This window comes from Muscardinus avellanarius (genome assembly GCF_963383645.1).
Source record: "Muscardinus avellanarius genome assembly, chromosome: 6".
NCBI lineage: Eukaryota > Metazoa > Chordata > Mammalia > Rodentia > Gliridae > Muscardinus > Muscardinus avellanarius.
Genome location: NC_137791.1, coordinates 66,347,114 through 66,413,704, shown reverse-complemented (window position 1 = coordinate 66,413,704; position 66,591 = coordinate 66,347,114). Strand labels below are relative to the sequence as shown.

At 39.9% G+C, this 66,591-nt stretch overlaps 1 protein-coding gene across 1 annotated transcript; it reads right to left on the bottom strand.

Moving 5' to 3' along the window:
* Window positions 1–16,628: 16,628 nt before the first annotated feature.
* Window positions 16,629–57,388, bottom strand: HSD17B11 (hydroxysteroid 17-beta dehydrogenase 11; the record flags this gene model as incomplete). The annotated part of the gene is made up of 7 exons (XM_080697209.1): window positions 57,164–57,388; window positions 52,348–52,455; window positions 45,488–45,619; window positions 43,056–43,162; window positions 36,163–36,300; window positions 20,257–20,373; window positions 16,629–16,719 (listed from the first exon to the last, which is right to left on the bottom strand). The coding sequence occupies exons 1-7, from the start codon at window positions 57,371–57,373 to the stop codon at window positions 16,629–16,631; spliced, it is 903 nt and encodes a 300-aa protein (XP_080553335.1). The 5' UTR covers window positions 57,374–57,388.
* Window positions 57,389–66,591: the final 9,203 nt, after the last annotated feature.

The following is a 66,591-nucleotide window of genomic DNA, read 5'->3' as shown; positions in this document are numbered from 1 at the left end:
GGTTTCCAGGAACCCCAGTACCACGACCATAAAAAAAAAGGGTCAATGATCTTAACTGTTTGATTCATGTATTCATATAAGCTCACTATTAATACTGTATTTCAGCCATCTAATCATCTCACATGTGATTCTCATTTCTCAGAAAACCTCCTCAGTTTGAGGTTAAATTAAAAAATCAGCTGGGTGTGGTGGCACACATTTGTAATCCCATTACTTGGGAGGCTGATACAAGATCACAGGTTCATGGCCAGCCTCAGCTACTTAGTGTGACCCTCCACAACTTAGTGAGACCCTGTTTCAAAATAAAGAGTAAAAATTCAGGCTGGAGATGTAGCTAAAAGGTAGAATGCCCCTGATACTGCAAAAATAAATTCATAATAAAAAAATCAATTCCCTTTGTGATAATATTGGAAAGAGCATTAGACTAAGAGTCAGAAGTCTCAACTGAAAAGTGGTACATCTGCCTTAGTGAGTTCAGGTGATTATAGCAATTACCATATATTTACGGTGATTCATAAGACAATAGAAAATTATTTGCCATAGTTCTGTAGGTTGTGAATGCCCAGATCAGTGTGCTGCTGGGTTTCATGTCTGGTAAGGCCTGTCTTCCTGGTTTACAGACAGTTGTCTTTTCAGTGTAATCACATGACAGGAGGAGAAAGGAAACTCTCTATGTTCACTTTATAATGGCACTCATCCTATGGCGGAGTCTTCATGACCCAATTGCCCCAAAGACCCCATTTCATAATATCATTACATTGGAAGAGTGAGATTTCAACACAGGAATTTTGGAGGAACACAACAACTTCCTCCTCAAAGAGTGGACACAACTCCTGTCCATCAATGGATGAATGGATAAACAAGCTATGACATACACATACAATGGAATATTAGAAAGGAAATTTTCTACTTGGGAGGCTAAAACAGGATGATCAAAAGTTCTAGGTCAGCCTGGCAATTTAGAGAGATCCTTTCTCAAAATCAAAAACAACGGGGATGTAGCTCAGTGGTAGTATTCCTGGGCTCAATTCCAAGTACTATAAAAACAAATAAAATTCTGACTCATGCTACAATATGGATGAACCTTGAGGTCATCATGCTAAGTGAAATAAGTGAGACATGAAAGCATGTTATTCCACTTATATGAAATATCTAGAAGAGTCAAATATGTAGAGAGAGAAAGAGAATAGTGGTTCTAGGGGATGAAGATGGGGCAATGGCTTACCCATTAATGGTCTAATGGGTAGAGTTTGGGTTGGGGATGATGGAAGTCCTGAAGACGAAGGCGTTGATGGTTGTGCAGCAATGGGAATGCACTTAGTGGCACTGAACTGCACATTTAAGAGTGGTTAAAATGGTAAACTTTATGTCATGTACATGTGACATCAGGCAATCATACCTGTTTTCTCTATGCTACAGCTTCCTTATCTGGAAAAGAGAGATAAGAATAAAGCATGCTTTACCCAACACAAGCCTCACCACAGATCACAACCTCAACCTTCATTCCCCAACTGACATGCAAGGTGGTTCTTGAGATAACAGGGGAAGGCATGCATATGCAATGGCTTTGCACGTAGGAAAGGACTGTAGAATTTGAGTAATAGTCATAGTAATGGTTTGAATTTATCAAGCACTTACTGTATGTCATAGACTGATGTAAGGGCTTTACATATTTATTTAATCCTTACAAGATATGTTTGAGGTGGGTCCTATTAAAATCTTCATTGTGCTCGCTTCGGCAGCACATATACTAAAATTGGAACGATACAGAGAAGATTAGCATGGCCCCTGCGCAAGGATGACACGCAAATTCGTGAAGCGTTCCATATTTTTGCTACACCCCCTGCCCTATTTTTTATTCTTTATTTTGAAACCAGGTCTCACCGAGTGGCGGAGGGCCTCACTAAGTAGCTGAGGCTGTCCGCGAACGCGATCCTTCTGTCTGAGCCTCCCGAATGCTGGGATTACAAGCGTGCGCCACCACGCCCGGCATCCTTTCTCTTTAAATTAGCTTAAGTGGCCTGAACTTGAACAAGAAGAACAAAGATCGGACACGGGACCTGCTGCAGATACAATCTGACCGCGGACCAGAACGCTGAGCCGCGGGCTGCTTTGGCAGCTGTCCAAGGAGCTGCCTGCCCGATATTTCCACGGCAAGATAATCCGGGAATAAAAACGGACTTAGGACCGCATCCTAAGCAGCGAGCAGCACCCACCAGAACTCTGTCTGCCCACCAGCGACCGGATCACATCGGCACAGAGACTCACACGGATTCCTGCACCAAGACAGGTACCTGAGGGCGCCCTAGTAACTGGGGTCCTAGCGTGTGCGCAGTCGCAGTCTCAACCCCCCACCACGGGCTCAAGCCTCAGAGCACTCTCCTCGCGCATCCTGCCTGTCCCCTACTAGTAATCAGTGCCTGTACACTGCCCTCCTAAATTGGAGCCTGCTTCTGTGGCTAACCCCTGCCACCTTGCCAGAGCCTACCCTCCAGGCTGCAAAAGCACTGGGAGACCCGGAAATCTCCTTGGGGCACCCCCAGCCTCTACGTCCCGCGGGACGCAGAGACCATTGCTGGACACCGCACACTGGACCCTTGAGCACCTACCCTGCACCCCTGGCCCACCACGGGGTATTCCCAACCTCCTGGTAGCCAGATGCTTAGTTATAAGTGAGAACACAGCTCAATACACCTTGGAAGAACATACCAGCAGCAATAGACAGCTGCACCCACTCTCACTAGGGTCCAGTATTAACAGTGCATCCAGCCTGCACTCTTGGAATAGGCAGAGCTCTGGCAGTAAGTGTGGCCACCCAGGAACCAGCATTCATTTGCCCAGGGCACATCTTGGGACCACACCGGCTAGCCCAGCTGGAATTTCCAGAGACACAAGAAAATCCATCGGGCCACAAAATCTGCTCAGGACCTCAGGGGGAAGTTCCAATTACACTTTAGTCACTCTCCACCCCTGCTGTAGGGAAGCACAGGCTGGAGGCGAGGGTGGTGAGTGCAGATGTGCTGACCACAGGTTAGAATTTCGCAGAATCTGTGAACTGTACAGAATCAAATAACAGTGAAACCAGACACCCGGACACATAAACCTAAAGCAGCTAAAGGAGAAAAAGGTGTCCAAACACCCAGAGTGACTTAAGAAGATAAAAATAGAGTACAAAGAAAACTAAGAGACATTGGACGGTATCCTGAAAGCTACCAAGCAATCAGATACGCACATATTATATGGACCTGACCCCATATGCGTAAATAAGGAGGACTGTTTGTTTTACTTTTAATGTGGATGTTATGTTTTCTTTTGCTTTTAAAGTGCTTTTGTTTTAGTATGGTTATTGCTGATTTCTTTTTTTTCTTTTTTTTTTTTTTTCTTCTTTTAATCCAAACTTCTCTTACTTTAACTTGTTGTTTTATATATATATACATTGGATAGTTTGCCTTATTTTTTTATTTCACACGGCTGCTAGTTCCTTTTATTTTATTCCTCTTCCTTTTTCCTCTCTCTTCCCTTTTCCTTCCTTTTCTTTCATTCTCCTCCTTTGATTGGTTTACCTTCCTTTTTCTTGGATTACATAATAGTCTTGGTATCTTGAGGGGATTCTTTTTTTTTTTTTTTTTTTTTTTTTTTTTTTATGTCTGTCTGCTCCTACCAGCATCCCTATTTACAAACCTTCCCACACTAACCTACATACATTTCCCCCCCAAAACTTTTCCCCATAATATACCTCATGGTTTAAAACTCAAAGTATTTTTTATATCCATAAATACTCTACTAACAACAAGAGTCCTAGTAGTTAACTCTCTCTCATTCATAGCAAGTTATTACTTTATCATACTTAAAGTCCTTCTCAACCTAACATATCCTCCACCTAATCTGACTCCTTTACCCATCACCCCAGCTCCTCCCACATCACCCACTTTCAACACTGGAAAGGCTCAGCTGACTGGCCGATACTCCTAAACTCCTAATATTAAGATTTGACTAAACACATTACTCACGAACGATGGGTAGAAATCAGAAAAACAGGACAGAGAACACTATAAATATGAGAACCAGGAGTTATGAAGAGACAGCAGAAATCACGAATACTGACCTACTAGAAATGCAAGAAGGGGAGTTCAGAATCTTGTTGTTCAATATGATGAAAGGTTTTAAAACAAGTATAGAGGAGGTTAAAGATGAAATAGAAACACTAAAAAAGAATCAGAAAGAGGTCTGGAATGAAATGAAAGAGGCAATAAGTGAAATGAAGACAGCAATAGAAAGAAACTCTGGAAGATTAGATGAAATGGAAAACAGAATATCAATATTAGAAGACAGTACATCCCAAACCGAAAACACAGTCAGCGATATACAGAAATCTTTACAGCAACAAAACCTAAACATCCAGCAATTATGGGATAATATGAAGCGCCCTAATTTACGGATAATAGGCATTGAGGAAGGGATAGAGGTACAGACCAAGGGCATATGTAATATCTTCAAGGAAATAATCTCAGAGAATTTTCCAAATATGGAAAGAGACTTGAATCTTCAAGTACAGGAGGCATACAGAACTCCACTGAGACAGGACCAAAGAAAAACCACTCCACGCCACATAATAACCAAATTGACCAGCATAGAGGCCAAGGAAGGAATCTTAAAAGCAGTGAGAACAAAAGGACAGGTGACATATAGAGGCAAAACAATAAGAATCACCCCAGACTATACAACCCAGGTCAGGAATGCTAGGAGAGACTGGTACGACGTGATTCAGACCCTGGAAGAACATAACTTCCAGCCCAAATTAATCTATCCAGCAAAACTACTATTCAAGATCAATGGGGAAGTCAAAGTCTTTCAGGATAAACAGAATCTCAAAAAATTCATGAATTCAAAGCCAACACTAGAGAAAATTCTTAAAGAAATAAATCATAAGGAAGAAAAAAGAAGCAGACTCCAGAATCAGAGAAGAGAGGAAGTTAATAAGTGGGCCATTTAAGTAAAGAAGAAAGATCACAACACCCAAGAGTAGACAGAACACAAAATGGCAGAAAACAAAAAGCATATTTCAATAATATCACTTAATGTCAAAGGACTTAACTCACCAATCAAAAGACATAGACTGGCAATGTGGATTAGGAAACATAATCCAAACATATGCTGTCTGCAAGAAACTCACCTCACAGCCAAAGACATTCACAGGTTGAAGGTGAAAGGATGGAAAAAGATATACCATGCCACCAGTGACCGAAAAAGAGCAGGGGTAGCAACCCTGATATCCAACAAAACAGACTTTAAAATAAAACACATCAAAAGAGACAAATCAGGGCACTTCCTTTTATTAAAAGGAACAATACACCAAGAAGATATAATGATAGTAAATATTTATGCCCCAAATGTGGGTGCAACCACATTCGTAAAACAAACCCTTCTGGACATAAGATCCCAAGTAGACCCAAATACAATAATTCTGGGAGACTTTAATACGCCTCTCACACCACTGGATCGATCTTCGAGGCAAAAGATGAGTAAAGATGCTTTAGAACTAAAGGAAACCATAAACCAAATGGACCTAATAGACGTTTTCAGAGTATTTCAACCAGGAACTACAGAATACACTTTCTTCTCAGCAGCCCATGGAACCTTCTCCAAAATAGATCACATCCTGGGACACAAAGAAAATACCAGCAAATTCAAAAAATGTAATATAATCCCATGCATCTTTTCAGACCACAATGGAATAAAAGTAGAAATCAACAACAGGAAACTCGAAAGAAAGTATTCAAATTCATGGAGAATGAATGATACACTACTAAATGACGAATGGGTAAGAGCAGAAATTAGGGAAGAAATAAAGAAATTTATGGAAACAAACGAAAACAGAGACACAACCCACCAAAACCTATGGGACACCATGAAGGCAGTACTAAGAGGAAAGTTTATCGCATTGAGTGCCCACATAAAAAGGATGGAGAACCACCAAGTAAAGAACCTAATGAAACAACTCAAGGATCTAGAAATTCTGCAACAATCCATTCCCAAAGCCAGCAGAAGACGAGAAATCATCAAAATTAGAGCAGAAATAAATGAAATAGAGAACAAAAAAACAATTCAAAGAATCAATAAAACAAAAAGTTGGTTCTTTGAAAAGATTAATAGAATTGATAAACCCCTGGCCAACCTAACCAAAAGAAAAAGAGAATCAACTCAAATTACCAAAATTAGAAATGAAAAAGGAGATATCACCACTGATAGTGAAGAAATTCAAAACATTATCAGAAACTACTTTAAAAATTTATACTCCAATAGATTTGAAAACCTGGATGAAATTGACAGATTTCTAAACACAGTTAACCTTCCTACACTCAACCAAGAGGACATAGCAAGCCTAAACCAACCAATAACAACCAAAGAAATAGAAACGGCAATAAAAATTCTTCCACCAAAGAAAAGCCCAGGCCCAGATGGGTTCCCAGCTGAATTCTACAAAACCTTCAGTGAACAACTAATACCAATACTTCATAACACGTTCCGGGAAATTGAAAGAGATGGAACTCTTCCAAATTCCTTCTATGAGGCCAGTATCACATTAATCCCCAAACCAAATAAAGATACCTCAAGAAAGGAAAACTACAGACCAATATCCTTAATGAACATAGATGCAAAAATTCTAAACAAAATACTAGCTATACGCATTCAAAACTATATCAAGAGAATAATTCATCACGACCAAGTCGGTTTCATCCCAGAAAAACAAGGCTGGTTCAACATACGCAAATCAATACATGTTATTCACCACATAAATAGAACCAAGAACAAAAACCACATCATCATAGCAATAGATGCTGAAAAAGCATTCGACAAAATCCAAAACCCATTTATGTTAAAAACACTGCAAAAAATTGGGATAGAAGGAAAGTACTTCAACATCATCAAGGCAATATACTGCAAACCCAAAGCCAACATTATATTGAATGGGGAAAAACTGCAAGAATTTCCGCTACAGTCAGGAACAAGACAAGGATGCCCACTTTCACCTCTCCTTTTCAATATAGTCCTTGAGACTCTTGCTGCAGCAATCAGACAAGAGAAGGAAATCAAAGGAATCCACATAGGAAGAGAGGAAGTGAAATTATCCTTATTCGCAGATGACATGATCCTTTACCTGGAAGACCCAAAGAACTCAACCAAAAGACTTCTGGAGCTGATCGACAAATTCGGCAAAGTCGCAGGTTACAAAATCAACCTAAAGAAATCAGTGGCCTTTCTTTATGCCAACAACGAATCCACAATGAAGGAAACAAAAACAACAATTCCATTCACTATAACCTCAAAACCAATAAAATACCTAGGAATAAACCTAACCCAAGATGTAAAAGACCTCTACAACAAAAACTATAAAACATTAAAGAAAGAAATAGAAGAAGACCTTGGAAGATGGAAAGATCTCCCGTGCTCATGGATAGGCAGAATAAATATCATCAAAATGGCCATTCTGCCAAAACTGATCTATAGGTTCAATGCAATTCCCATTAAAATACCAGTGACATTCTTCAGAGACCTAGAAAAATCAATCATGAACTTCATATGGAGAAAGAAAAGACCTAGAATAGCCAAAGCAATTCTCAATAACAAGAAACACGCAGGAGGCATTACAATCCCAGACTTCAAACTATACTATAGAGCAATAGTAGTAAAAACAGCATGGTACTGGCACAAAAACAGATATACTGACCAGTGGATTAGAATAGAAGATACAGAAACAAACCCACACATCTTTAGTCAATTAATCTTTGACAAAGGGGCCAAACACATACGCTGGAGAAAAGACAGCCTTTTCAACAAGTGGTGCTGGGAGAACTGGCTAGCCATTTGTAAAAAGATGAATCTAAACCCCTATATCTCACCTAACACAGGAATCAACTCAAGATGGATCAAAGACTTAGAAATTAGACCTGAGACGGTGAAGTTAGTAGAGGAGAACATAGGTTCAACACTACAACATATTGGCACAGGCAGTAACTTTCTCAACAAAACCTCCAAAGCTCAGGAAATTAAAGCAAGAATAAACAAGTGGGATAACATTAAACTAAAAAGTTTCTTCTCATCAAAGGAAACTATCAATAACCTAAAGAGGAAGCCTACAGAATGGGAAAGGATCTTTACCAGCCACCATTCTGATAGGGGGCTAATATCCAGAGTATACAAAGAGCTCAAAAGGCTCTACACCAACAAAACAAACAACCCAATCAAGAAATGGGCAAATGAACTAAATAGACACTTCACAAAAGAAGAGATACAAAGGGCTAATAGATACATGAAAAGATGTTCTTCATCACTGGCCATCAGGGAGATGCAAATCAAAACTACACTGAGATTCCATCTAACCCCAGTGAGAGTAGCAAGCATAAAGAAATCAAACAACAACAAATGCTGGCGAGGATGTGGGGAAAGAGGAACTCTTTTACACTGTTGGTGGGAGTGCAAACTAGTTCAGCCACTATGGAGATCTGTGTGGAGATTCCTAAGAAAGGTGGGAATAGATCCACCATATGATCCAGCTATACCACTCCTGGGTATCTTTCCAAAAGGGTTGAATTCAGAGAAATACAGCAACATATGCATACCTATGTTCATAGCAGCACAATTTGTAATAGCCAAAATATGGATCCAACCCAGATCACCATCAACAGATGAATGGATAGCAAAACTGTGGGAAATACACACAATGGAATTCTATTCAGCCATAAAGAAGAACAAAATTTTATCATTTGCAAGAAGATGGAAAGCCCTGGAAAGCATCATGTTAAGTGAGATCAGCCAAGCACAGAAGGAGAAGATACACATGTTTCCTCTAATATGCCCAAACTAGAAAACACAAAGGATACCAGTAGGACCCCAGATATTAGAGGGGAAATACTAGCTAAGTTTTAATGGAAAGATAGGAGAGGAGAAAGGCCGATCTTGATTAAGGAGCATCTTCACCTGAACATGTGTAAAATTATGAATAAGACATGGTTAACCTGGCCAACCATTGGTGGGGGGGGGGGAGAAAACGGGGGCGGGGGGAGAGGGCACCAAATATAGTGTAAATGTATACTATTTATGTTCAATAAAAAAAATTGTTAAAAAAAATAAATAAATAAATAAATAAAAAAAAAATAAAAAAATAATAAAAAAAAAAAAAAAAAAAAAATAAAATCTTCATTGTACAGAGGAGGAACTGATGTACAGGGAAGGTAAATAACTTGTTGACAGTTACACACTTAGAGTGAAAATTTAAACCCAGGAAGTCTGGTTCTGGAGCCCCCAACTTGTAACTTACCCAGCAGTTCTGAGTTAGGGTTACTGTAGTTCTACAGGGTACTTGTGGGTACATATAGAGACATTTTGGTTGTCACAAATCAGGCATGGAACTGGCATCTAGTGCATAGAGGCCAGGAATGCTTATTAAAATTTTATAATGCTTAGGAAAGTCCTGTGTACTGAAACATAGAATTACCCAGCCCAGGTGTCAGTAGTTCTGGGCGAGACACTCTGGCCTATGCTATATCATATTGCATTTGAGAGAGTATAACTGGTTCCTTAAGTTTGAACCTTGAGTGTATTTATATATTTTAAAAGTCCTGGATTAGCCAGGCATGGTGGCACACGTTTGTAATCCCCGTGCTTGGGAGGTGGAGACAGGAGGATTGTGCAGGTTCGAAGCCAGCCACACTGGCTTAGAGAGACCTTGTTTCCAAATAAAAAAGTATAAAAAATAGGTCTGGGAGTGTAGCCCGGAGGTAGAAGGGTTTCCAGGAACCCCAGTACCACCAAAAAAAAAAAAAGTCCTGTATTAGATACTTAATCCTGCAGGTAGATTTGCAGAGATTTTTATATGATGCTGGGTAGTTTTGATTAAACCCTCACATAGGCTGCAATGCAGGAACCTGTCTTCAGGTTGATTCTGTAACTGTTCAGCGGGGGCCAGACCAGAAGACTAACACTATTTGAATTCATATGTTACCCATATACTATAAAAAAAAAAGCAGTTCAAAAATCTAGGATCTAGATTATTTTGGGGGTGATATTTGTGTGAGTAAAAGAATTAAGAAACACCAAGAAAATAAAAGAGACTTAATGTCAGCTAGGTATGGTGGTACATACCTAGGAAGCTGAGATAGGAGGATCACAGGTTCATGGCCAGTCTCAGCAACTTAACAAGACTCTCAGCAACCTGGGGAGACTCTCTTTCAAAGCAAATAATAAAAAAAGGCTAGGGTTGTAGTTTTGAGGTAGAATGCCTCTGGGTTCAATGCGCAGTACCACAGAAACAAGTAACAACAAAACAAAACACCCTAACCAACAAAATCAACAAAAAACAATGTTGTTCTCAGATAATTTCAGTGCTGAAAACATTCAGCCTATGAGATAATCTGGTGAACCATTTGGGGGGGGGGGTGGATTTTCTAGGGACCAGAATATTCCTGTTCCCAAAATACAGGGTCCTACTTAGATTCAATAATGCTAGAAACATACAATCTATGCCAGTTGTTTCTCATATTTTGGGTGACTTTTTATATGTCTTTATGACATCACTGGCTTCATTTTAACATATTTTCACAAGTACAATGTTCAACTTATTTTGAACATGTTTCCTTCTGATATGACTGAAAATAACTTCAACTTACTTTCTTCATGTCACATTTTTGGATGAGTTACTCTCAGTAAGATTTTCTCAACTAAACTAAAGTCATCTATGGAATTTATTAAATTGAAACACTTCCTGACTCTGCTCTCCCTCACCCCCACTGAAATGCCTGTTGGCAGTACAGGTGAAGGTATCTCAGACACTTGGATATGTGGTTGGACTTCAGAAGAGTGATCCAGGCTAGAAAAAAGAACTGTGGGAATGCTGACTAATTGTGAATGTGTGCTGGGGATTTTGGTGAGATAAGGAAAAGAAAGGAGGTAGGTTATACCTCCAAAATTTTGGCTTGGGCACTTAGGAGTACCCTTCTTTGTTGTACATTTTATATTTTATTTTTTTGACTTAAGCAAAAATGAGTTTATTATAATATAGAATATTCTTTTTTCTTTTTTTAATTTTCTGTTGTACATTTTGTTTGTGTTAACTTTAAGACATTTATTTAGCCGGGCATATTGGCACATGCTTGTAATCCCCATGCTTGGGAGGCTGAGACAGGAGGAACACACGGGTTCAAAGCCAGCCTCAGCTACTTAGTGAGGCTCTCAGCAACTTAGTAAGACCCTGTTTCCAAATAAAATATAAAAATAGATCTGGGAGGATAGCCTGGAGGTAAAAGCCCCTGGGTTCCACCCCCAGTACCACCAAAAAAAAAATCTATTTAACTGGAACTGGAGATTATGTAGTCTAATCTGATCTTTTACAGATGAGGAAAAAGAAGTCCAAGAACAGCACATTTGCACTAAATTGCTTGGTACTCTTTCTGCAGCACCTGTAATTGTAGGAAAGACTATATATGTAAAATATACATCTCCCTAAGTCTAGGCTTGGCATAGTCATCTTAAATAACAAAATAAAACAAAACTGGGTAGTCAAGTGAAAATTGCTATCTGTTTTGGAGAAGAATTTGGTGTTCACTGTGGATTAAACTATCCCATATTTGACCTATATTTATTTTACTTTTAGGAAACTTTAACACTGGTGATATAGCAACAGGCTAGGCTATAATTGGGCATCTGAATTGTAGCATTTTGGTCCATTTTAAAATAATTAGTAGGTTGAGTAGTTTCCATTGTCATCTTTTATTTGATGATTTTGAAATTGTTTGAATACCAAGAAAAGTTTAGGTAGAGGATACTTAGGACAGTATTTCAACTCTGGGAATTCCACTGACATTGGAATGAGGTCAACAAGTCTGGGTTCAAATCCTGTTTGATCTTGTAACGAGCTGTGGAGTTTTAGGTTAAGATATTTAATTTCTCGGGGATAGAGTTATCTCATCTATAAAATGGGGATGGTGAGGTATACCACATAGAATTGACTAAGATAATATATTTATTGCCTAACTGTAGAGATGAGACTCTTGATCACTGTTTCCCTTCTTTACAACAAAAAAATATTTTACCATTTAGTCTCTAGCAAAGTTGGTGTTGAAAATGTACCATTGGGCTGGGCATGGTGGTGCATGCTTGTAATCCCTGCGCTTGGGAAGTGGAGACAGGAGGACCGCGCAGGTTCGAAGCCAGCCGCACTGGCTTAAGAGACCCTGTTTCCAAATAAAAAATATTTTTAAAAAAGGTGTCTGGGAGTGTAGCCCGGAGGTAGAAGGGTTTCCAGGAACCCCAGTACCACCACCAAAAAAAAAAAAAAAAGAAAAGAAAAAAGAAAAAAAAATGTACCATTGGTCACTTTTAACCTTTTTTCTTGTCTTGATTTCTTACGCTTTTTTTTTTAACATCCTCTTTATTTATAGATAACTTTTGTCCAAACTGAGTATATTGAAGATGTTATACCCCTTTACATTATTTCCTAAAAAATTACATTCTCTTACCAAATCATAATAAAGTGAACAAAATCACTAGGTGTGATGGTACATGCCTGCAATTTCAGTACTTGGGAGACTGAGACAGGAGGATCACAGCAACCTAGCAAGACCCTGCTTCAAAACACAAATCAAAAAAGGTGTGGGAGTGAGCCCAGAGTGGTGGCGCATGCTTGTAATCCCAGCATTTGGGAGACTAAGACAGGAGGATCGCGGTTTACTGACAGCCTCAGCTACTACTTAGTGAGGTCCTGTGCAACTCAGCGAAACCCTGCTTCAAAACAAAGAATTAAAAATAAAAAAAAAAAATAGGGCTGGGGGTGTAGCTCGGAGTCAGAATGCCCCTGGGTTCCATCTCCGGTAGCACACACATACACAAAAGGTGTGGGGTGTAGTTCAAAGGTGGAATGAACCTAGGTTCAATCCCTAGTCCCAAGAAAAAAGATCAAAATCAAGAAATTAACAAACACCATTATCTAATATATAGACCTTATTAAAATGTACTTATGTTGATGGAGTACTACTGTATGTAACCTTTCCAGACGTGTTTAACTTGGCATACTGTTTAGATTCATCTATGTTGCCATCTATATCATTAGATGATTCCTTTTTGTTTTTATTTTATTATTATTATTATTATTATTATTATTATTATTATTATTTGCATTACTGGGTAATAAACAGAGGAACATTCCACCTCCAAACTACACCCCCAGCCCTATTTTTTTTCTTCATCTGAAACAGGGTCTCACTAAGTTGCAGAGGGCCTCACTAAGTAGCTGAGGCTGACTGAGAACCCGTGATCCTCCTGTCTCAGCCTCCTGAGTACTAGGACTACAGGCATGCGCCACCATGCCTGGCTGATTTCTTATTCTTTTTAATCCTTGTTTCCAATAAAATGATTAGATGTCTGACACATGAGAGTGGTGGCCCTGGGGTAGTCTCAAAGGGAACAGGAAAAAGCTGGTGAGTCCTAGCAGCCCCATGGCCAGGGAACAGGATGATAGCTAGGGCTCAAATGAAGACTTTGTGGGTTTTCCAGGGAGGCTGGATTCCCAGCTACAGTCAAGAATTTTGTACCCTGCAAGTGAGAGGTCCATTTACCATCGAAGGATGCCTTAGTGTAGGACCACAGAGTATCATGATAGTTGACAGTGAGGAATCTTTCTCACTTTACCCAAAGACAACATAAACTTGAGTATGATACTCAGGAGTGGCCCTGTGGATGACTGAGATAGATTTTCTCATCAGATAATTGAGTAGATTTCAAGATTGGATTAACTTCATTCAAATAACATTTACATCAGTTGTGGTGGTACACGCTTGTAATTTCAGTACTTGGGAGGCTGAGGCAGGAGAATCACCAGTTCAATCAAGAACAGTCTTAGCAACACAGCAAGATTCTCAGTGACCTATTGAGACCATTTCAAAACAAAAAGTAAACTTGAGCTGGGGATGTAACTTGTAGGTAGAATGCCTCTGGTTTCAATCCCCAGTATTACAAACAACAACAAAAACTCAAAACAAATGCCTCTACCATCTTATACTCCACTAAGACGTATGGCTATAATACACCAATAAAAAATAATAAAATAAAATATATAGAACATATGCATATATTCATAATTATTCATTGTATGCAATATTCAGTCTAATGTATATGTAAATTAATGCAGTAAAAGTAGGCATGTCATATATTTTAATGTATTTATTAATTTATTATTTATTATTTATTTATTTATTTTTGGTGGTACTGGGGTTCCTGGAAACTCTTCTACCTCTGGGCTACACTCCCAGACCTATTTTTTTTTTTAATACTTTTTAAATTTGGAAACAGGGTCTCTTAAGCCAGCGCGGCTGGCTTCGAACCTGCGCTATCTTCGTGTCTCTGCTTCCCAAGCGCAGGGATTACAAGCGTGTGCCACCGCACTGGCTAATGTATTTATTTTTATTGCCTATTTCGCATTCCTATTATTCACTAATTCTGAAAAATAGAAAAAAATATCAGGGTATTTCTCATAATATAATTCAAGTTATTCTATTTCAATATAAATTTCTTAAGTAATTTATCTTCATAGGCCTTATATAGTATAACAAAAATTTGTTGTATACTCAATTATGTATATTATATATTTATATAATTATATTAATTACAACATATAAAATATATTAAGACAAAAAAAGCTTTTAGACTTTGAGTCACAAGAATAATTGCCTGAGGCTGGTAAATTAGAACAAGTTTTTTAAAGAAATGTAGAGAATAAAACCCAGAACCTTCTTCACCTTATCTGTGGAGAAGGACTTCAGTCAAACTTGAAGGTTCTTTTTCTGGGTTCCTGCTACCACTGCCATGTCCACAGATGGTTTACTCCTTCTGACAATTCTGCTGAATAGGACTGCTGTGAGAGTAAATGGCAAACTGTGCCCGGCACGTGGTTAACAGTCAATGGGATGGACTCCCCTTCTGTCACTATAATAGCCAAAGAAGCAATGCTTAGTTCTGATGTTGACTAATAGTAAAGTTCATCCATGGGTTAATTTCTGACAAGTGTTTTAGGAGCCAAAACATATTAATTGGGAAAAAGGGGGAAATTATTAGTATACTTTGATGTACACTGAATTATCTAACTGAAGTTTCCTGAAGGCTTTCTCCCAGTCTAACTTCTTTGGCAGGTGGCTGGCAAACTCGTACGGGTGTAGCTTAAACAAATACATAATTAAATCTACTTCTGAGTGATCTAGTTTATTGCACTTACATCAACTGGAGGCAGAATTCAGTCCAAGAACAACTGTATTTTGGTTATGTGTAGTAGAACAAGGTAAGTGATGGGAAAGAGGGAGAAATTGAATGTGGCAAGATGATTTCTGAGAACTTCTACAGAATGCACAGCATCCTGCGGGTACCCACAGTGACATGAGATTACTCGTTGAATAAGCTAATATAAACCAAGTGTTTAGGACATGGTGACACATGTTAAATAAATATTAGCTTCTCTTTAGAATCTGGATGAAAATTAGTCACTATAAAGTTTCTGAGCTTGTGTAGCTCATTTGCTATATTTCACAGGGATTCTATCTGTTAGGTGTTTTGAACATAACTATTTGACATAAAGATCAAAGATCTTGACCTCAAGTACATGAGCCTGAAGCAGTCTTGAAAAATACTTTTTTTTGGAAGGGCTAAATGAGTTATGTGTGCATATTATATCCCTACCATCTTGTACTCCGTTAAGAGTATGACTACAATGCACCAATAAAAAAAAGAAAAATACTTTTCTTTACTAGAAATCTAACAAATTTCCTTATATTTTCAAATTACAGGCATGATCTTATAGTCCATCTTGCTGAGCTACATATCCAAAAAACTTCTAGGCACTAAAAATAAAGACTTTTTATGAAATAATTTAGCTTTCTTTAATCTGAAGATTATTCCATGTTCTGTTTAAGATAAAACGATGGAAACACCAAAGTTAATATTTGGTCCATTTATTATTGCTGCATTTAGAAGTACATTTTCCCAATCTTTGACTTAATTCCCAGTGATGTTTTTATACTCACAACATGTTCTGTCCCGTTTCCTGTTCTGTAATATTTGGCATTGGAATGTGAGGTATGTCTCAGAAAACAGAGTGAAAACGTGTAGGATGGAATGTTTGAGAGCTCATGAAATTCACTGTGAAATGCCACTACATTTGCGTGTGTGTGCAGAAGTGTGTATATGTGTGCACGTATATAGACATGTATATTTCTTCATTATATCTAGACTGTTTACAGTTTCTGATTTTTGTGCTGAATAAAAGAAACATGAGTTACATGAAATTTAAGTGTAGAATATATCTTAAACATTTATAGTACAAATCTTGTAAACTTTTAGGTGAGCCCCCAAATCTGAGCAATGATTGTAACATAATTGTTTTTGCTCTTTTCCTCCTGTTCCATCAGGTCAACTTTTAGGATTCTTTTCTGTATTACATGAAGTTAGCAAGCGCTGTCACAACCTCAAAAGGCGATATCGAAGGAAAAAAGCTTCAGAAAAACTCAAGTTAAAATATTAAAATTCTGATTACTATTAGATGAAATAAACTTAAACCTGATAAATCAGTTTTCAAGAAAACCAGGCACTCATTGTCCTTTAATATTATATCCAATAACTGCATCAAATTTAATATCCATCCTTCGTTTTATAATGATCTGGAAACGCTCAGGAAGCAACCTAGAAGAAAGTTACATAAAAATAAATTAGAAAATTAAGTGCATTTAGAAAATATCTTTTAAAAATTCTTAATTTATCATGTATTATGTCCTGTTCACCTTAGACATAAGTAGGAACTTCTCCTATGAGTTCACATTGTATATTCTTTTGTATTAAATTCATTTCCTTTTCAAAATGAAAAGGAAGAAGGTTCGATTTCTTCAGTATAGAAGTGCCTTGAATATTTTTGAAATACATATGTGTACATGTGCACAAACACACACAAATATACATATATTTATAATATATATTTGAAACGAATATACTTTAGTTTTCAAAAGAGCTAAGAGAGGACTGTACAGAACTGAATAGTTGAAATACAAAAGAGTTAAAAGAAACCTGACATTGAACAAGAAATGAGAATAGAAAGAAGCTAATTTTATGCTTTATAATTTAGAATCTCATTTAAATGTTCCACGAAAAGACTGGGGAAGGTAGAATCGCTAAATGAAAATGCAGACGATGCACTCAGCTTGAGCATAAAGTGGAATAAATTAATTGACCTTCAAGTTTAAATTCCTCACGTGTAAATGGGAAAATTAATGCCTGTCCCACCAGCGCTCTTGTGAGAAACCCAGGTGCTAATATACAATGTCTTGGAAGTCATGGGCATGAATGTCTCATCTTTTTTCTTCCAATATATACTTAAAAGAATATGTAGGAGTTTGTTGCATTTCAATAGATCTGAGAGAAACTAAACAGAATATATGTGAGGGCAGATATGCAGAGATCTGCCCAATGGCTATAAAAGAGTTGGAAATTGAGCACCCAGACCTCACTGCGGGAGATTAAGACAATGATGAGAACAATGGTAATAGTAATAACAACAGTACGTGCCATGTGCTGAGTACTCACAGCCAGCTGAGCACTTTATTTATTTATTTATTTATTTATTTATTTATTTATTGTGTTGGGGATTGAACCCAGGGGAATTCTACCTTCGTGCTACACCCCCCAGCCCTATTTTTTATTCTTTTTATTTTTGAAACAGAGTATCACTAAGTTGCAGAGGGCCGCACTAAGTAGCTGAGGCTGGCCCTGAACCCAGATCCTCCTGTCTGAGCCTCCTAAGTACTGGGATTACAAGTGTGCGCCACCAAGTCTGGATGAGCTGAGTACTTTAAATGCATTATTCTATTTACTCCCCTCAGCCCTATCAAGTCGTATGGTTGTCTCCATGGTACAGATAAAGAACCTGAGCTTTCTAGAAACTCAGTAACATCTATATTCATGATGAGAGCAAATCACACAAACACAGCTTCATTCAACCATGTTTGAGTCACTCTTTAAAATGCAAGGGATAGCCGGGCGTGGTGGCGCATGCTTATAATTCCAGAATTTGGGAGCTGAGACAGGAGGATCGCAGTTTGCAGACAGCCTCGGCTACTACTTAGTGAGGCCCTTTATAACTCAGTGAAACCCTGTTTCATAATAAAGAATAATAATTTTAAAAAGGGCTGGTAGCTCAGAGGTAGAATGCCCCTGGGTTCCATCCCCAATACCACACACACACACACACACACACACACACACACACACACACACACACAATACAGTGGATACAAAGATGAAAAACTGGCAATTTTTCTCTTCTCAGAGGGTTACATTCTAAAGGGCTACAATGACTGAGTGCTTATTAGGTAATATGATATGTACAACACTAAAAATATCATAGCTTTGAACCCAAGGGCATTCTACCTTCGAGCTATACTCCAAGCCTTATTTTTTATTCTTTATTTTGAAACAGGGTTTCACTGATTTGCAAAGGGCCTAAGTAGCTGAGGCTGTCCGTGAATGCGATCCTCCTGTCTCAGCCTTCCCAAGTACTGGGATTACAAGCGTGAGTCACCATGCCCAGTTCCTTGAGTCCTATTACTAAAGCTCCAGAGTGTTCAACCGTCGCTTCTAGCAGAAGGGAATTTGGATCTCTTGAATGTTTTGGTATTTAGCTTAAGTAATTCTCAAATTATGATCTTTGGACAGATACCTGCTGAAATACAGATTTCTGGGTCACAGCTCAAATATCCTGTGTTAAAATTTCTAGGTGTGGTGGCATACATCTGTAATCCCAGCACGTGGGAGGCCGAGACAGGAGGCTCTCAGGTTCATAGCCAGCCTCAGAAACTTAGCAAGGCCCTTAGCAACTTAGTAAGAACCTATTTCAAAATAAAAAATTAAATAGGGCTGAGGGTGTGTGGTATGGCTTGGAGGTAGAATGCCTCCAAGGTAGGGATTAAGTTCAATTCCTAGTACCACCAAATTAAAAAAAAAATTTTTTTAATCTGTTTTTTGAATAGATTTCCCAAGTGGTCCTGATCCCCAGAGACCAGAAGATGCCCAAGGCACAGGCACGTGAGGTTTCCTCTCTCAGCTGGCCTGAGGCACCTCCTCCCTTTCCTCTTGTGCCCTGACCAGCCTCCTTGCCACACAGCTGGCCCCAGTGAGTGGGAAGGGAGCGTGCTGTGATGAGGTGTTCCCCAAACTGGTGGCTTCTACTCTTGGCTGTTGCTTACATTTAGCTGGAGAGATGCTACATCTCTCTAGGCCCTGGTCGGGCAGCTGCACTCCACAGCGATGAGTCAGAATCTTGGGGAGAAAGTCTCAGGCACCAGCAGTATTAAACCTCCCAGGTGAATCTCAATGTGCACCTAGCTGATAGCCAGAGCTTCAAACGAGGGAGATTTAATATACATTCCAATCCTAAAATTTTAATATGCATATGAATCCTCTGGGGGAGCTTATTAAAATGCAATTTTTCATTCAGATTTTTTTTTTTTTTTAGGTATTGGGGATTGAACCCAGGGGTATTCTACCTCCCAGTTACATTCCCAGCCCTATTTTATTTTGAAACAGGGTCTCACTGAGTTGCAAAGGGCCTTACTAAGTAGCTGAGGCTGTCCTCAAATTGTGATCCTCCTCTCTCAGCCTCCCAAATGCTGGGATTACAAGTGTGCGCCAACAGGCTGGACTGTATTTTTTTCTTTTTTTAACAAACTCCCCAGGACTACCGTGGCTGCTAGTCCATGGATCACATTGGAAGCAGTAATGCTCAAGGACATCTCAAGATATAAAGGATTTTTTTTTTTAGCAATTCCTCTACTTAGTATTTCTTTTGCAAAATAAAAGCTCAATAGTACATGCGAATGAATACCTAGAATTTAACTATAGTTTCCTTTAATCTCATTGTTTTATGATTCCATGATGTAAAAATTCCTTAAAATTATGTCTTCAGAGTTATTAATTTATAAGATTTCCAGAAATATACAAACATCTTTCTTAAAAATTAAAAAACTTTAAAAATGTGTAGAAATTATTATTTACCCAATATGTAAACCAATCTTGCTTCAATGACTAACCTGTGTGGTTTTAAAAATTGATGGCATCTTTGATCCTCTCCATGCAATTAATTGCACTGTGTCAACTAATTTTAAATCTGAGTAAAAACACGTAATAGACAAATGTTCAGTTCTAGTGTTGACAGGCATAATCATTGCTTACCTTTCCATTGCTATTAAAAAGCCAAGAGAGGAGGGGATGGAAATCATTTTCTCCTCAGTTAGGATCCCATTCATCAGCTTGCTGACCACGTGTTGAGGTTCCAGGGGGGGTCCCAAACTGAAAGCAGAGGCAATGTTCAGAAACAAAACATTCCACTGAGGCTTCAGCCTCCGTTGGGTGTCAAACAAGTAAAATTGCAGGAGCACTCCTCACACAACTTATTAAGTGGCGGCCAGATGCCACAGGTGTCTGTGACGGTAGCTACTTCTCCAGTAATAATAAGAACAGAGGGAGCCCCCTGCACTCTGCTAAACCTCTCCATAGGTTTACCTCCTTGAAGATTTACAACAGCCTAATAAAGGTGGTGCTATAATCCGTATTTTATGAATGAAAAATATAGAAGTAACTAGGACTCGAAAATAAATTAGATAGGTTAGGACTAATAAATTCACTTTTAAACCTTCACAGTCTTGAGAAAGAAGTCAGGTAGCATTATCCAAGTTTTGTTATATACTAGGTATCTTTATCTGAAGTGTCAGAGGAATTAAAATGATAGCTACACTCCTTAATCTCCACATGGGACTCTGAGTACTTATTAGGTCTTGACTTACTTTTCAGCCTTGAAACTTAGTTCTATGTGAAGCAGTCACTGTGTAATCACCCAGGTACATGCAGCGCAGACCAGGAGGTGATCCCTAAAAACTGGCTTTTAAAAATCTAGATGTGAGCCCGACATGGTGGTGCTCACTTGTAATCCCAGTACTAGGGAGGCTGAGATAGAAGGATGACGGGTTTGTGGCGAGCCTCAGCTACTTAGTGATGCCCTTTGCAACTTAATGAGACCCTATTTCAAAAGAAAAAAGAAAAAATAGGACTGGGGGTGTAGCTCCGAGGTAAAATGCCTCTGCCTCTGGGTTCAATTCCAGCACCACAAGAAAAAAAAACAAAAAAAAAAAAAAAAAAAACAAAAAAAAAAACCACATTGCTACCAGCCTTCTATATTCCCACACTCCCTGAAAAGTTTATGACCACCTGTGTCAACAACACAGTCCACTCCCTTGTCCACACTCTGGCCTTGGGGACCTGCCGATCAAGCGGTGCGGAGCTGGAAGAACCTACCTTAATGCTCTGCTTTCTACCTAAAATTCTTAGGTAGAGAAATGTAGCCACTCCAATACCATGGGGTAAAAGGGCCCCAAGGAAATGCTTTTAGAGAACAATTTAATTTGTTGGCAGAATAAAATCTTCATCATTAAAATGCCAGTTCTTGGAAACATGCTTTTCCCCAACATTCTAACAATGAGAGTCGCAAATCCTAAATAAGTGTTCTAATGAATTTTGTAGAAACTGGACAAAAGCACGTTGGGTCAATCTGTGTGGGTGGGGAAAAGGGCACATGGTGGCGGAGGAAGGAAATTGAAAGGAGAATATTTTCAGTTTAGAAGAACTTTGGTTATCTCCTGTAAATTTTCATTGACGTTGTTTCTTAATCTGAAAAATGATGATAAGGCTGTGGTGTGATGGTTTAACAACTGGCTCTCCAAGGAACAAAAATTCCAGTTTTGCTGATTTCCCAGTGTACTTTCATGATGGCTGATGTTAAGCTACCAACATAACACCATTGAATGAGTCAAGCTAGCACAAGCCCTCCATTCACAATGAGATGGTGAAATGAAAATACACATTGTACAGTTTTATAATATACACAAAGGTCACTTTTGATTGTTTGTTTTAGTACTTGAGATTAAATCCAGGACCTCATACATGCCAGGCAAAAAGTGCTTTACCACTAAGCTACAGCCACTGTTCCACAAATGTCACTTTTTTTCCCCTTTTAATGTAGTACTGGGGATGGAACCCAAGGGCTTTCTACCTCTGAGCTATACCCCCAGACCCATTTTATTCTTTTTGTTTGTTTGTTTTTTGGTGGTACTGGGGATGGAACCCAGAGGCTTTCTACTTCCAGGCTGTACTTCCAGACCTATTTTATACTTTATTTGGAAACAGAGTCTCACTAAGTTGCTGAGGCTGGCTTCGAACCTGTGCAATCCTCCTGTCTCAGCCTCCCAAGCGTGGGGATTAGAAGTGTGCGCCACCACATCCGGCTTATTCTTTATTTTGAAACAGGGTCTCACTGAATTTCAGAGGGCCTCACTAAGTAGCTGAGGCTGTCTGAGAACCATGATCCTCCTATCTTAACCTCCCAAAGGCTGGGATTACAAGTGTGTGCCACCATGCCTGGCCCTAGCCCTATTTTATATTTTATTTTGAAACAGGGTCTCACTAAATTGCTGAGGTTGGCCTCAAACCTGTGATTCTCCTATTTCAGACTCCCAATTACTATGATTGTGGGACAGCATCGTGGTGTCTGACACAAATGGCACCTTCTTATCTACTCTTTTCTCTTTTTGGTGCTATCCAATTAAAACTAATAAATGCATTATTAGTTTTAATACAGGTATTAGTTTTAATTGAATAACACCAATTAAATTAAGAGTTTATATACAAACACACATAAACTCTTATATACCTATAGAAAAAATAGAGTGGTATACATTAAGGTAGAAGAATAGACATTTTAAAACTTGACTATCAAACGAAAATCAGAACACTCAATTACACTTAATCTAATAAATTAAATTATTATTTATATCATTAATTGGAAAGAGATAACTTAATTCAGAAAAGGATTAAAAATTGGTTATTCACCTAACAGTAGAAACCCAAATTATATGAAGCCAAACCTGTGAAATGGAAGGGAGGCAGACACAGCTTTGGCAATAATGGTTGGAGACTTTAATCCCCACTTTCAACAACAATTGAAATAACTGGACAGGAGACTGGTAAAAAAAACAGAAGACGTCAGCAATACTATAAATCAGCTAGACCAATACATGTAAAACACTCCACCTAACAATAGAACACACATTCTTTTCAAAACATACAGAAAGTCCTCTCTAAGTCAGACCAGGTATCAGAACACAAAACAAGTTTCAGTGAGTGCCAGGGAATGTGTTGGTATTTGAAAATTGCTTTAGTATTCATTTCAAAATGTAAAAAGTAGTCAGGACCTGGGTGCTGCGCAGACACTCAAGCAGGGAAGGGAGGCAGCTGTTACCAAAAGTGATTACCAAGTACACAAAGAGTTGTATCCCAGGGCCTTCATATTGTAAAGACAAGTTTACATAACAAATAACTTCTAGCAGATAGGCTAAAACTCCCCAAGGATGGGACAAAATGGTACAAGCCTTCCTCAAAGAGGGCAGATACCATGGGACCCCTGACTTTGTTAACCAAGTAACACATCTTGGTCTTAACAAAGACTTGCACTGGAGATGAGGGGCTGGCCCACACTTGTATCAGGGCAGGAAGAAGGCTTTTGGTCAAGCAGGTTGGGAGATAGTAAATCCTCATAATCATATCAAAAGGCTTGCACCATGCCGGGCGTGGTGGCCCACGCTTGTAATCCCCGCGCTTGGGAGGCAGAGACAGGAGGATCGCTCAGGTTCGAAGCCAGCCCCGCGAACTGGCTTAGGAGACCCTGTTTCCAAATAAAAATGTAAAAATAGGTCTGGGAGTGTAGCCCGGAGGTAGAAGGGCTTCCAGGAACCCCAGTACCACCAAAAAAATAAAAATAAAAATAATAATAATAATAATAAAAATAAAAAAATAAAAAGGCTTGCACCAGAGATAATGAGCGGGCCCACACCTAGTCCGGTCAGGAGCAGATAGGAAGACTATTGGTTAAGCAAGATGGGAGATAATGAATCTTTATAAAAATTGTTCTATGTTCAAAACTTCAGTGTCTTATTTTCAAGCACCCCACTACGTCGTCCCTCTGATGTAGTGCTTTAATAATTTTGTCCCTTCTCTCTGCCGTTGTAATAATAAAAATTGCTTAAGCTTGAAGCAGTATAGTTCTGGCTATTTTTTCTAAATTAGCTAAGAACAAGAACCCATGTCGCCATCTCACTCCATTACAGTTTTGGCTCCCAATGGTGGTGCTCTGTTACAGCAAGTTTAAAAAGACTAAAATTATACAAAGTGTAATTTCTGACCACAAGGGAGTTTAATTAGAAACCACATCTATAATTTCAATGCTCAGAGAGGCTGAGATAGGAGGATCACAGGTTCAAGGCCTACCTCAGAAAATTAGTGAGATCCACAGCAATTTAACAAGACCTTGTTTCAAAATAAAAAAGGGGTGCATGTAGCTCAGAGGTTGAATGCCCCTGGTTTCAATTTCAAATAAAAAAAAGAAAGAAAGAAAAAAAATCAGTATAAAAATTTACAAATATATGGATATCAACTGATGCATCTTTAAATAACCAACAGGATAAAGAAAAAATTGCATAAAATTAGAAAATAAATGAGATCAAAAGAAATGAGAGACTTTTCCATAACTTATGGGACGCAGTGCTCAGAGAGAAATTCATAGGAGGAAATGCCTATATTACAGGAGAAGTAAAAGCTTAAGAGGCTGAGACAGGAGGACTGCAGGTTTGAGACTGGCTTCAGCATTTTTGTGAGCATTATTGACAACCTAGAGAGATTCTGTTTCAAAATAAAAATAAAAAAGGGGTAGGGTATAGCTTGGAGGAAAAATGCCCCTGGGTTCAATCTTCAGTACAACAAACAAAACAAAAGAAGAAAAATATCAAATCAATAATGTGAAATTTCACCTTAAACTACAAAAATAAAGCAAACCAAACAAAGCAAAATGAAACAAGGCAAGATAAAATAATGATTAATTCACAGATGAGGCCAGATGTGATGGTGTGAGCCTATAATCCCAGTACTTGGGAGGCTGAGACAGGAGGTGTGCATATTTCAGGACAACCTCAGCAAATAGTGAGACTCTCATCAAACTAGTGAGACCCTGTTTCAAAAAGAAATAAAAAGCCAGGCGTGGTGGTGCACGCTTGTAATCCCAGTACTTAGGAGGCTGAGACAGGAGGATTCAGGTTTACGGCCAGCCTCAGATACTTAGGCTCTCTGCAACTTAGTGAGACCTTGTTTCAAAATAAAGAATAAAAAATTGGGCTGGGGATGTAGCTCAGAGGTAGAACGCCCCTGGGTTCCATCCCTAACACCACTCACCTGCAAGCGCACAACCCCCCACAAACAAGGCTGGGGGTATAGCTTGGAGGTACAATACCCCAGGGTTCAATCCCCACTACTACCCCCCCAAAAAAAAAATCATAGATAAGTGAAATAGAGAACATAAAAACAACAAAGTCAGTGAAATGAAAATTTGATTCTTTGAATATTAAAAAAATTAATTTAGCTAGAATACCTAAGGAAAAAATAAGGCAGTCTCAAAATACTAAATCCAGAAAAGAAAACAGACAGTACCATGCACAACTGAATGCCAACAAATTAGAAACTCTAGATGAAATGCTCAAATTCCTGGGAATATACAAACTGCCCAAGTGACTCAAGAACAGAAAATCTGATTAGATCTTTAATGAGAGATTTAATCAGTGTTCAAAACAATTCCAGGAAAGACCAGAAATAGATGGCTTCGTGACAAATTCTCTTTTATGTCAAGGAAGAATTGATATCAACTTTTGCCGAATTCTTCCAAAATATATCAGAAGAGGAAGCTTTTCAACTTGTTTTATGAGGTCACAATTATTCTGATATTAAAGTCAACCTAAAGCTGGGCGTGCTGATATATATCTGTAATCCTAGTAATTGGGAGGCTGAGACAGGAGGATTGAAGGTTTAAAGCCAGCCTCAACAACCTTGTGAGACACTCTGCAACTTAGTGAGACCGACTTCCTTCCTTCCTTCCTTCCTTCCCTCCCTCTTTCTTTCTTTCTTTCTTTCTTTCTTTCTTTCTTTCTTTCTTTGTATTGAACCCAAGGGCATTCTACCTCCAGGCTACACCCTCATCCCTATTTTTCTTCTTTATTTTGAAACAGGGACTCACTAAGTTGTGAAGGACCTCACTAAGTAGCTGAGGCTGGCCGGCAACCCAGGATCCTCCTATCCCAGCCTCCCAAGTACTGGAATTACAAGTGTGTTCCATCATGCTCAGCTGAGACTGTTTCAAAATAAAGAATAGAAAATAGGGCTGAGGGTATAGCTTGGAGGTAGAATCCCCCTGGGTTCAATCCCTAGTATCACATACACAAAAATCTTTGTTAATAAAAAATAATGCTAGTATTGTGATGGTAGGGCATTTGGAATCAGAGATACCTAGATAGGAATTATTTTTTTCAAATTGCAGTTTCTTTTCTATAAAAGGGGGATCATAAGAATCCTGTAGTGTCCCCTGCAAAGGTCCAGTTGTTAAAGGCGTAGTCCCCAGCTTGCTGCTACTGGGAGGTGATGGACCCTTTAAGAGGTGGAGCCTGGTGGAAGGTCACTGTGGGCGTGCCTTTGAAGGAGAGAGGGGGCTCCGGCCCTTTCTCTTTCTTTCTTTTGCTTCATGAACAAAAGTGAGCACTTTTGCCCTCCCACAGGCTCTCACCATGATGTGCTATCTTGCCACAGGCGGGAAGGTATGGCACCGGACTGCTGTGCTCTGGAACCTCCAAATATGTGAATTAATATTAACCTTCTCTCTTTATAAGTCAGTCATCTCAAAATAAATAATATTTTATCTTTCTCCCTTTTAAAACTATTTTCTCTTTATATTCAGGTGTGGTGGTATACACTTGTAATCCCAGTACATGGGAGGCTGAAACAGAAGGATTGTAGGTTTGAGACAAGCCTCAGCAGCCTAGCAAGACCTTGTTTTTTTGATTTTATTTGGCTGGTCTAGGGATCAAACTCAGGGGCATTCAACCTCTGAGCTATACCCCCTACCCTATTTTTTATTCTTTATTTTGAAACAGGGTCTCACTAAATTACGGAGTGCCTCACTAAGTAGCTGAGGCTGTCTGAGAACCGTGATCCTCCAGTCTCAGCCTCCTGAATGCTGGGATTACAAGCATGCGCCACCATGCCCGGCTAAGACCTTGTTTTAAAATAAAAAATAAAAAGTGCTGGGGATGTCGCCTAAAGGTAGAATGCCTCTGAGTTCAATCTCCAACACTAATAAATGGATAAACAATAAAATTAAATTCTCCTTATCAGTTAATTATCTCACTATTTTGTTATAATGACAAAAAGCTGATTAATACCAAGACTTAGCGTAGAGTTGGAAGAATTAGAATAGAAATAGGGAAACTACAGCCATGGCACCTAATCTGTTTCTCCAGGGTAATTTATGAAAGGTACCTAATAGTATTTCTATTTAGTAATAAATAGTATAGTAGTGTCTAGTAACAAATAATAATAATCAACAATCCATAAATGTTTTTAAGAAAATTGATATGCATATTTTTGTAGCAAAAATAATTCTCAGCTTCCAAAGGATTAATCAGAGCACTTGGCTATATTTAATACCATAAACTCATATTATTCTGTCACTATAATCTTTATGGGAAACCTGTTTCTTTGAAGTGTATTAAAAGTGTAAATATACGCACACAACTACATCTGACTGGCCTTTAAGAGAGAATTTAAATTTCAACATTAATGTAAAACAAATCATTTTAAATTCAACTAATTAGAGGTTGGTTCAATTTTCTTCATGCAGAAATAAGGTTCTGGGTAGCTTAGTCTGAATCTCAGGTCTGCTCCTTGTGGGCAACTTAGTTACTATCTCTAAGCCCCAGGTGACTCATCTGATGAAGAGGACTAATAACATCTATCTCAAGGTATTGTGAGGTTTAAGAAAGCAGCAGCAAGATGGCAACCGAGAAAAGCAGGGCTTAAGAGCCCCGCTAACAACCAATCTCCATTACCACAAAATCAGTGCCTTTCATAGCCAGAAAACACCATTGCCAGAGAAACAAAAAAATCACCAGGCTCCAGAGAGAAAGTGGACTGAGAACAGAGCTCAGAGCCACAGAGGAGTTACACCGGCCTCACGCCCAAGGACGTGGCAGCAACGCTTTACTGCCGGCGGCAGCAGCGATCACCGGGCAGCTACAGCAAGCCGAGGTGAGCCGCTGCAGAACAGCCAGGCGGGATTTCTCGGAGCAGGGAGCATCTAAAGCTCCCAGTGGCTGAGCTCAGCACACGCTGCAGGGATTCAGAGTGGAAATCAAAACCAAGAAGAAATACGCCAGCCTCATGGCCAAGTGCATAGCAGCGGAGCCATATTGCCACCGGCGGCAGCAGCAGCGAATTCACCGAGGCCAGTACAGCTACATCTGCGTACTCAAGAACAGTGAGTCAAATTGCGAGCCACAGAGGAGAAATACCAGTACTGTACTCCCTGGGACTTGACCCAGTGGGGGAGTGGCGGTGACAGAGATATAACACCATAGGAGAATGTGCAACCTGGCACCCCCCACAGTCTAAAGCAGCCTCTATCGACTCTCTGGGTTGGAGACTCTGTGATACAACCCAGTAAAGGAGTAATGGGGTCTGAGATACTACAGACTCGAGATCCAGAGCACCTTAAGTGAAGTCATAGTGACCCAAGGGAAGAACCCAGAGAAGGCACAAACTTCCGAAATCATGGGAAAGAGGAATAATACTGGAGCAATGAATGCCCACAACCCCACAACATCAGAACCTGATAATACAGAAAATCAGAGATTTCTAGAAGATCAAATCAGGAAAATAACTGTAGAAATAATAGAGGTGCTTCGAAAAGAATTCAGAGAGAGCCAAAAAGAGATAAAGGATGCAATTAATGAAGTAAAGGCCTCAATTCAAAGTACAAACAACCGATTAGACCACATGGAGAACAGAATCTTGCTCTTAGAAGATGATCATTCCAAAAATGAACGCATAGTTTCTAATCTAGAAAAAAATATTCGACAGCAGGAATCTGACATTGAAGAAATATGGGCCCATTTTAAGAGAGCTAACCTAAGAATAATTGGAATAGAGGAAGGAAAAGAAAGTGAAACCAAAGTGATCAACAATCTCTTCAAGGAAGTAATAGCAGAAAAATTTCCAAACATAGAGCAAGAGGTTGATACACAGGTCCAGGAAACTTATAGAACTCCCTTTAGACAGGATCGGAGAAGAGGATCCCCACACCACATAATTGTCAAAATGACCAATGTGAAAGCCAAGCAGAGAATCTTAAAGGCAACAAAGACAAAGGGCCAAGTGACATTCAGAGGCAAACCAATTAGAATCACTCCAGACTTCCCAAACCAAGTTATGAGAGCCAGAAGGCCTTGGAGTAACATATTCCAAACTCTGAAAGAAAACAACTTCCAGCCAAAAATTTCCTACCCAGCAAAACTTTCTATCAAATTAGATGGAGAAATAAGAAGCTTCCATGACAAACAGAAACTGAAGGAATTTATGTCTTCAAAACCAGCACTAGAGAAAATACTCAAAGAGATTAACTACAAAGAAGAAATAGGTAACACACACCAGAACCAGAGAAACAAGAGTTTCCATCCAACAGACAACTAAGATTGGTTATCTGTGGAGATTCATTATTTATGTTAGTCTTTTACCTATCTCTAAATTGTATTGTTTGCCTTTATTGTTGTTAATTTTGTAGGCTTTCTAGTTGGAATATTAATATACCTTCAGATATAGCATTTGGAAATATTTTATCCCATTTTATTAGTAACTTTTAACTCTGTTTACATTGTCTTTGGATATACAATATTTTTTTTATTTTTTAGGGAGTTTGTATACTCTTCTGTTGCCTGTGCCATTGAAATCATATCCAAGAAATCACTGCCAATTTCAATGTTGTGAGGTTTTCTGACCCAGATTTTCTCCTAAAAGTTTATAGTCTTAAGATTTATATTTAGGTCTTTTATCTATTTTGAGTTAATATTTGTATATGGAATTAGGTAAGGGTCCAATTTTATTCTTTTCCATGTAATTATTATCTTTCAACAATATTTAGTTAAAAGATTATTATTTCCACCACTAAATGTTCGTGGAAACCTTGTCAAAAATAGCTTGATAATATAGGGAAGAATTTATCTCTAGGCTTTTATTTAACTCCAATGGTTTATATATCTGCCTTTAGAATAGTACTACACTGTTTGAATTATTGTAGCTTTATATGGTTTGAAATCAGAAAATATATATCTTCTAGCTTTGTTCTTTTTCAAGATCGTTTTGGGTATCTAGAGTCCATATTCCATATTAGGATAGATTTTTTTCCTGAAAAATAAATATATAAATATATGATAGTTTCACCTAAAAAAATAGAAAAAACTATTCTCTGGTAAGAAAGAAAGCAAAAAGAAATATTGAAATGTTATCTTTAAGTCATCAAAAGCTTGGTATCAGACAAATGAAACTGTTATGTGAGATTATCATTTTTAATTTTGGATAAATTGCTATAATACTAGATGTCAACCACTAAGCCAAGCATGGGAGGGAGGGATGGGGAGAGAATGGGGTGGGGGCTGACTGGGCAATGTGTGCATGTATGTCTACAAAAGTTTGTATCCCACTATGATGTATGAATACAGTGCACCAATAAAAAAAATTATATAAAGTAAAAAAAAAAAGAAAGCAGCAGATTTTTTTTTAGTGTCTAAAATCTAAACATGTGTTCAGTTATGGTTTGTGTATTCTTTCTTCTATTTAGATGTACTAAATTTCTGTATTAAAATCAACTTTATCTTTAGGATGCACGGTACTAGCAGTTTATCATAGGGCAGGGCCAAACTCCAGGCCCTTCCCCTTCCTAGCTAGGTTTATATGCCTATAATTATTAGGCTACAGTCATGTTTGCTGTGTCTAGTCACACTTTCAGTAAGTTTTAGAATTGCTTTTCAGTTGTACTGATAGAATTTTGCCTCATGGACACTCTTGCCTCATGCAGGAGGGACAAGGTTAAAAAGTTCAATTATAACTTTTAAATATAGTGTCTGTTTTTAACTATTTAAAGATGGTCTGAATTAAAAAACTGACGCAAATATGTTATTGTAGAGCCAGTAGGACGCTTGTAATCCCAAGTACACAGGGGAGGCTGAGATAGGAGGATTGCAGGTTCATGGCTAGTCTCAGCTACTTAGGGAGGCCCTCAGCAACTTAATGAGACCCTGTTTTAAATATAGGGCTGAGGGTGTAGCTCAGAGGTAGAATGTCCCTGGTTTTCATCCCCAGTAAGACACACACACACACACACACACACACACACACACACACACACGTTATTTTAGTACGTTAATCCTGAAAAGAATACAGGAAATGCCATAAGTTCACTTGTGTGTGTGTGTGTGTCTGGTACTGGGGATTGAACCCAGAGATGTTCTACCTCCAAGCTACATCCTCAAACCTTTTTATTTATTTTGACACAGGGTCTTGCTAAGTTACTGTACATTCAAGCTTTGAACCTATGATACTGCAGTCTCAGCTTCTCAGCACAATCTCTCTTCTTAAATCCAAGTAAATTTAGGTGGAACAATGGTTTAAATGTGAAAGATGCAATCATCAAATATCTAACTGAAGGGCTAGGGAGTGATTCCATGGTACAGTGTTTACTTAGCATGTGCAACGTGATGGGTTGGATCTCCTGCACTGAAAAAGAAATCTACTGCTGGGCGTGGTGGCGCACACTTGTAATCCCCACGCTTGGGAGGCAGAGACAGGAGGATCATGCAGGTTCGAAGCCAGCCGCGCGCGCTGGCTTAGGAGACCCTGTTTCCAAGTAAAAATGTAAAAATAGGCCTGGGAATGTAGCCCGGAGGTAGAAGGGCTTCCAGGAACCCCAGTACCACCAAAAAAAAAAAGAAAAGAAAAGAAAAGAAATCTACTGGGGAATAATATAGGTAGATATTTTCATAATGTTGGCATGAGAAACACCTCACAGAACCTAAAGGCATGAGGGAGAAACAACTTAGAAATTTCAATGTAAAAAATAGTTTTAGTCAATAACCAACTTGCAAACACTTTAGCTAGTTATCAGATAGGATAAAGGTAAAAAATAATTGTTCATGTATTGAGTGGGCAGTGATTACAAGATGAGCAGAGCAGAAGGCAGACTAATGAGGTAGGATTGAAATGCTTCCCTGGCACTGTGGGTAGGAGTGCAGATTGCTGCAGCATTTCTGAAGTTTGGCAAAGTGTAAAAATATTTACTATAACTTTTTTGATTGTTTGTTTTTTTCGTACTTGTTTTGAATCCAGAGGTGTTCTACCTCTGAGCTACACCCCCAGCCCTTTTTATTTTTTTGTTTTGAAACAGGGTCTCACTACATTGCTGAGGCTGGTAATGAATCTGCAATTCTCCCTTCGCAGACTGCCAAGTACTGGGATTACAGGTGTGCACCACTACAACAAGCTCCATTTCTATGCCCTTTTGCTAAAAAATAGTAATGTTTAATAATAGCAATGCCCCATTCGTTAATTTATCTGAAGGAGATAATTACCCAAATGTGAATATTTGTACACAAGAATGTTCATTACAGCTTTGCTAGGTTAAAAATCCAGAAAATTATCGGAGCCTGCCGAGGGGTTAGGCCGGTGCTGGGGCCAGCGGCCAGCATCGGAGACTGCTGTGAGGCAAGGCCGGTGCTGGGGCCTCTGAGACCGGGATCGGAGCCTGCCAAGGGGTTAGGCCGGTGCCAGGGCCAGCGAGGCCTGGATCGGAGCCTGTCATGAGGCAAGGCCAGTGCTGGGGCCTCCAAGGCCAGGATCGGAGCCTGCTGAGGGGTTAGGCCGGTGCTGGGGTCAGCAAGGCCTGGATTGGAGCCTGACGTGAGGCAAGGCCACTACTGAGGCCTCCGAGGCTGGAATCAGAGCCTGCCGAGGGGTTAGGCCAGTGGCTGGGCCAGCGAGGCCGGGATCGGAGTCTGCTGTGAGGCAAGGCCGGTGCTGGGGCCTTCGAGGCCTGGATTGGAGCCTGCCGAGGGGTAAGGCTGGTGCCGGGGCCAGCGAGGCCGGGATCAGAGCCTACCACAAGGCACGGTCACTACTATGGCCTCCGAGGCTGGGATCGGAGCCTGCTGAGAGGGTAGGCCGGTGCTGGGGCCAGTGAGTCCGGGAGCGGAGCCTGCGGAGGGGTAGGCCAGTGATGGGGCCAGCAGCTGGCATCGGAGCATGCCTCGAGGCAAGGCCGCTACTGGGGTCTCCGAGGCCGGGATCAGAGCATGCCGAGGGGTTAGGCCAGTGCCCGGGCCAGCGAGGCCGGGATCGGAACCTGCCATGAGGCAATGTCGGTGCTGGGGCCCTCAAGGTCTGGATTGGAGCCTGCCGAGGGGTAAGGCTGGTGCCGGGGCCAGCGAGGCTGGGATCAGAGCCTACCATGAGGCACGGCCACTACTATGGCCTCTGAGGCCGGGATCGGAGCCTGCTGAGAGGGTAGGCCGGTGCCAGGGCCAGCGAGGGTGCTGAGGCCTCTGAGGCCGGGATTGGAGCCTGCGGAGGGGTAGGCCAGTGACGGGGCCAGCGGCCGGCATCGGAGCCTGCCTTGAGGCAAGGCTGCTACTGGGGCCTCCGAGGCCGGGATCGGAGCCTGCCAAGGGGTTAGGCTGGTACCGGGGCCAGCAAGGCTGGGATTGGAACCTGCCATGAGGCAAGGCCGGTGCTGGGGCCTCCGAGGCCAGGATAGGAGTCTGTCGAGGGGTTAGGCCGGTGCCAGGGTCAGTGAGGCTGGGACGGAGCCTGCCTTGAGGCTAGGCCGGTGCTGGGGCCACTGAGGCCGGGATCGGAGCCAGCTGAGGGGTTAGGCTGGTGTGGGCGCCAGCGAGGCCAGAATCGGGGCCTCCCATGAGGCAAGGCTGCTGCTTGAGCCAGCGAGGTCTGGATCAGTCCACCGGGTAGCCAGGCCACTACTGGGGCCGTCAAGAGTGGGATCGGTACTTGCAACGCGGCATGCACAGAGAAATATCGCAGAAAATAAAAACCAGATGCTTCCCCTAATCAGCAATAACTAGGAGGAAAGGGGCAACAGGAAGAAGTCGAGTTATAGAAAGAGCCCTATAGTGAAGCAATTAAGGTGACCAATCAGAGGGTATGGAATAGGGGAGGATGGAGCCTCTTTAAAACTCAGGAGGTACGGAAACAAATGTATTAAAGTTAATCACCAAACAAGCATGGGATTGAGGGAGGGGGAGGGAATGGGATGGGGGCTGGATGAGGGCTAATTGGATGATGTGTGCTTGTATATCCTCTCAAGTCTTGCATTCCAATGTGATGTATGATTATAATGCATCAATAAAAATAAATTTAAAAAATTTTTAAAAATCCAGAAAATTAAAACAACTCTAAAATCAACACTAGGTAGCATTGTTGTTCCTAATAATCAGTGCAATGCATGATATATTTTACCAACATGACAAGATGCTCATATTTTAATGCATACCATCAGTATGTTGATAAACTTCTGTATTTATTAATATAAAGAGATGCTCATGGCATAATGCTGAGGGAAGTAAGCAGTCTATTTACTGCTTTCAGATGCTCATGTATAATTTATGCCAATTTTTAAAAATGTAGACATTTATTTTATATATACAGAGAAGTCTAAAAGGATTTTTTTTTCTGTACTGAGAATAGCACCCAGTGCATTCTACCTTTGAGCTACACCCTCAGCCCTATTTTTTTTATTCTTTTTTTTGAAATAGGGTCTTACTGAGTTGCAATGAGGCTTACTAAGTAGCTGAGGCTGTCCACAAGCTGCATCCTCCTGTCTCAGCTGGGATTACAAGTGTGCACCAACACGCCCAGCTGAGGATGTTAATAAAATGTTAAGAGTGGTTTCCATTAGTTTAAGGAATCTTAAGAAGGAACATTCTGATGTGTGTTGTTCTGTAAAGTTGGAAGTTTTAAAAATGTTTACGGTGTTATTACAAAGACATTTAAGCTAGTTCCCAAAGAGGAAACATTATTATTTATTCTTAGAGCTGATTGTAATGTTTTCAATTTAAAATGTCCTCCTACCCCTCACAGAAACAAGATAGCCATGTTGGAAGCAGAGCCTGGGTGTTAAGTAGAGGTCCCTGGGGGTGTGGCCTTGGGATTATATGGTCCGCCCCCCAGCCTTACTCTTTGCTTCCAGCTTCTATCATGTGAGGAGCACAGCCTTGTGCTCTCCCTCTTTCCACTTCCCACCGTCATGCCCTGAACTCTTCACACCTGCCTGACATGGACTGAACCCCTAATTCTCCAAAAACTGAGCAAATACATCTTCCTTCCTCTACGTTGTGTGGTCAGTCTTCTTAAATTATATCAGTGAGAATATTGACCAAGCCACTGATCCTTTATGATCTTATTTTTTTTTTAACCAAGGAAAGACTATGATCTGGAACTCATTTTGGAGGATGATCTCTAAATTACCAAAGGGAAGAGTTTTCCATATTGTAGTCCTAGTTATCGCTATCAGAATCACCCAGGATGCTCTTTCAATCAAGAGTTCCATGCCACCTTCCCCACCACTACCCTACCTCAAACCATGTCTGGGGGTTGGGACCGTACCTGGCCACCAAGCACTTCTGGTGACATATATGTATATTTGAGCCTGAGACCATTGTTTATGGAAAGAAAAAGAAAGGAAAGGTTACAGGTTCACAGGTGTCATTTCACACTCTTCTTCCCTTCCTCCCTTTCTTCCTATTGAACCTAGGGTAGGGGCATTCTACCTCTGAGCTACACCCCCAGCCCTTTTGGTTTTAAAATAGGGTCTCATTAGGTTGCTGAGAGTCTCATTAAGTTGCTGAGGCTGGCATTAAACCTGAAACCCTCCTGTCTCAGCCTCCCAAGGACTGGGATTGTAGGCGTGTACTCTCATGCCCAATTTATCCCTTTCTCTCCAGCTGTTTTACCAGCATCTACACAAGTTAAAAGTAAGAAGCCTAGAGCATTGAATATCTGGTGTTCTAAACATTAAAATATCTAGGTCAACCCACAGAGCCATTGGTATTCATAGGAAACAACGAGCCTTTTGTCTCAATTTTGGTCTCAACTTACTTGGTACTTGGATTTTTTATGAAGCCAGTGTTTATGAAAATAGGACAGAGGCATGTTGTTTTGACTCCAGTTCTTCCTAAGGCAGCCAGTTCCTCAGTCAAAGCCTTATGAAATCCAACAGCAGCAAACTTGCTTGAACTAAAAACAGAGAGAGTTTAATGTACCAATAAGAGCATATTAAAACAAAACACCAGAGAGAGCTGGCAAGCTACGTGGAGAGTGCTGATGCATCCCTTCCTTTAGACACCTGTTTTCCTTAGTGACGTGGTCACTACAGCACAAGCATCACAGGCACCTCAGGCATGGTGCAGACCTACCGAGTCAGAATCTGCATTCTGTGAGATTCACAGGTCAATCTGTAGGTACATTAACGCTTGAAACAATTCTGACATCACAGCATCGTCTACCAGAGTCAGGATTCAATATGCTAAATGGCATCATAGAAAAGTTGGTAGAGTTGGTTTTATTGTTGCTAAAATCCAGTGTTAGCCGGGCTTGGTGGTGCACACTTGTAATCCCAGCATTCAGGAGGCTGAGACAGGAGGATCACAGGTTCACGGCCAGCCTCAGCTACTTAGTGAGGCCACCTGCAACTTAGTGAGACCCTATTTCAAAATAAAGAATAAAAAAATAGGGCCGGGGGTATGGCTCGGAGGTAGAATACCCCTGGGTTCTATCCCTAGTACTGCAAATAAATAAATAAATTAATTAATTAATTAAATCCAGTGTCACTGAGAGCTGCTCCTTATGTATGATAAAATGTTCATGTAATTCACTAAGAACTTCCCCTGGATAAACCTTATTCTCCCTTTAAATCTCAGCTTGACCTCTTCAAAAAGGCCATTTCTTCTTCCTACCCTAAATTGTTTCCTCATTATATGGTAGTCTTTAATTTTCTATGAGAGAAGGTCTCAGATTTGTAACAAAACAGTCACTTAGGTTCATTTTTTTAAAGCATCTGACCCTGGGCTTTCACTATACGCCCATCACTATGTTGACCACCAATGATTCTCCAGGGCCTAGCACAGTGCTTGGATCTTAGTGACTGTTCAATAAATATTTGTCACATAAATGAACTAGTGCAAAGCGATTCTTATAACAGTGCTTTCACTGGGAAATAATGTTAAAATTACTTGGTGTAAGTGGACATAATTTTCCTAGGTAAGCTTTTCTTCTTCTTCTTCTTCTTTTTTTTTTTTTTTTTTTTTTTGTGGTACTGAGGGTGGAACCCAGAGACTTCCTACCTCCGGTCTATACTCTCTATATATTTTATATATACTATAAAAGATATTTTATCTTTTATTTGGAAACAGGGTCTCACTAAGTTGCTGAGAGCTTCACTAAGTAGCTGAGGCTGGCTTCGAACCTGTGCGATCCTACTGTCTCAGCCTCCCAAGCGCGGGGATTACAAGCGTGTGCCACCACGTGCGGCTTCTATGTAGGCTTTTTAAAAGAGTTTTATTGTAATATAAATTCAGACCCTGCAAAATTCACTCACTTTAAGGTGTACAATTCAATGGCTTTTGGGATACAAAATTACTCATTTTAAAAATTGTAGTAAAATATATATAACATAAAGGTGTCATTTGAATTGTTTATTTATTTATTTATTTGACGTTGGGGATTGAACCCAGGGACAATCTACCTTTGAGTTGCACCCCTAGTCCTTTTTATTTTGAAGCAGGATCTTACTAAGTTGCTAAGGAGGCTGGCTTCAAATCTGAAATCCTCCTGTCTCAAACTCCGGAGTACTGGGATTATAGGCATGTGTCACATACCCAGATATTTTAATCACTTTATTTTGTTTATTATTTTTGTGGTACAGGAGATTGAACTCAGAGATATTCTTCCTCTAAGCTACACCCCCAGCCCTTTTTATTATTTTGTTTTTGAAACAGAGTTTTACTAGGTTGCTGAGCATCTCACTAAGTGCTGAGACTAATTTTGAACCTGTGATCCTCCTGTTGTGGCCTTCCAAGTACTGAGATTACACATGTGCACCACCACACCTAGCTTATTTTAATCATTTTATTGGTCTACTTCAGTAATACAAATTTCCAAATGCTTTTTTATACTTTTAGCCTCTATGAATTAGCAATTCTACAAAGTAGCTACAAATTATTGTCAATTAACTTATGATCTCAAAGTTTCTCTTACTTTATTTTTTAAGTTTACACATATATTGAAGCCCTAAAAGACAAGCAGTTAGATTTAATTACATAAGGTGGAAATCTTTCATACAATGAAAAAACACAAATAAAATACTTATATCTAAAATTACTCTATGCCAGACACTGTCCTCAGTTATTCAGATGTTTTATTTTATTTAACCTACAACAAACATATGCAATGGATATTATGATCTCAAAGAGAAAACTGAGGTATAAGAGGGTTATAGAACTTGCCTAAAGATACAAAATGAAGTGGTAGACTTAAGCCTTGGGTATGGACAATAATTCAGACCTGTATACGATATACTCCAAATTTTATTAGTTCTCAATCAAGTTAATACACACATGACACAGTGGTAAAACATTTGTAATATGTAAGAACAGGATAAAGGTTAAACTATGCCAACTTGGGCCAGAGTATAGCTCAGTGGTAGGATGCTTGCCTAGCCTATATGGGACCCTGGGTTTTATCCCCAACAAGGCCCCAAACAAATAAACAAACAAACAGACAGACAGACAAACATCATCTTTTATAAGTGAACAAAGCAATCCTGTAACAGATAAATGACTAATGGATATTAGCACAAGATTCACAAAATAAAAATACCAACAGATACAGGCTCATAAAATGTTTCACATTAGAAATAATTAATATAAATTCAAAGTGCAACAACATAGCCAGGAAGAGTGCCTATAATACCAGTACTTAGGAAGTTGAGACAGGAAGATTGAAGGTCTAAGACCTGCCTCAGCAACACAGTGAGACCCTGTTTCAAAGCAAACAAACAAACAAAAATATATATAATGGTTTGGGGTATGGCTTGGAGGTAGAATGCCCTGGGTTTAATCCGTAGTACAAGGAAGGAAGGAAGGGAGGGAGAGAGGAAGGAGAGTATAACATCATAGCATTTTTACCGAGCAGTAATGGTAAGGACACAAAGAAATATTGATTTGCTTAATTTGTTTTCAATATACAGAAGATTTTCATTATCTATCTATCTATCTATCTATCATCTATCTATCTGATAAACATTGTTTTCTGTTGGCAGAAGTCTTTAGTATCTGTGAAAGTCTTATCATCAATCAGATGCTTAGCAAAAACCAGAGCCCAAAACACTCTGGCCTGGTAGCCCAAATGGTATCTTTGTATGAATTTAAAAGCTACCCTTTTTCTCATATATATATAATGAAAACCTTCACTTCTCTTGAAAGTAAAAAATATATTTTGTGGTACTGGAGATTGAACCCAGGGGCATTCTACCTCTGAGCTATACCCCCACCCCTCTTTTTTATTCTTTATTTTGAAACAGGGTCTCACTGAGTTGTGGAGGGCCTCACTACATAGCTGAAGCTGGCCTGCGATCCTCCTGTCTCTAGTACTCCCAAGTACTAGAATTATAGACATGTGTCATCAGGCCTGGCTTATATTCTATATTTTGACTTGCATGCTAGTTAACTGATGCATACGCTTGTGGTAAGAAATTGTGCTATACACTTAGGATTTCTTCATTTTTACAAATTTCAACAAAAAGATTTATGTTTAATAAAATGCTTTCTCAGCTGGGCACAGTATCTTACATCTGTAATCGCTTGGGAGGCTGAGACAGCAGGATGGTGGGTTCAAGGCAGCTTCAGAACATAAGTGAAACTCTCAGCAACTTAGTGAGAACTTGTTTCAAAATAAAAAAGGGATTCAGGAGGCTGAGACCAGAGGATTGCAGTTTGTGGACAGCCTCAGTTACTTAGCGAGGCCCTTTGTAATTCAGTGAGACCCTGTTTCAAAAACAAAAAGACTAAAAAATAGGGTTAGGGGTATAGCTCAGAGGTAAAATGCCCCTGGGTTCCATCCCTGGCACTGCAATAACTAAATAAACAAGTAATTAATTAATTAATTAAAAAGGGGTAGGGCTGTAGCTCAGAGGTAGAATGCATCTGGGTTCAATCTTCAGTACCCAAAAATAAATTCAAAAAAATTTAAAAGCACTTTAACTGTCCTGTTGTTAAAAACAACATCTGATAAACATTGTTTTCTGTTGGCAGAAGTCTTTAGTATCTGTGAAAGTCTTATCATCAATCAGATGCTTAGCAAAAACCAGAGCCCAAACCACTCTGGCCTGGTAGCCCAAATGGTATCCTTGTGTGAATTTAAAAAGCTACCCTTCTTCTCAAGCTATTTACTGCCATCTGCTGGAACAATCATTCAAGTGTAAAAGGACAAAAGAACGTCAGCACAGCACAGCTCCACAGAACCGTGCCCCACGGGATCTGCACACCTCCATTGCTGAGGATGGAACCTAGGACCTATACCTGTGCATGCTAAGCAACCGCTCTACACTGAGCTGTAACTGCAGCCTGCCATGCCTGCTTTGAGTACTCAGTGAAAACCTTTACTTGAAAGTACCATCAGTCCATGCTTCTCTCTGTCTCTGTCTCTCTCTCTCTCTCTCTCTCTCTCTCTCTCTCTCTCTCTCTCTCTCTCACACACACACACACACACACACACACACACACACACACACACACACACACACACGAAACATTTCCTCTCTGGGTAATCCCTGAGAAACGCTCAGAACAAATCAGAACCCAGAGGGTTCCTGAGTTTCCTCTGGCAAGGGGAGGGTGGAGGGGTAGAGGGTCACAGCCCCGCTGGATTCTCTGCCTACCTCAGAGCCTGGGAACTCAGGGAAGAGGCTGGCAAAGGGGTAACCTGGTAGCAGCTCTGTACCTATCTTTCATAAAGGAAGCAAAATAATGCCAGTTGTATTAGCTCTTTTTTCTTTCTTCTTTTGGTACTGGGGATTGAACTCAGGGGCATTCTACCACCAAGCTATACAGATCTTTCTTTTTCCTAAGTTGCTAAGGTTCTAAATTGCTGGCACTGGCCTAGAACCTGCAATCCTCCAGTCTTAGCCTCTCTAGTCCTGGGATTACAGGCTCGCGCCACCACACTTGGCTGCATTATCTCTTGAAGGCTGGGCACCTCAACTTCAACTGGCTCTGAGGGAGACAATCTAGGGCTAGGGTCTGGACGGCAGGATCTGTCCTGTGACTGTTTGCCGGTCAGCCCATCTTTTTCTTTTTCTTTTTCTTTTGGAAATTCAATCCACGTCTATATTTACTTTTACAACTATTAGAAAAAAATATATGCTCAGAAGAAGTAAAGTGAAAGAAAATATAGATGAACAAAAACAACAAAATAAAAATCACTCGATAGGCTGGGAGTATAGCTCAAAAAGAAGGAAGACGAGGTGGAGAGGAGGAGAAGAGGAGGAGAAAAAAGTGGTTATTCTTAGGTAATAGCAAGACAGTGATTTCTTTTTTTCTCCCAGTACTGGGGATCAAACCCAGGGCCTCATGCATATGCTAGGCAGGTGCTCTACTACTGAGTTACACTCCCAGACCCCAAGAATAACCATTTCTAGGTATGATTTCTAGGTGAGTAAAACAGCTTGGTAAAAAAAATTACTATCTACATCTCTATCTACATATTTATACACATTTGTATAGCTACATGTACAAGTAAATATATGTTGTTTTTAGAATTTAGATACTTGATTCTAAAAGCATACAATGGTAAAAAAAAACACATTTCAATATTCTATGTATGTACAAATAACGTGTGCAATTGTAATTTCACATTTTAAAAGCTATTATTTGCTAAAGTATAGAAACAGTAAAAAAAAAAAAAACTATTAGGGTGGGTCCAACCAGCAGAATCACCTTGGATACTACGATGGCCTCAATGACCAATCCTTTATCAGCCCAGCAGAGCGTGTGCATGACCTATTGTGGCCTACTTGCTACAGCAGATACTTCAGTTATTACAACAGTGTGTGTGTGTGTGTGTGTGTGTGTGTGTGTGTGTGTGTGTGTTTTACTGAGATGGAACCCTGGGGAATTCTACCTCTGAGCTATACCTCTAGCCCTGTTTTTTATTCTTTATTTTGAAACAGGGTCTCACTGAGTTGCAAAGGACCTTACTAAATAGCTGAGGCTGTCCTCAAACTGAGATCCTCCTGTCTCAGCCTCTCATATGCTGGGATTACAAGTGTGTGCCACCAAGCCTGGCTAATAGCATGTTTTATAAAATAGATAAACATTCAATTAAAATATTTTTCATTATTTAGGGTTTTTTTTTGTAGTATTGGAGGTTGAAGTCAGGGGATTTCTACCTCCATGATACACTCCAGTCCTCTTTAATTTTTTTGTTTGGAAATAGGGTCTCACGAGGTTGTTGAAAGTCTCTCTATGCTGCTGAGGCTGGCCTTGGGCCTAAAATCCTCCTGTGTCATAATTCCAAGTACTGGAATTACAGGTATAAACCATCATTCCAGGCTTATTTGTATGTTTTTAATATTTAGAACCCTAAACACTCTCTCTCTCTCTCTTTTGTTTCTGTAAAATTTTAATCATTTTTAGTTAATATTAAAATTATTCATATTACTTTTTGTTCATGATACAAGACTACTGTTCTTTTGTAATTCCTTGCTGCTAAAAGGGATAAGAAATGCTTTAACTGGTTGGCTTATAATAAGATTCAATTCCTTGTAGTCATTTCTAGAACAGCCTTCTAATTGAAATTAAGAGACTGTGCAAGTCTTTCTGCATATTTCAGCAACATTAAGTTTATTTTCATAATAAATCCAGTCTTCTTTAGACAGGAAAGAAATCCACATGAGTTAAGCATAGCAACCAATGAAAAAAACATGTATCACATACCAATAAGCCATTAAGAAGGGAACTGCAGAATGCCCAGCTGCCGAAGCCACAGTGACAATATGGCCATGATTACTTTTCATCATCGCTGGAAGAAATGCCTTTGTAGTCTAGAAATAGTTTTTATGAGGACAGAAAAAAATTATAATATATCTGATTCACAGAAACACTGGAATATTTTTGTTGTGGTGGTGGTGGTGGTACTGGGGATTAAACCCAGGGTTATTCTACCTCCGAGTTACATCCCCAGTCCTATTTTTTTATTCTTTAGTTTGAAACAAACTCTAAGTAAGCTGCAGAGGTCCTCACTAAGTAGCTGAGGCTGGCTGTGAGCTTTCAATCCTCCTGTCTCAGCCTTCCAAGTACTGGGATTACAAGCGTGCACCACTATGCTCACTTATACTGGGAATATTTTGAACCCAAGGTATATATCCTAAACCTTGTTTCTGATATGAACAACCTAAATTGTCAGATGTACCAATATAAGACAGCTGGGTAGGAAGCCCACATTAGAAAACACAGCGGAGCAACAGAGACCAAGAACTCTCATCGCCGTTGCTAACTTCTATTCTCCTGAGCTCTCCCTCTCGTCACTGTTGTCTACTACCATCTGTTAAATGGAGATCCTGATAGAATTATCAAAATAACTTACATTTGATATGAAACTGCTGGAATATACTTTGATTATGTCATCCAGATACAGAAGAGCAATCTTCTAGTGGTGATTAAATGATGCACATACCAAATAGTTATTGATTATGGACTATATGCAGGGGATACTTAAACAAATAAGACAATGCCTTGCATTTTAATAAACACAAGAGCACAAAAACAGACACTGGTAACTTGGGAACTGTAATAAATAATTTTGGATTTTCTCCAACCCCAATATTCCTTCCGGCACTCTCATCCAAGGAATCTTTCAGGGAATGTTTTTTCTCTTCCTTCCTTCCTTCCTTCTTTCCTTTCTTTCTTTCTTTCTTTCTTTCTTTCTTTCTTTCTTTCTTTCTTTCTTTCTTTCTTACAAACTTGCTATTTGGGAACTATTTGGAGATTTGAGAAACACGGACTACATATGTATAAAATTTAAGACCTTGAATGATGATGTTCATAATAAAGTTTGCAGTTTTTAGGCCAGGAAATAATATGAGGCCCGAGTCTTTTTATAGGCCTGGGTTCGTTTTTATAGGATGACAGATGGTGACTCAGATGGTCTCTATTACTTTTCTTTATTTTTATTTATTTATTTATTTATTTATTTATTTATTTATTTATTTATTTTCTTTTTGTGGTACTAGGGGTGGAACTCAGGGGCCTTTTATCCAGGCTATACCTATCTCTATCAGGCTATACCTCCACCCCTATTTTATTTATTTATTTATTTATTTATTTATTTATTTATTTTGAAACAAGATCTCACTAAATTGCTGAGCCTGGCTTTGAATTTATAATCTTCCTGTCTCAGCCTCCCAAGTGCTGGGATTAAAGGCATGCGCCACCATGCTGGTTTTTTTTTTGGGGGGGAGGGTGTTGGGGATTTAATCCAGGGGCAACTCCAAGTTATACCCCCAGCCCTATTTTTTATTTTTAATTTTTTGTGGCACTGGGGATTGAACACAGAGGCATTCTACCTCCAAGCTACCCCCTCAACCTGATTTTTTATTTCTTATTTGGAAACAGAGTCTTACTAGGTTGCTGAGAACCCAGGGACATTCTTCCTCTGAGAAACACCCCCAAGCCCTCCCTATTTTTCATTCTTTATTTTGAGACAGGGTCTTACTAAGTTGTGGAGGGCCTCACTAAGTAGTTGAGGCTGGCCACAGACCTGCAATCCTCCTGTCTCAGCTTCCCAAGTACTGGGATTACGTGTGTGTGTGTGTGTGTGTGTATGCATTTGTTCCTGAAAACTAAACCCAGGTGTGCTCTACCTCTAAGCTATATCCCTAGCCCTTTTTATTTTTTACTTTGAGATAGGGTCTAAGTTATCACACACAAGCCTCAAACCTGCAATCCTCCTGTCTCATTCTCCCAAGTATTGGAATTACAGGTGTGTATAACCACATCCGGTTTTTAGCATTGATTTAGTGTGTGTGTGTGTGTGTGTGTGTGTGTGTGTGTGTGTAGTTGGGATCAAACCCAGGGCCTTGAGCATGCTAGGCAAGCACTCTACCCACTGACTTACATCCTAACCTTTTATTTCATGCTTTTTTTTTTTTTTTTTTTTTTTGGTAGTACTGGGGATGGAACCCTTCTACCTCCGGGCTATACTCCCAGACCTATTTTATATTTTTATTTGGAAGCAGAGTCTCTTAAACCAGCATGGCTGGCTTCGAACCTGCGTGATCCTCCTGTCTCCGCCTCCCAAGCGCAGGGATTACAAGCATGCGCCACCAAGCCCAGCCCCAAAAGGAGTTTTTATGTAAAAAAATACTCACCCAAAAATGTGCAAGTACATTGACTTCAAAAGACTTTTTGACCTGATCATCTTGCGTAGCAAACAAATCTGATGTGTAGACGACACCAGCATTATTTACTAAAATACTAACATCTCCAATGTCTGCCTTCACCTTTAAATACAAAATAAGAAAAATTTATTCATGGAGAGGTTTGAGTGTAGGTTTGCGTGCAATGAATATTAAAGGAGTATGTTTTTCTACTAGATGTGGAAAAGTGGTTTTGTCATTTATTTTAGGTACCTGTGTTCAAAATAGCTTCGTCAGTAAGTCTATCGGGTAGAAATTTTCTTTTGCAACTTAGTTTCTTGACCTTGTTCTATTGATTATATTCCAAGAGTCATTTGACTAAGCAGTATTGTGGGGGTGGTAGCTGGAGATTGACCCAGGGGCAATCTACTGAGCTACACCCCAAGCTCTATTTGTTTTTGTTTTTTTAAATTTTTAAACAGGATCTCACTAAATTGCTGAATTCCTTGCTAAATTGTAAGACTGGTATCAAACTGGTAATCCTCCTGTCTCAGCCTCTCAAGTACTGGGATTACAAGCATGTGCCACCACATCCAGCTTGCAGCAATTAATTTCTTTTCTTTCTTTCTTTTTTTTTTTTTTTTTTTTTGCGATACTGGGGATGGAAACCAGGGACATTCTACCTTCAAGCAACACTCCCAGCCCTAGTTTTTATTCTTCATTTTGAAACAGGGTCTCACTGAGTTGCAAAGGGTCTCACTAAGTAGCTGAGGCTGTCCGCGAACCAAGATCCTCCTGTCTCAGTCTCCCAATGCTGGGATTACAGCGTGGCCACCATGCCTGGCTAGCATTTAGTTTTATTAAACACTACTTCAAAAGGTAAGCAAAAGAGTTGAATTTATATGTAAGTTCAGGGACTATTACAAAGAATTATGCAAAGCTGCCTGTGCTTGTTAAGGTGGCCACGGCTTTTGTTTTTGTGGTCACTGCGGTATTGCTCACCAATCGCTCTCCACTAGGTGGCAGCAAGTTGGGGTGAAGAGCAGGGTATCTCTGGTAGCCTTGAGTCCTGACTCTGCCACCATCTGGACTTTGAACGTGTTATTTCTTAAAACTTCAATTGCTCCTCTTAAAATAGAGATAATAACCCAGTTTGCTTGTAAGTTATTGTGGGAACAAATGAAATAATGCATGTAAGGGAGCCAGCACTACCTGGCACCCATAGTAAATTGCTATCATTATCACTATATATCATTATTACCTATGCACCTATACCTATGTACAATGAACTTTTTTTTTTCCAGTACTGGGGATAGAACCCAGTGGTATGCTACTTATAAGTGACACCTCCAGCCCTAACTTTTTATTCTTTATTTTTGAAACAGCATCTCACTGAGTTGCAAGGGGCCTCACTAAGTAGCTGAGGCTGTCTGCAAACCACAATCCTCCAGCCTCCCAAATGCTGGGATTACAAGCGTGTGCCACCACGCCTGGCAACCATGAACATTTCTGAAGTTTCTTTTCTTGAGTTTTTGACTTGTCTAAGAGGGTATTTGATATGCAAATATAAAAATAAGGTAAACAAAAACTATGAATGTATGTTTTTCTAATATGTGAGTGCGGTAAAAGTGTGTGTTTTCTCTAGATAATCTTTACTTTGGCATTAATTCAGAGGAAAGAACATTTGAGAAATAGGAATGAGTCCATGCAAGGCTTATGTAAGCCAACAAGACCAAGTGTCAAAGGTTATTGTAGGCTTTAAGAGGTCAAACGAATTCAGTGCAGGAAATATAATCAAGAGCTCACTGCAAGAACAACAGCAGGGATCCTCCAAACTGTAAAGACTATTTGTACTTGACAGGGAAGAATTAAAAATAATGCAATTTGCCGGGCGTGGTGGCGCACGCTTGTAATCCTCCCGCTTGGGAGGCGGAGACAGGAGGATCGTGCAGGTTCGAAGCCAGCCACGCGCTCTGGCTTAGGAGACCCTGTTTCCAAATTAAAAAAAAAAAAAAAAAAAAAGTAAAACTAGGTCTGGGAGTGTAGCCCGGAGGTAGAATGGCTTCTAGGAACCCCAGTACCACCAAAAAAATAAAAATAAAAAAAAATTAAACAGTTCGCCGGGCGTGGTGGTGCACGCTTGTAATCCCCGCACTTGGGAGGCGGAGACAGGAGGATCGAGCAGGTTCGAAGTCAGCCCCACTGGCTTAAAGAGACTCTGTTTCCAAATTTAAAAAAGTATAAAAATAGGTCTGGGAGCGTAGCCCGGAGGTAGAAGGGCTTCCAGGAACCCCAGTACCATAAAAAAAAATAATAATAATAATGCAGTTTTCTCAAAATAATTGCTTCTTCTTATACACTCTAATACAATTAGTAACAGAACCTTGTGTGTGTTGCGTGTGTATGCGTGTGTGTGTGTGTGTGTGTGTGTGTGTGTTACTGGTGGTTGAAGCCAGAGACATTCTACCTCCAAGCTACATCCCTAGTCCTTTATTTCATTTTTTCATGTGAAACAGGGCCTCACTAGGTTGCTGAGAGTCTCACTAAATTGCTAAGGTTGGTCTCAAACCTGTGATCCTCCTGTCTCAGCCTCCCAAGAACTGAGATTACAGGCATGTGCCAGCTAGGCATGGTGGCGCATGCTTGTAATCCTAGCATTTGGGAGGCTGAGACAGGAGGATCGTGGTTTGCAGACAGCCTTAGCTACTTAGTGAGGCCCCTTGCAATTCAGTGAGACCCTGTTTCAAAATAAAGAATAAAAAATAAGGCTGGGGTGTAGCTTGGAGGTAGAATGCCCTGGGTTCCACCCCCAGTACTGCAAAAAGAAAAAAAAAAAAAGCTGCAGATATGTGCCACCATGCCTGGTTGTAACAGTACCTTTGAATAAGAATGATCATAGAATTTTTTTTGTGTGTGTGTGGGTTTGGGATGGAACCCAGGGTCATTCAACCTCCAAGCTACACCCCCTGCCCTATTTTTAATTCTTTATTTTGAAACTGGGTCTCACTGAGTTGCAGAAGGCCTCACTAAGTAGCTGAGGCTGTCCGCAAACCGCGATCCTCTGGTCTCAGCCTCCCGAATGCTGGGATTACAAGTGTGTGCCACCACGCCCAGCTGATCATAGAATCTTGATGGTTAAGCTTTACTTTTTATAAAACTGGAGTGTCACAGTTCCAAGGAATAGCAATGCAAGAGTATCTTATATAATATTTTTACATTTCTATGAGTAACTAAGCTTATTGGTTGGATAGAACCTAGAATCATAATTCATTCTGGTATACATTATGTTCCAAATAAACGGTACTTTTATTAATAGAACTCTCATTATTTAGGGATAGTGTTATGGTGTGTTGGGGACTGAGGAAAAGATGGCAAAGAATCTATTAGATGTTTTATTTTTGTTATGCATTTAACATAATTTCAGTACTTATCTCATTTGATTCTCACAATTTTATGAAGCAGAGACTCTTGTATGTACGTGTGTGTGTGTGTGTGTGTGTGTGTGTGTGTGTATAAACTCAGGATCGAACCCAGAGACATTCTACTTTCGAGCTACACCCTTCAGCTTTTTATTTTTTATTTTGAGACAGTCTCACTAAATTGCTCAGACTCACCTTGAACCTGTGGCCTTCCAGTCTCAGACTCCCAAATACTGAGATTATGGGCATGTACCACTGCATTTGGCTTTGTATAAACACTTTTTTTCCTTTTGTAGTAATACTAAGGATGAAACCTAAGGGCCTTCTAACTCCTAGGTCTCATTAAGTTTCTGAAAGCCACACTAAGTTGCTAAGGCTGACTTCAAACCTGTGATCCTCCTGTCTCAGCCTCCCAAGTGCTGGTATTACAAGCATGTGCAATAATATACCTGCCTGGCTAGTATATACTGTTTAAACACACAACCTTAGAACAATTTCAACAAGCACTATAGCTAAATGAAATAGGTTAAAAAAAAGAGAGAGAGGAGAGAGAGAGAGAGAGAGAGAGAGAGAGAGAGAGAGAGAGAGAGAGAGAGAGAGAGAGAATGTGTGGTTGCACATGCTTGTAATCCTAGTACTTGGGAGGCTGAGACAGGAGAATGGCAAGTTCGCGGCCAGCCTCAGCAACTTGTGAGGCTGTCAAAACTGAGACCCTGTTTCAAAATAAGAATAAAAATAGGGCTGGGGGTGAAGCTCAGAGGTAGAATGTCCCTGAGTTCAATCTCTAGTACCGCAAAAATAAATAAATAAGTAAATAAATTAATTAATTTTAAAATGATCTTTTCCAGAACAGTCTATTCCAAGATGAGTGTGGAAACAAATATTTTCCATTTAGAGAACTAAGGATGTGGGGCTAGCAGATGCCATTAACACAGCCAGGTAACAAAATTATCCAGCCGGGCGTGGTGGCGCACACTTGTAATCCCTGCGCTTGGGAGGCTGAGACAGGAGGATCATGTAGGTTCGAAGCCAGCCTCAGCTACTTAGTGAGGCTTTCAGCAACTTAAGTGAGACCCTGTTTCCAAATAAATATAAAAAAAAAATAGGTCTGGGAGTATAGCCCGGAGGTAGAAAGCCTCTGGGTTCCACCTCCAGTACCACCAAAAAAAAAAAAAATTATCCAGTTAATTTCCTGGCTCAGGTACTATACAACCTCCACATTCTTTACATCATTCATTTGTTTAATCCTCGTTAATAACCACATGAAGTCAGGTACCGTTGTGAACTCCATTTTATAGGTCAGTAATCTTAGATACAAAGAGGAGAGGAATACGTCCAAGGTTATACAGCTTGTGTTATCTAGAACAGAATTTGAACCTGCCAGTCCTGGTAGTTCCCAAGGCCAAGTCTGAACTGTGTAAGATGTTTCCTGCCTGTAGGCCTTGCTTAAAGGCCTACCTCCTCCCAGGCAAGCTATTTTCCATCTCTGGTCTAAGGAACTGCTACTCATTTTTTTTTTTTTACTACCTCAGGCCTCACCAAAAAGTAAAGAAATAAAAGACTAAAATTTAAAAGTAAACTCACATCTAAAATTCTCTTGACAAAGATGTTCTCAAGTTTGGTTGAATCAAAATCTTTTTTTTTTTTTTTTTTTTTTGGTGATACTGGGGATAGAACCCAGGGGCCTTCTACCTCTGGGCTACACTCCCAGAGACCTATTTATATTTTATTTGAAAACAGGGTCTTTTAATCCAGCTGAGGCTGGCTTCGAACCTGTGCGATCCTCCTGTCTCAGCCTCCCAAGTGCAGGGATTACAAGTGTGCGCCACCACGCCTGCCCGGTGAGTCAAAATCTTAATGCCTGTTGACTCAGAATATCCAAGGGGTGCAGTGCATGAATGTGTATTCTTTTTTTAATCTGAAAGGCTTTATTTCCTAACTACAGACAATGAATGTGTATTTTAAAGAATTTCCCCAGGGCCCAGTGTGGTGGTGCACACTTGTAATCCCAGAGCTTGGAAGGCTGAGACAGCAGGATCACACAGGTTCGAAGCCAGCCTCAGCTACTTAGTGAGGCTCTCAGCAACTTAGTGAGACCCTATTATTTCCAAGTAAAATATAAAATAGGTCTGGGAGTATAGCCCAGAGGTAGAAAACCCCTGGGTTCCACCTCCAGTAATACACACACACACACACACACACACACACACACACACACACACACAGAATTTCCCCAGGTACCTCTGGTGACCTTCTTTTTATTCAGGTACTTAGTCAATGGGCACAAGTGAGAATGCATTCAGAATGGAATCCTCAATTATGTATAGCATGTTACTGAATTATAAGTAGCATATTTCAATTGTACATAGTACAGGCCAATAATGCTTTACAGGAATGGGTCTACCTATGATAAAAGCCTGGGAAAGAATAGCGTTATCCTAACTTTTTAACCCAATTCTTTGGCTATTATTTTTGGATTTAGAATGTCCTCCAAAGCCTCCTGTGTACAGAGATGGGGCTCTGCACAAAGGCAATGATTGGATCACGAGGGCTCTGGCCTCATGACTGGACTAATTCACATCAAATGGATTAACCCACTCATAGCCAGATGGACTACTGGAAGGTAGGAACTAGCTGGCTGTGTAAGTCACTGTGGGAGTGCCTTGGGAGAGTTTATCCTTGTCCCCAGACCTCTTTCCTCTCTCCTGGCTTCTAGGCTGACACAGGAGTCCTCCACCACACCCTTCTGCCATGATGTTCTGCCTCCCCGCAGGTCTAAGCAATGGAGCTGGCAGACCCTGAGCTGAAACTTCTGAACCATAAGCCCAAACCAATCTTTCTTCCTCTAAGTTGCACTTATCAGGTATTTTGGTCACAGCAATGAAAAGCTAACACAATGGGCTTCAGAAGACTCCGTCTGTGATTTTCCATGTGTCATCCAAGGATACTTACTTATATTAGAATCACAGGTGAAGGTGTGTAGGGTGCTGAACACATAGATTCCTGAACCCTAGACTAGGCCTATTGAAAGGAAATCTTTGAGAGTAGATCTCAAGAGTATATATTTTTAATAAGCTCCATAGAATATCTAAGAATCTGAATTTTAGGTTCTTCTTTTCTGTGGTACTGAGGATTGAACTCAGGGGCATTCTACCTCTGAGCTACACCTCTGAACAGATCATCTCCAAAATACCTCCTAGCCCTAACATGGTGTAATTCTAATGAAATAAAAATTCATCCACACATGGTGGCACATGCTTATAATCCCAGTACTTAGAAGGCTGAGTCAGGAGGATTCTAGGTTCAAAGCCAGCCTCAGCAATTTAGCGAGGCTCTCAACAACCTAGTGAGACCCTGTTTCCAAATAATAAATAAAATTGGACTAGGGGTATAGCTTGGAGGTAGGATGCCTCTGGGTTCAATCTTGAGTATAAAAATAAAATAAAATTTCACCTTTTTGGCAGAGCTGTAAATATCTTCTCGGTTACTGCAGTCTACTACAAAGGGATGAGCCTGGGCACCCAGTTTCTGGCACTCAGCAGCTGTTTCCTCAACACCATGCTAAAGAAAACAACAACAAAGAGGGCAAGAGAACAAGAAGGAAGAGTAAACAAATTGAGTGTATTATATTAAGTGCTGAAAGCAGTTACATAAGAAAGACATCATCTCAAAATAGAAAGTGAGCCAGGTATGGTGGCGCATGTTTATAATCCCAGCATTTGGGAGGCTGAGACAGGAGGATCACAGTTCGTGGCCAGCCTCAGCTACTTACTGAGGCCCTTTGCAACTCAGTGAGACTGTTTCAAAATAAAGAATAAAAAATAGGGCTGGGGAGTATACCTCAGAGGGAGAATGCCCCTGGGTTCCATCCCCAGTACCCCACACACAAAAAAAGTACATTAAATGAATTTAACCAAATAAAAAGCATACCATATTATCCTTCATTTTTCAGACATATTCTCAAACCTCCACTGCTGCCAACCTGCCCTGACAAGCCACCATCATCTGATCTCTTACCTGGATTACCACAGTAGTGCTTTAACTGCTTCTCTGTTTTGCTTGCCTTTTTTTTTTTTTTAAACTAGGAATTGAACCCAGGGACATTGACTCTCCAAACTAAACTTCCAGATTTTTTTTTGTTTTGTTTTGTTATTTTGTTGGGTTTTTTTTGGAACAAGGTCTTGCTAAGTTTCTAAGGCTGGCCTTGAACCTGTGATTCTCCGGTCTCAGCCTTCCAGGTACTGGGATTACAAGTATGTGCCACTACTCCCAGCTGAAGTATCCTCGTCAGTAAAAATTGGCTCAAAATCCTCTATCACTTCCCAGAGTAAAAACCAAAGTACATACAATAGGATTCAGGGAATGTTATCTTCTGGATATTTTGCCCTTATGTAGCAAGATCATCTCTGTTCCATAAAAACATAATGCAAGCCACATACATAATTTTAATTATTTAAATAGTATGATACAAAATAAAATTTAACTTAGCAGTATATTTTATTTAGATCAATTGAACAGTTTATGTCCTAGATACATTCAGTTGAAGAATCTGTCCCTCGATATCTTCACTAAAACATACTAAAACCAAAGTCAAACATCATACTAGTTAACAGAAAATTGTTCTGATAAGTGAAAGGAAACATTGGATTGGTTAACAAGGAATTGCTCTGATTATATATTTTTTAAATCCAGGAGCATTCTACCTACAAGTTACCCCCACCCTGTTGTTGTTGTTGTTGTTGAAGCAGAGTTTCAGTAATTTGCTGAGGTTGGCCTTGAACCTGAGATCTTCCTGTCCCAGCCTCCCAAAGCAAGGGAATATATATATATATATATATATATATATATATATATATATATATATATATATCCAGTACCACACACATGCACACACGCACACACACACACACACACACACACACACGGCTAAATGACGGCATTATTTCTAAATTGCACCACAAATCTCAGCCAAATAAAAGTCCAAGTCATGACAGACTCCTCCCCTGGTCTTGCACTTTGCTTTACGTTTATTACAGTGCGATTTAATGCTTTGGGTCTGCGCAACAAGAGACAACACAGAACAAAAACTGGTATCATTCTGGGTAACTTGAGCATGTAGGAAACAGGGAGAGGCTGAGTGCTGCATTCATATAAAGCCCATGATTGGGAGTGAGGGTAGAACCTTTCTGAACCACACACTCCAAAAGAGGAAGCAAAGTTTGGGCAGTACATTACCGACAACTACTAATAGGGACTATCTGACCTAGAGACAAACTGTTCAGCTGATTCTTTCATGTAACCCAGTATCTCCAAACTATTATTCATATATAAAAAAATTACATTATATTCTACCTCTTTTTCTTTTCCTAAGTGTTTGAAATCAAGTGGGTTATTTCCATCCACAGCACATTTCAGTTCAGACTAATAATATATTTTTTTCTAGTACTGGGGATTGAATCCAGGAACATCCTACCTCCAAGTTATCCCCACCCTTTATTATTATTACTATTATTATTATTATCATCGAAACAGTTTCATTAATTTGCTGAGGTTGGCCTTGAACCTGCAATCTTCCTGTCCCAGCCTCCCAAGGCCTGGGATTGTAGGCATGCACCACCACGCCCGGGCTAGACTAGTAATATTCCAAATGCTCAACAGCCACAAGGGGCTGACGCTGCTACCTGCTATTGTGGTGCAGCTTGGCTCTAAATCTTCCACTTCTCTCATTTCCTTTGCTCTGTGCTAGGCTCCGGGTTTGCTGATCCTTGCTACAGAGAGAGAACAGGGCTCTTCCCTCTTCCTCCTCTTTTTTTTTTTTTTTTTTTTTTGGTAGTACTGGGGATTGAACCTAGCCTCTGAGCTACACTCCCAGCCCTATTTCATTTTGAAACAGGGTCTCACTAAGTTGCAAAGGGAGTCATGATGTTGCTAAGGCTGGTCGTGAACTTAAGATCCTCCAGTTTCAGCCTCCCAAGTACTGGAATTACAGGTGTACACCACTACGCCTGGCTTCTCTCAGTATCTTTAGATCTTAGTTCTTTTTTTTTTTTTTTTTTTTTTTTGTAGTGTTGGGGATCTACCTCCGGGCCTTATACATTTGAGGCAAGCAATAAGTCCCAAGCCTCTACTGTCTCCATCTTAAGGAGGTCTCCACCAGTCACTCTCATCCCTGCCCTTCTACAATACACAGTCCCTATCCCTTTCAGGTTTTACTTGTTTCTTTATGCTTAACACCATCCAACAATTGTGTGTTTTATTAAATAGTGTGCCTTGTTTATTGTCCTTTGCTCAGGAGGCCTGTGTTTACCTTCTTGGCTCAGGAGGCCTGTGTATCCTTGGTTCTGAATTAGAACAGTACCTGGAAGATAGCAGGTGCTCAATAAATAAACAAAATAAACATATGTTGAGCTGGATGTGGTGGCCTCCATCTATAATCCTAGTCCTTGGGAGGCTGAGACGGGAGGATTGCAGGTTTGTGGCTTGCTCAACAACTTAAGGCGACCCTTTCCAAATAAAAAATTTTAAAAATAGGGCTGAGGGTGTAGCTCAGAGGTAGAATGGACCTGGGTTCAATTCCCAGCACCTACCCCCCCAAAAAAACCCCAAATAAGCCGGGCGTGGTGGCGCACGTTTGTAATCCCCACGCTTGGGAGGCTGAGACAGGAGGATCGCACAGGTTTGAAGCCAGCCTCAGCTACTTAGTGAGGCTCTCAGCAACTTAGTGAGACCCTGTTTCCAAATAAAATACAAAAAAGGTCTGGGAGTATAGCCTGGAGGTAGAAATCCTCTGGGTTCCACCCCTAGTACCACCAAAAAAAAAAAAAAAAAAAAAAAAAAAACCAAATAAATATATGTTGGATAAATGCACTTCTGATCAGAGAAATTTTGTGCAAAACGGCACTAGGCATTGAGAATCATTAACCTAAGTCATTCTTTGTTGAGGAATAATAACACTCCCGTGTGTTTACCATGAACTAGATGTTATGCTAAATTATCCCATGCATTATCTCATATCATATTCTTGACTTTTTGAGGTGGGTACTGTTATTTTACCCATTTTTCAGAAAAGAAAATAAACCTCTGAAAAGCTTAGTTACCTAATTAAGAAGTGGTGAGCCCTTATGTGTCTGACCACACCAACATGTCTTAGGTTAGGCCCACTTCGTAAATGTCACAGTACTGACCTTCTGTGTTCTCTGTTAAATTTAGGGATGAAGCTAGGCCTCCACACCTGTAATCCCAGTACTTGGGAGGCTTAGACAGGAGGGTTAAAAGTTCAAGGCCGGTCTCAACAACTTAGACAACCTCAGCCACTTTGTGAGACCCTGTTTCAAGATAAATAAAATAGGGCTGGTGTGTAGCTCAGAGGTAGAATGGACCTGGGTTCAATCCCCAGTACCAAAAATAAATAAATAAATAAATAAATAAATAAATAAATAAATAAATAAATATTGAGGAATAGGACACTATCTCCTGTTTGCTACCTGGTCCCTAATATCTAGGGACATGCTTATTAAGGTATTTGTTGATTGCTATCTCTATCAACCACGCATTAGGTTAGTTCTTATTTATTTAAGCTCATTTAAGCACCTTGGTTTTTTGTTTGCAGGGCTAGATGTGGACTATTGTGCAATAGATGGAATTTCAGGACACCCGGTACCTTGAGAAACCCCTTTGTTTATCTACAAAGGTCAAATAAAAGGTCACATTCTGGGTCTCCCTCTTTTCCTTGAGCCTGAACCTACATCTGTGCATGGTGGAAAATTACACTCAAGTTCTTTTTTTTTTCCTCCCCTTTTATTGTTTTCACTAAAAGATGCTTTTAAAAATTACTCTTGGCAATAAATATGGTGGGATAATGTTGCTCTCTGTTGAATATAAGCTTTTAAGCCTCTAATTTCAGTAGTTGCAAATAGGACTTAATAGGCACAAACTTCTTATTCTCTTAATACACTAGCTAAAACGATTGCTTTTTCCGTGTGATTAAGACAGAAGATCAATGAAATCAGGTTCAGGGGGAGATTACGAATGATTTTGAGGAGCCGTTCACAACGCCAATTTAGTGATGGACAGTCACTGAGAACCTTATGTCCCTAAGTCCACTCATTCTGCCATCATATACATTTCCCTTAATTCAGCCCCCACCTGTAAAGTGGCACACACCCCCACACCTTCTTTACAGAGATGCTGTCAAAGGTTGTTGCCAGCAAAACGTAGACACATCCTCGATTAAAGTTCTCCGAAGGGAAAACACAGTAAACGCTATTACCTTATTGATGTCCCAGAGAACCAGTTTGCTTTTAAGTTTGGCAAATTCATAGGCAGTCAGCCTGCCTATTCCATGCCCAGCTCCAGTAATCAGGACGATTTCTCCGGTGACTGATTTTCTCTTCTTAGGAATAAAAAGCTTGACGAACGACTCTAAGGAGCAAAGGATTAATAGGGGCAGAAGCAGGAGGAGGTCCAAAAAGAATGCCATCCTTTCTGTTGCTGCGAGCTTTGGCGCTGTTTTCTTTGACTAATCACTCTAAATTGCTTCTGAAGGCTGTTTGATCAAAGTAAAAAAACGCGGGCAAGGGAGCGCACCACTACCAAAGAAAAACAACTCGGAGCCCAGCCCGGTTCCTTCCGCTGGGCCGGGCTTTGTTAGGGTTTTTGCAATTGGCTCAGGCTGCAGAGCTGAGCGGCAGCTCGCTGGCTCTGAAAGCTGGGAGGGACAAAGTCCAGACCCGCTGAGATTCCCTGTTTACAGTGCGCATCGGCCGCCCCGCGTGGAGCCCGTGGCCTTTCACCAACTTCCTCCAAGTCTCTTACGCGGACTTTCGAAGGACAATTGTCCCTCCCATACCTCCAAATATCAATCCCAGTGGGTTAAAAAGAGAACTGACCGTGACTGCAGTCCTGATGATTCTTTGAAAGTTGGCTGTTACCTAACACTAGGTAAAGGATGCAATTGTAGGATCCTCTTTGAAGGAACGGGTCAGGGTCCTTCTGCCCAGCTGAGAAATGACCCAGCACATTTCATTTCATTTTATTTTATTTATTTATTTTTATGTGGTACTGGGGGTGGAACCCAGAGGTTTTCTACCTCCAGGCTATACTTCCAGACCTTTTTAATATTTTATTTGGAAACAGGGTCTCACAAAGTTGCTGAGGCTGGCATAGAACCCCTGTGATCCTCCTGTCTCAGCCTCCCAAGCGCAGGGATTACAAGCGAGCACCACCACCCCGGGCTGACCCAACACATTTTAAATTGAGTTAAGGACGACTTCTGGAGGGCGGAGTGAGCTTTTTTCCTTTCAAAGACAGCCATAATCAAGTTTTAGTGGAGTCTTATTTATTTCCACAAGGAAGACCGATATATTTGGCTAACCCTTTTCCATTTGACCCACTCGAATGGGTAACAGCAGCAAAGAAGCAGACATTACATTGGTAGTACTTGTATCTTTATCTAGGTTAATAAATCATTGTGTCCAGAATAAATAAAGAAATAACTAGTATAGAAAGTGTAGTTCCCCCAGTGTTTCCATGTATAATATCTCTAATTTTTTTTTTATTTTTGGTACTGGGCATTGAGGCAAGGGCATTTTACCTCCAAGCTACACCCCTAACCCTTTTTATTTTATTTATTTATTTTATTTATTGTGGTACTGGGTATTGAACCCATTTTTTTTTTTTTTTTATTCTTTTTCTTGAAACAGGATCTCACTAAGTTGAGAAGAGCCTCACTAAATTGCTGAGGGTGGCCATAAACCTGCGATCTTCCTTTCTTAGCCTCCCAAGTACTGGGATTACAAATGTGTGATACCATGCTGGGTTTATTTTTTATTTTAAAACAGGGCTACATCCCCAGTCTTGTGTTCGTGTGTGTGTGTGTATGTGTGTGTGTGTGTGTGTGTGTGTGTGTGTGTGTGTGTGTTTGGAGGGGGGGAGTACTGGGGTTGAACCCAGAGGAATTCTACCTTGAACTACATCCCCACCCTGATTTTCTTATTTGGAAACAGGGTCTTGCTAGGCTGATGAATATTTCACTTACTTGCTGAAGCTGTCCTTAAACCTGAGATCCTCCTGTCTCAGCCTCCAAGTACTGGGATTACAGGCATTTGCCACCGCACCTGGTTTCCCAGTCCAATTAATTAATTAATTAATTAATTTTTCCAAGCAGAGTCTCACTAAGTTGACTAAGGCTGGTCTGAAACCTGGCCTGAAACCAACCTCGCAAGTACTGGGAGTATAGGCATGCAGCGCCACACCCAGGTCCACAGATCTTATCTCATTTGATTTTCAAAAGCCTCTTAGAAAGTAGAGAAGAAAAATATTTATATTCCTATTTTATAAAAGTCAATCTCTCTGATTAACATGAGGGGGTGCTTCGAACGAAATCGCCAAGATACAACCAATGGAACATTCCTTTTTTTTTTTTTTTGGTGGTACTGGGGATGGAACCCAGAGGCTTTCTACCTTCAGGTTATACTCACAGACCTTTTTTATATTTTATTTGGAAACAGGGTCTCACTAAGTTGCTGAGAGCCTCACTAAGTAGCTGAGGCTGGCTTCGAATCCGTGCGATCCTCCTGTCTCAGCCTCTCAAGCGCTGGAATTACAAGCGTGCACCACCACGCCTGGCAACCCATGGAATATTCTTATAGCCAGCCCGACCAGACACCAGCCCGACCAGACACTGCAGGTGTAGATGTACTGCCCTATCTCTAACCCAGGTATCCTGCTCTGTCTCCACCCCAGCCAGATCCACCCCCTATGGGGCAGGAGGGCAGCTCTGTCTCCCACACAGACCCCCCACACCTTTTGTTACACTCCAAAATGTGTTAAGTTGCTTATCAGAATCTGGGATTTCCTCACATCCTGGAGGGAGTTTGCCTCTCTTTAGAAATGTAAAAACACCCTAGGCCTCTTCTATTCCTTTGCTAATTTATATCCACTGTGACATCTGCTGCCCTCTCCCCATAGCTCCTGGCTTTCTTCACTACCAAAGATATATTTTAAAATTGAAAATCTTTCCCAATACTGGTACATTAATACATTTTGAAACCTCTTCCCAATACTGGTACACTATATATTGAGGCTATGTCTCTACTAATTCCTATTCCACTCTATTAATAAGTTGTATCAGCTGGGTGCACGGGCATATGCCTTTAATTCCAGCTTCTGAGGGGACTGAGACCTGAGAATCACAAATTTAAGGCCAGCCGGAGTAATATAGGGAGACTCTGTCTCAAAATAACAAGTGCTGGGGGTGTAGTTTAGTGCCTAGTATTTGGGAGGTCCTGGGTTCAATCCCTAATATTGCAAATAAAACAAATTGTATTTTAAAAACTGGGACATTTTAACTGACTGGATCGACCATGGTGTCCTGGGTCTAGGGTAAGAAGCAGTCATACCCCACCCTTATATGTATATGTGACATCACCTCTCTGAACATCTCTTTCCTAATTTGTAAAACTGCAATGTTACTAATACCCTGCAACATTCCTATGAAGTTCAAAGGAGTTAATGTAAAGCACAGTAATTTTACAGCCATTCAGTTGTATGTAAATTATAAAACAACACAATTAGCAAGATCATGTGACTGATCCGAATGCTTTCATGAAGGAGGTTAAGATGTGATGGCTTTGAAAATGGTGATTAGCTTCTGACAGTGATAAATTATGTGATCGGCATGTTTGTGACTTTGAAAAATGCCTTTCCAGCTGGGCATAGTGGAGCATGCCTGTAAGTCCAGTACTTGAGAGGCTGAGACAGGAGGATAGCAGGTTGCAGGGTAGCCTCAACAACTTAGCAAGACCCTGTTTCAAAAATTTTAAAAATAATAAAATAGGGCTAGGGGTGTAGCTCAGAGGTAGAATGGCCCTGGGTTCAATTACCAGGATTGTAAAAATAAATAAATAATAAATAAATAAACTAAAATGTCTTTCATTAGAAAGGTTTAAAATGTTTTAAACATGGGCATCTTAATTTTGTGCTGCTGCCGGGCGTGGTGGCGCACGCTTGTAATCCCTGCACTTGGGAGGCTGAGACAGGAGTGTTGCGGGAATAGGTTGGGGAGGGGGGTATGCCTGGTGTGTGCATGGGGAGAAGTAATTCCCCCACCACCACCATAGACAGACAAACAGAAAAACCGTGGATTCTTGTCCTAAGCTAAGAATAAGTATTCATCGCTTGGGCAGCTGCTGAAGATTTAAAGAAGTTTATTAGAAAGATAGAAATACAGAAAATAGAAATACAGCCCCATGCCAAGATGGCATGAGGGGATGACTCGAGTGAGTACACCAAAGGGCTTACACGTGGACTTGGCCTTTTTATACCCATGACCTCCATCTTGTTTGCGTGACTCTGACGTGAACGCCCCTGTAAGGTACCTCCCCTAGCAAGGTGTGGTAAGGTGTCTTCTTTCATAAAGGGCAAGGTCAAACCCTGCCCCATCCCCCTAGATCATGTAGATCTGTCTTTAGAAAGAGGAAGCCCTAGCTCTCCTCTATTGACTTGTTAAGTACTTTGAGCTAGGTTGATTTACACTGGAATAGCTGCCTGTTGTTAGGCCGAAACCAAGTCCTTTCTTTATCTATGTCTGCCTCCATTTTGACACAACTATTTTGAAATATACCAATTATTTTCTTTTGAAATATATTAATAATCAGAGCTTTCCCAAATCTTCCTAGGTCATTCCCCATACTGGCACAAGGAGGATCGCGCAGGTTCGAAGCCAGCCTCGGCTGGCTTAAGGGACCCTGTTCCCAAATAAAATATAAAATAGGACTGGGAGTGTAGCCCAGAGGTAGAAGGCCCCTGGGTTCCACCCCCAGTACCACCAAAATAATAATAATAATAAAATTAACTTTGTGCTGCCTACCCAGCTGCTGGAATTATACTTAACAACAACAGAAAGGTAAGGTTAAAGGGTCCCCATCTATGTCTCCAGCACTTAACTATGGCCAGGCAATATGTTAAGTATTTCATATACATAGGATTTCATGTATGTAAGGTTTAGATAACCTTAAGCAGTAGGTTCAATTGAAACCTATGTTCATAAATGAAGAAATAAAGAATCAAGAGATATTAATCAAATTGCTTGAAATCATAGTATAAATGGCAGAGTTAAATTTAAACACAACTATGTGGTATCTGGTTAATTATTTAATTTTTATCCCGGTTCCCCTCCCCCTCTTTGGTGTAGTGATGGGGATCCAACCCAGGGCTTCGCACATGCTTGGCAGGTGCTCTATCATGGAGCTACCCCAGCTCAGCACTGTTGCTTTGGCCTATGAATCTTTAATCGCAAACTCCCTTGAAAAACTTTATAAATATTGTTACGGTGGTATAGCAAAACTGTACCAGTGTGAAATGTAGCCATGGGTTCTTGTCCTTAGCTATTTTAGAAAATAATAGCCAGGATGCTTTTTGCTGTAAGCTTAAGCAATTTTATTATTTCAAAGGCATAAAAAGAGGACAGAAGCACTACCAAAGGGATGATGTAGTGGAGAAACTTGAAAATAAGTCACTGAAGTTTCTGGATACAGAACAGTTTTTGTTGTTGATGTTTTTGTTTTTGGTGGTACTGGGGTTCCTGGAAGCCCTTCTACCTCTGGGCTACACTCCCAGATCTAATTTATACTTTTTATTTGGAGAAAGGGTCTCTTAAACCAGCGCGGCTGACTTTGAACCTGCGCGATCCTCCTGTCTCCGCCTCCCAAGCGCGGGGATTACAAGCATGCACCACCACGCCTGGTTTACAGAACAGTTTTTATAAAGATATATTATCTTTCATCTCGCCCAACCAATAATCTTCTGACTTGGTGTGAGCCTGCCCATTAAATCCACTCAGGTCCCTTTTTTGTGATTATGGGGATTATGATTATGGGGATTTCTTACTCAGTCAAAAGCCTTCTTCCTGCCTCGATGCAGATGTAGGCCTAGGTCTTTATTAGAACCGGAATGACTAACAAAGTCAGGGATCACCTTGGTATCTGCCCCCTTTTGACAGAGGCCTGTACCTTCCTCCCACATTCTTGGGGAATTCCAGCCTATCTGCTATAAGTTATTTATTATGCAAACCTGTCTTTAGAATATGAAGGTCCAAGGTCCTAACTCTTCTCCTACTTGCTGATTACTTTAATGAGGGAACTCTGCATTATAACAGCTGCCTGAGTGCCTGGCAGTAACCAGGCCCGGACTGCTTTTTACATTTTGAAACTAATTTCTGATACATTAATACCAAAGTCATTTTCCAATATGGCTCATTAATACCAAAGCTATTTTTTAAATACATTTTGGAGCCATTTCCCAGTACCCCCACAGATATTATTAAAGGAAACATTGTCTTCTCTTCTGATTTCTTCCTCTCCACAACTAAGGTCAGCTCTGTAGACACTGTGGCCGTTGTGACATAGTTTTGACAAAGAATAAGTTTGAACTTAACTTTTAAAAAAAAATTTTTTTTATGGTACTGGGAATGAAACCCAGGGGCCTTCTACCTCCAGGCTATACCCCCAGACTTATTTTTATTTTTTATTAGGAAACAAGGTTTCACTTAGTTTTTTACAGCCTTACTAAGTTGCTGAGGCTGGCTTTGAACCTGCTATCCTCCTGCTTCAACCTCCCACATACTGGGATTACAAGTATATGTCACCAAGCTCCGTAAGTTTGTCCTTACTTAAGGGACTTATAGATGGTGATGATCTTGGAGATGTGCCACCCAGATCTTTTGTCCAGCTGCTGTGTGCAACCGGGAGACTTTATCTTCAGGTGGTTGTGATTTAAGGGATTTTGTAAGCTGCAGAGAACAGCTGCCTCTAAAATAATTGGGAAGCCAGGCGTGGTGGCGCACGCTTGTAATCCCCACGCTTGGGAGGCAGAGATAGGAGGATCGCGCAGATTCGAAGCCAGCCGTGCGTGCTGGCTTTGTAGACCCTGTTTCCAAATAAAAATATAAAAATAGGTCTGGGAGTGTAGCCCGGAGGTAGAAGGGCTTCCAGGAACCCCAGTACCACCAAAAAATAATAAAATAAAATAAAATAAAATAATTGGGAAAGCAGTTACTTAGACATACAGCAGAGGTATATTTGGATAGTGAGACAGGATTGCAGTTTGCAGACAGCCTCAGCTACTTATAAGGCCCTTTGCAACTCAGTGAGAACCTGTTTCAAAATAAAGAATAAAAGAAATAGGGCTGGGGTATAGCTCAGGGGTAGAATGCCCCTGGGTTCCACTCCCAGTACTATAAAAAGCTAACCAAACTAACCAAACAAACAACAACAAAAAAATGACTTTAGAAACTCATCTAAGAGGAAGATCTGGACCCAGCCAATGCTGCAGAGTTAATTCTGATGAGATCATTCTTGCCATTGCCCTTTGTTTTTCTTGGAACACTTTCCAGGGGTTAGATTGTGGTTTTAGGGACCTAAATCCAAGTGTTCACACTTTCTCTATTTAAAATTGAACAAAAGACTCAGGCATAGGGTAATTTTCTCTAATAATCTGCTTTCTGTTATAATCTCTCACTTTTCGGGCTATAGCAAAAGAAGCAAAAGTTTTTATTACATACTGTACTGCAACATCAAAATGCATAAACTGTTCTACTGGTAAATAGTGAAAATCAATTTAGAGGTAATCATAAGTAATCCAACTTATTTATTTAACTCAGTAGTTCATATATTAAAAAAACAAAGAATCTTATGGAACATCTTGCTTCCATTTTTTTTCACATCATAGATTTATTTATTTTTTTGAACATAATTGCACATATATATGACATGTAAAATACTTTTCCGAGCTTTTAAACATAGCTGTAACTAACGCATTTAAGAAATTAAAACTAAATGTTATATTAGTCCTAACGCTAACTGAAATCCTAATTCTAAACCTATGTGAAACTCTTACAATACACTGAAATTGAACACAATTGCAGATATATATGACATGTAAAACACTTTTCCCAGCTTTTAAACATAGCTGTAACTTACACATTTAAGAAATTAAACTAAATGTTATATTAGTCCTAATTCTAACTGTAATCTCAGTTCTAATCGTATGTGAAACTCTTACAATACACTGAAATTGAACATAGTTGCACATATATATGACATGTAAAACAGTTGTCTGAGGTTTTAAACATTGCTGTAACTAACACATATAAGAAGTTAAACTAAATGTTATATTATTCCTAACGCTAACTGTAATCTTAATTCTAAAACTCTGTGAAACTCTTACACTACACTGAAATTGAACATAACTGCACATATATATGACATGTAAAACACTTTTCCGAGCTTTTAAACATAGCTGCAACTAGCTCATTTAAGAAATTAAACTAAATGTTATATTAATCCTAATGCTAATTGTAATCCTAAATCTAAACCTATGTGAAACTCTTACAATACACTGAAATTGAGCATAATTGCACATATATATGGTATGTAAAACAGTTGTTCGAGGTTTTAAACATAGCTGTAACTAATGCATTTAAGAAATTAAACTAAATGTTATATTGCTAACGCTAACTGTAATCCTAATTCTAAACCTATGTGAGACTCTTACAATACACTGAAATTGAACATAATTACACATATATATGACATGTAAAACAGTTGTCCGACATTTTAAACATAGCTGTAACTATGAAATATAAAAAATTAAACTATGTCTTTTGGTTAGTGAGTTAAGTCCTTTGACGTTAAGAGATTATTGAAATATGATTTTTGTTTCCTGCCATTTTGTGTTTTGTCTACTATTGGGTGGTTTGGTCTTTCTTCTTTACTTAAATGGCCCACTTATGAACTTCCTCTCTTCTCTGGTTCTGAAGTCTGCTTCTTTTTTCTTCTTTATGGTTTATTTCTTTAAGAATTTTCTCTTGTGTTGGCTTTGAATTCATGAATTTTTTAAGGTTCTGTTTATCCTGAAATACTTTTGTTTCCCCATTGATTTTGAATAGTAGTTTTGCTGGATAGAGTAGTTTTGGTTGGAAGTTATTTTCTTCCAGGGTCTGAATCACGTAGTACCAGTCTCTACTAGCATCCATGACCTGGGTTGTATAGTCTGGGGTAATTCTTATTGTTTTGCCTCTATATGTCACCCGTCCTTTTGTTCTCACTGCTTTTAAGATTCCTTCCTTGGCCTCTATGTTGGTCATTTTGGTTATTATGTGGCGTGGGGTGGTCCTTCTTTAGTCCTGTCTCACTGGTGTTCTATATGCCTCCTGGACATGAAGATCCAAGTCTCTTTCCATGTTTGGAAAATTCTCTGAAATTATTTCTTTGAAGAGATTACGGATGCCCTTGGTCTGTACCTCTATCCCTTCTTCAATGTCTATTATCCGTAAGTTAGGATGCTTCATATTATCCTATATTTGCTGGATGTTTAGGTTTTGTTGCTGTAGAGATTTCTGTATATCGCTGACCGTGTTTTCAGTTTTGGATGTACTGTCTTCTAACATTGATATTCTGTTTTCCATTTCATCTAATCTTCCAGAATTTCTTTCTATTGTTGTCTTCATTTCACTTATTGACTCTTTCATTTGATTACAGACCTCTTTCTGATTCTTTCTGAGTATTTCCAACTCATCTTTCATCTCCTCTAGACTTGTTTTAAATCCTTTCATCATACTGTAAATCAAGATTCGGAACTCCCCTTCTTGCATTTCTTGTAAGTCAGTATTCGTGACTTCTGTTGTTTCTCCACTATTCC